Raw genomic sequence first — 72,089 nt, forward strand, 5'->3', positions numbered from 1 at the left:
TGGCCAGGCTGGTCTCAAACTCCCAATCTCAGGTGATCCGCCCACCTCAGCCTCCCAAAGTGCTGAGGTTACAGGTGTGAGCCACCATGCCCAGCTTTTTGCATGTTTATTTGCCAAATACACTGACTTGTTAAAAATTTAATGCAAGTTCTTAAACAAAGTTCTGTAATAATATCTGTATCCTGGCATTTTCCTTTTTAATAAGTGCTGAATAATCAGAAAGATGAAAGTATCATATGGAGATAGGGTGGTATAACACTGGACTAAGTTTAGTATTCTTTTTAGTCTTTGTCGTCACCATTGTAAATCAACAACAACAACAATAAATCCTTTATGCAACCGGTGCAGGTATAGATAAAGGAAAGAAGAAAAAGGAGGATAGGAAAAAAGGGACAATAGAAGGAGAAGCTAAAAGGAAACAGAAGGGAGCCAACTTTTTTTAATTGTAAGAAAATATATGTAAATAAAATACTATAAATATATAACATTCCCCAAGTGAAATTCCATATATAATGCCACTCAGAAGTAGTAAAGAGAGATGAGATTTGTATCAGGTACTTGAGTGTCATTAATTAGTCGAGAAAAATGTAGCAATATTTTTCATCTAAGTAGCTACTCAAGTTTTCTTCCTTTCTCAGAAAAAGGTGTAAATGGTTCAAGACTCAAGATTGCAGTAGTGGAGAAGGAGGAAGGAAGTATGGAAATGGAATGAGTACAATGTACACATTAATGAGCACCTTGGAATAGTACACACTCAATTCATACTTGTTGAACTCTATTGAAATAAACAGATCATGACAGGGCAGAGTTTTGGGACTAGAGAAACAATTTTCTAGCTTCATAGAAGATGAGGAGAAGGAGTAAGAAAATAGGTGGTGCTATAGAGACCTCAGGATTAAGAGGAGGGACAGGCCCCTGTGAATGCAATAGCATATTTCTTGTTTGCCAATCTATTTTTTACTCTGTGTGTGTGTGCGCGTGTGTGTGTGTGTGTGTGTGTGTGTGTGTGTGTGTGAGAGAGAGAGAGAGAGAGAGAGAGAGAGAGAGAGAGAGAGAGTCTGGCTCCATCATCCAGGCTGATTACAGTAGCTCACTGCAACCTCTGCCTCCTGGGCTCAAGCCAACCTCCCAACTCAGCTTCCCAAATAGCTGGGACTAGAGGTGCATGCCACCTGTAATTTTTATAGAAACAGGGTCTCACTATGTTGCCCAGGATGGTCTTGAACTCCTGACATCAAGCAATCCACTGCCTTGGTTTCCCAAAGTGTTAGGATTATAGGTGTGAGTCACCGGGGTAGTCTGCCAATTTTTTAAAAAATTATTTTTAAGTTCCAGGTTACATGTGCGGGATGTGCAGGTTACGTAGATAAACGTGTGTCATGGTGTGGTTTGCTGCATCAATCAATCCATCACCTAGGTATTAAGTCCAGCATGAATTAGCTTTCTTTCCTAATTCTCTCCCTCCCCCAACCCCAACCCAACAGGTCCCAGTGTGTGGTGTTCCCTTCCCTGTGTCCATGGGTTCTCATTGTTCAACTCCCACTTATAAGTGATAACATGTGGTGCTTGGTTTTCTGTTCCTGCATTAGTTTGCTGAAGATAATGGCTTCCAGCTCCATCTATGTCCCTGCAAAGGAAATGATCTCATTCCTTTTTATGGCTGCATAGTGTATGTGTGTATATGTACTACACTGTCTTTATCCTGTCTATCATTCATGGGCATTTGGGTTGATTCCATGTCTTTGTTATTGTGAATAGTGCTGCAGTGAACATATGCGTGCATGTATTTTTATAATAGAATGTCTTATATTCCTTTGGGTATATACCCAGTAATGGGATTGGTAGGTCATATGGTATTTCTGGTTCTAGATCTTTGAGGAATCCCCACACCATGTTCCACACTGGTTGAACTAATTTACATTCCCATAAGCACTCCTATTTCTCTACAACCTTACAAGCATCTGTTATTTCTTGATTTTCAAATAATCACTATTCTGACTGGCATGAGATGGTATCTCATTGTGGTTTTGATTTGCATTTATCTAATGATCAGTGATGCTGAGCTTTTTTTCCATATGTTTTTTGGCCCCATGAATGTATTTTTTTGAAAAGTGTCTGTGTATCTGTTTATGTCCTTTGCCCAATTTTTAGTGGTTTTTTTTTTCTTGTAAATTTGTTTAAGTTGATCGTAGATTCTGGATATTAGACCTTTGCCAGATGGATTGCAAAAATGTTCTCCTAATTTATAGGTTGCCTGTTCATTCTGATGATAGTTTCTTTTGCTGTGCAAAAGCTCTTTCATTTAATTAAATCTCATTTGTCAATTTTTGCTTTAGTTGCGATTGGTTTTGGTGATTTTGTCATGAAATCTTTGCCTGTGCTTATGTTTTGAATGGTATTGCTTAAATTTTCTTCTAGAGTTTTTATAGTTTGGGTTTGTTTTTTTTTTTTTTTTTTTTTTTTTATACTTTAAGTTCTAGGGTACATGTGCATAACGTGCAGGTTTGTTACATATGTATACTTATGCCATGTTGGTGTGCTGCACCCATCAACTCGTCAGCACCCATCAATTCATCATTTATATCATGTATAACTCCCCAGTGCAATCCCTCCCTCCTCCCCCTCCCCATGATAGGCCCCAGTGTGTGATGTTCCCCTTCCTGAGTCCAAGTGATGTCATTGTTCAGTTCCCGCCTATGAGTGAGAACATGCGGTGTTTGGTTTTCTGTTCTTGTGATAGTTTGCTAAGAATGATGGTTTCCAGCTGCATCCATGTCCCTACAAAGGACGCAAACTCAAGTCTTAATTCTTGTATAAGGTGTAAGAAAGTGGTCCAGTTTTAATTTTCTGCATATGGCTAGCCAGTTCTCCCAGCATCTTTTATTAAAAAGGCATTCTTTTCCTCATTCATGTTATCATCCATTTTATCAAAAGTCAGATGTTTGTAGATGTGCTGTCTTGTTTCTGAATTCTTTATTCTGTTCCATTGGTCTATACCTCTGTTTTTGTACCAGTACCATGCTGTTTTGGTTACTGTAGTCTTGTAGTATAGTTTGAAGTTGGATAGCGTGATGCTTCCAGCTTTGTTCTTTTTTTCTTGGGATTGTCTTGGCTATATGAGCTCTTTTTTTGTTCCATAAAAATTTTAAAATGGTTTCTTCTAATTCTGTAAAGAATGTCAATGGTAGTTTAATGGGAATAGCATTGAATCTATATATTACCTTGGGCAGTATTTGCCATTATCTTATGAGTAATTTAGATTAAAAAGTAGCAGGCCAAGGAAAAGGTGTGTGTTTTTTTTTTTGTTTTGTTTTTTTTTTCGCCTTTTTGTTTATTTTAGGTACAAATACAACAAATGAACATGTTGAAAATTAAGAAGTCAGTAAATTCATATGTAGAGATTCTCAGCTTCTGCATGTTCAGATTACACATATAATGTAATTCTATAGATTGACACCTGTAGAAATATCCCCTAAGAGTCACTTCTGAATGCATGTTAAGTACTTGGGTTTAGGTGTAGTGACAATATTGAAAAATGGAAAATAACTAGACTCTGAGTTCAAATTATTTAATTTATTCAGTGCTTAATAGCTTAAAAACCTTGAACAAATCTCAGAATATTTGATTTTGGATTTAGAATTGAAATAACAACATTTCATAGGGTTAACATAAGGATCAAAGGAAATAATTTATAAGTGAAAAATTATATTATTGTATGTATTTATATAAAAAGGGGTAATACTACAAATTGAAAAATTTTTTCTTGGCTCTCAATGTATCTCATATTTCAGGACATAATGACTCAGGTCATACAAACTCAAACACACATGAATTATTCTTTTTAGCTATCATACATAATTCACCATTTCCTTTCACTTTTGTTCAGTGTGTTATTTGTTAGTGAGGTACCAGCTGTCTTCAATGTTGACAGTAACAACACTTCTTCTTCCAGCATTTGCTAGACTTCACTAGTGAAAAATCATCTGGTTTCGGTGCTTTCTTTTGTGGAAGAATATTACTTTTGTTTCAATTTCTTTAATACATAAGAGCTTATTCAGGTTATTTTTTTCATGTGTGAGTTTTCATAGTTTGAACATTTCTAGGAATTTGCTCAATTTATCTGTTACCAAATTTGTGGGCAAAGAAATGTTCATATTGTTACTTACCCACCTAATGACAATTAAATCAGTAACCATGACCAGTCTTTCATTTCTAATATGAGTAATTAGTGTATTCTCTCTTTTATTCTTGGCTATCTTGGCTAGAATTTATCAGTTTTATTAATCTTTTCAAATAACCAGCTTTTAATTTTGTAGTATTTTGATTTTGCATTTCATACTTCAATAGTAATGTGCTTTTTACTTTAATCAACTTTATTATCAAATATATACAATAAAAGGCAAATATGTACACCTAGGTGACTAGCCCCACAATAAAGTCATAAAATATTTCCAGTGCCCAGAAAGTTCCCTTGGGCCCTTTCTTAGAAAAACATCACCCCTTCTCCTAGAGAATACCTGCTTCAAGTTAGCCATTGATCTGTTTTACCATCATCACTTAGATTTGTTTTTTCTAGAGTTTCACAAACATTGAAACTTGTGGGATATAGTCTTTATATCTGGCATCTTTAACTTAGCATATCTGATATTCATTCATGCTGCATAAACAATAGTTTGTTGCTTTTTATTGCTGAGTAATATTCAATTGCACAGATATACCACAATTTGTTTACTCATTCACCAGTTGATGGTCATTTAGGTTGTTTCTACTTTGGAGCTATGAATAAATATATGAATATTAGCATACAAGTCCTTACACAGCTATTTATTTTACTTTCTCATGGGTAAATTATTAAGAGTTGAATTGCTGGGTATTATGGCAAATGTATGCTTAACTCTATAAGAAATTCTAAAGCTGTTTGTTTTCCAAAGTTATTGTTAACATTTTATATTCCCATCAGTAATATATGAATGTTTCAGTTACTCTAAATCCTTCACTGTGTATTATAAACTTTTAACATTTAGATACTCTGTTGAATGTGTAGGGACATCTTATTGTGAGTTTGTGTTTTATTGATGACTAATGGATGTTGAACATCTTTTCATATGCTGATCAGCTAGCTATTCTTATATCATTTTATGTAAAGTGTCTCTTCATGTCTCTTTTCATTTGGGAGTGTTTGTCTTCTTCGCTTTGATATGCTAGTTTTTGTTAAATATATAGATATAAAGATTTAAAGAGATATAGATAATAATAGCAAGATGCAAGTTTTCTGTCAAATACACATAGGGAAATATTTTCTCCCAGTTTATGGTTTGACATTTTTCTAATGCTGTCTCTCAGAGATAGGAAGTTTTTTTTTCATTATTATATTATTGGTAATGATTTTATATATTCAAATTAAAAGATTTCTTACATACAATTTGGAAATACCTTCTATTTGTCATTTTAGAAGTTGAAGAGTTTTAGTTTTAACTTAGGTTATGATTCATTCCAAATTAATGTTTGAATATGTTGTGACAAAGATTGAAGTTTGTTTTTTGTATACATGAATAGGGACTTGTTCCAGCATCATTTGTTGAAAAGAAAGTCCTTTGGAGAGAGGAGATAGGAAAAAATCCAGGTAGGCAGGCAGGCAGGCAGACACACACACTCACTCTCTCTCTCTCTCTCTCTCTCTCTCTCTCTCTCTCTCTCTCTCTCTCTCTCTCTCTCTCTCTCTCTCTCTCTCTCCTTCTTTCATTTTGTAAAGGATTTATTATCATGTTCATGAGAGATATGTTTTCTTACACTATCTTTAGTTCATTTCATTATTACAGTTATGCTAACTTCATTTTACAAAAATGAGTTGGGAATTATTCTTGCTTCTTCTATTTTTGGAAAATGTTTGTGCATCATTGAAATTACTATTTTTGGTTTGTTTTAAATGTCAGAGAAAATTCTTCAGTGAGGCTGTCTGAATCTTGGGTTTTCTCTGGGAAAAGGCTTTTAATTATGAATTTTACATAAAAAATAGATGTTGATCGAAGTATTCTATTTATTGAAAAGTTTTTGAAGAGTGAGATTTTGTTTTCTCCTTTTTGACTTTCAAAATATTTGTTCCTTCAACCTATTTTTTCCGATATCTGAAATATAATTTATCATAATATTCTTGCATATAATTTATCATAATATTTTTAAAATTTTCATAATCTATAGTAACATACTCTTTTATTCATGAAATTGTTATAATCTGTCTTCTCATTCTTGGTCATCTTATCTAAAAGATTATATATTTTACTGATTTTTTAAATAAAAATGAGCTTTTGGTTTGATTATTCTCTTATTTTTCCACTGTTTATTCTTTTATTTTGTACTCCCACCTTTATTATTTCCTTCTGCTACTTATTTGGATTTAATTTTCTTTTTGTAGCTACTGAAGGTAGAAACTTAGACCACTAATTTAAATCTTTCTTCTATATATTGGAAAACATCTAAAGCTGCAAGTTCTCACTGTGTCTTGCTTTAACTATACTCACACAGTTTGATCTATTGTGCTGTCACTACTTTTTAGTTCAAAATATTTTCTGAGTCAGTGATTTCCTGTTTTAGAAGTGTGTGTGTGTGTGTGTGTGTGTGAGAGAGAGAGAGAGAGAGACAGAGAGGACAGACAGAAAGTGTGTGTGTGTGTCTTTAAGTTTCAAATATTTGGAGCATTTCCAGATATTTTTGTTGTTTATTTCTAAATCAGATCTCCTGTGACCTGTAAATTTTCTACCTAATTCCAATCATTTTAATTTTTTTCAGACCTGTTCAATTTATTATTTGGATTTTCTATGAGTTTTCCTGATGGGTGTTTAAGAGCTCTTTATTTTGGAAGTAGTTTCTCTTCTTTTACTGAATAGATGCAGAGTGTTGCTAAATAATGCTATTAGATTTCTGCACCTGGACATCTTTCTTTTCAATCAAACTGCTCATCTTTAGGGACATGGAACTGTTCAGTGTGCCAATAGCAAAATTCATTTTTAAAAATTTGATCCTGTGTTACTGTGAAAAAAAATTATTGCTTTCTGATTTTATCACAGAGAACATTTTTATTTTTATAAACTAATAAAATGAACTGAAATTGAACCACCTAAGTCACTTTGCATTAATACAAGTTATCCATTTTTGATCATGTGTAATTCACAGTGGGAGCAAGGTCAAATCTGTCATTTAGCTGTAGTCTTGAACCCCTGTAAGCACCTCATAAATTGTTAGCTAGCACTAGCTTTGGATCGTGCTCAGAACATTGAAAGTATTTACACCTGGGCTAGTAAATTTCCTATGATGCTATTTCCATTTGCTCAGTAAGTAATTTTAAATTCTTTTTTTGAAACTTTGAGAAACAATTGTTTATACTGAACAACAGTTGAAAGTCTTTTTTTCTTATTTTTTCTTCAATGACTTCAACATTTCTCTTAATCTCTAAACTATTAAAGTTATGAGATTTTCATAACATATTCCTAATGTGGAGATTATCTTAGATAAATATTATCAAGGTCTATCTCTCACTCTTGATACTTTCCATTCAGATTTCCATATTGTTCTCTGCCTCTTAAATTGTATATCTATATACATTGATTTTCAATGAATTTGCTCATTATTTTAGTCAAAGACATCTTCACAAATAACTGTATATACATTCAAGCATGAGAATTTTGTGACAGTACTTTCTTGTGTATCTCTCCAGCAGCTCTTTATTTAAAAGACTTTTTTCCCTCACTGCTAAGAATTTTTTTGGTAAAATTTCCACACTTGATTCTAATGTAATCTTTATCCCCTCAAGTTATTCCATGTATCAAAATTTGGTTGATACTATAAACTTAATTTCAACATTAGACATTAAGATACCCATGGTACATAGTAGGTAAATTAACCTGAATGTGACAATAGCTAAATTTAGAACACAGATGTGGCACATATCAAACACAATTCTCTCTAAAATAGAAATGAAGCTGAACTTTTAATCACTTGGATAAAGGGAAAGACATTTTGATCATGATTCTCATAGGATCAAATAGGATCTATTTGCCACTATTCTGATCCATACTTAAGAGAATATTTTAGGGTAACAACTTCTATGAGTAATACATATTGAACGAATGCAAGCATGAGACAATGAAGACCTTCATTCTAAAAGAATATTTTTGGTTATTCTTAGGAAGTAAATTCTCCATTACTTTTCAGACAGCTGCTTGCTGACTGGAATTATGTTAACTCTATAAGACATTTTAAGTTAATATATTTCTCTGGTTAGAAAAATTTTCAGTTTTCAAACAAGAACAAAATTTTCTGCAAAATAACCTTGAAGTCCAAAGAGAACTTAGTACATAAGTGATGATGGTACAAGTGTGGAGATGGACAACCCTATTCATCACTATGACATATAGGTAAGAGCAGAGGTCATGCTATCCTTTTGAAAGGTTTTATTTACATATATTTAATGAGGTTCTCTCTTTTCAAGTAAAGATTGAATGGGTTTTAAGTAGAATAAAGGGAAAAACAAGTTTTTTAAAACTAAGTTTTTCTTATGCACAGTGCAACATATATACAAATTTTAGGATTCTGTAGGTAGTTCCATATTTATTTGCAAATTAAATTATTTATAATTTTTTTAATTAATAAATTTTTATTTGTACTAGAACATTCTTAGATGTTATACAAATAACTTACTTTCTTTTAAAGTAATATTTTCCTAATGGTGTCTTCTTGTTTCTTTTCTTTCTTTTTTTTTTCCCCCACAAGACAAAGTCTCTCTCTTTTGCTCAGGCTGGAGTGCAATGGCATAATCTCAGCTTGCTAAAACCTCTGCCTCACAGGTTCAGGGATTCTCCTGCCTCAGCCTCCTGCGCAGCTAGGATTACAGGTACACGCTACCACACTTGGCTAATTTTTGTATTTTTACTAGATATGGGGTTTCACCATGTTGGCCAAGCTGGTCTTGAACTCCTGGCCTCAAGCGATTTGCCTGCCTTGGCCTCCTAAAGTGCTGGGATTACAGGAGTGAGCCACTGCGCCTGGTCTTGTTTCTTGAGATAGAAACTTTTCTGTAAGATTATTTTTAGTCTTAGATACTCCCATCAGTTATGAGTTCTATTCACTGCAGAGGCCAATGAAACATCAACAGTATAACACCCATTTAAATGACTGAACTGAAAACTTGTTTTATTCTCACCACAATACCTATCTAGCAAAATGTCTATTTTTTTTTTTGCTCCAAATAAGTAATATATACTCAATCTATACTTACATTATTTCTCCAGTGTTCGGAACTTGAAACAATAATAGCACTGTATTTGAGATAGTAATCTCCATTCTCCTCTAAGTAGTGATATATTTAAGTCTGATGTTTCATAGTGGTGGCAACGTTATAGGAAAGGGGTCCCAATCCAGATTCCCAAGAGAGGGTTCTTGTCTCCATGAGAGGGCTCTTGAATTTTGTGCGAGAAAGAATTCAGGGTGAGTTCACAGTGCAAAGTGAAAGCAACTTTATTAAGAAAGTAAAGGAATAAAAGAAATGGCTACTCCATAGACAGAGAGGGCCCGGGGGCTGGTGGTTGCACATTTTTATGGTTATTTCTTGATGATATGCTAAACAAGGGGTAGATTATTCATGCCTCCCCTTTTTAGACCACGTAGAGTAGCTTCTTGACATTGCCATGGCATTTGTAAACTGTCACGGCACTGGTGTGATTGTAGCAGTGAGGACAACCAGAGGTCACTCTCATTGCCATCTTGGTTTTCATGGGTTTTGGCTGGTTTCTTTACAGCAAGCTGTTTTATCAGCAAGGTCTTTATGACCTTATTTTGTGTTAACATCCTATTTCATCCTGTGACTTAGAATGCTCTAACTGTCTGGGAATGCAGTCTAGTAGGTTTCAGCCTCATTTTACCCAGCTCCTATTTAAGATAGAGTTGCTCTGGTTCACACGCCTCTGACAGCAACAGTACACTTAACTATAGATGACTATTTTGTTCTGTCCAGTGTGTGTTTGTTGTTGTTGATAAGTTATCATTACCTGTCAGTAGTTTAAAATCCACATATTTAACAGATAATCCACATTTTCTAATTCTCATAATCTTGTGATATCTATTACCTTTGTGTCCACTTTCCTTCTGAATCCACTCAAGCTGAGTATTTGTTTCTCGGTTAGGACATGTGCAGTGTCCTTCACATACTCAGGATATTGCTTCCACTTGTTGATTGACTCCCATGAACATATAAGTTTATGATCTTTGACCTGAAACCTGTCTTTTCTTCATTAAATTCTAGTCCAGCTTCTAGTTGCTCTTGTAAGACTTCCTGACCACATCTATAGCTTGGCAATCATTTCTATTTCTGTCTGCCCACTTCTCTTTTTATTTAAAAGGCTAATTTGGAACCTAGCATTAAACATGATATAGTTTAGCAAAATCTCCAATATCCCCAGTGGATTATACAGGCATTAGGGAAAGGGACCATATTTTGCAACAATCCATATGATTGGCCCTTTAGTATAATGCCCTTAAATACGTAATGACTTTTATAAGTGAGTCTTTTATTCTACCCATGCCTTAGTATCTAAGGAGGCACTTAGGAGTTTTCAAAAAAGAAATTCATTTAAAATTTAATTTGTATTACACAGGTCTGGGCGCTTCAGGTATACATTTTTCTCTCCAGCATATTATGGCACTGTTTCAGAAAACTGACAAGAAAACACTTGGTTTAATTTCAGGCAATCATGTTCACGTAATTAGTTTTGGTTCCAATCACTTGAGCTAAATATTTTCAAGTAATTTGCAGGCTGGAGATCCAGGGAAAAAAATGTAGAAAATTGCCACAAGTATCGTTTTTGGTAACAAGAATTTGCCTCTGAGTCAGTCAAGATTCATATATACTATGGAAATGCAGCTCAAAATTCAGAGGGCATGTTATACTCTATGAAAATTTTAGTTTCATTATGTAGTAAGAGATATAAAATCAGGAATGGAAATATTAAACCACACAGAATGTAGGAGTTCAAAGCCCTTAATTAGAATTTAAATTGTGACTCCAAATTCTTCAAATGGAGTTTAGGTGCTTTCTAAACAATAAGGAAGAGATTATATATATGCAAATCAGAGTATATGTGATTGACAGAGTAAAGCATACTTTAGGACAACATTTTAGTTATTCCAAACTACTCAAGAAATACCACAGAATTGTTAGTTAACAATTTGCCTTTTACATTTTCACACAAATACATAGATTTATATTTGTCTACTGTTCTTTCATTATACAGGAGTTAAAATCCTTATGACACTAACAGAAATGACTAAAGATTCTGCTGTATTAGAGCAACAGAGATTAACTCATTTGGCTATCTCCAGTCAATCATGCCAGTATCATATTTCAACTCCCATTTGTGTTGTCCATCTACTACACTATTATTGGAAATAAGATAGAATTTTAATAAATATGTCTTGACTAGAAATCACATTGTCCAGACATTAATTATGCAACTTATTGTTAAAAATTAGAGTTGGAAAAGGCTTCATTGCTTATTGAGAAAACTCTTAATAACCTTTTCTTTTCATCATTCCTCTGGCAATATAATACTATTTTACACATTTTTAAATTTTGCTGAATTTTACGGAATTAGAGTATCCTTTTCAATCTTTTAGATAAATTCAACTTTAAGACAGCATATATTTTTAAGCATTCATTGGACAATTTTAAAAGAAAAGAAAACTGCAAACAAAGAACCAGAAAGGAAGAGAAAAGTCCAAGCTAGAAGAATAAATTTGACCTAACTGTACAGTCACTGGAGATGGTGCTTCCAAATTTGACTAAGTAGATAACTGCTGGGAGTTTAATCCCTACATTGGGAAGAGGAATGTGGCTTTGCTGTGCAAAGCAGAATTCCAAAATCTCTCGGATAGTTGAAAAAAATTTCTGTCCCTGACCAAACTGCAGTCAAGCTCCCATAAGCCCTCTTCTTGATTAAGCCTCAGCCTTGCCTGTTAAAAACTGCAGAATATCATTGCAAATAATTTCATCAACAACCCAATCCCCGCCATGCACACATGCGCTCCCATACACACATACACACACGCACACACACCCACACACAGACAAACCGGAGACAAATACACACGTAGTTTCTAACAGCTCTAGGCCACACCCCAGGATGACCTCAGCCCTTCTTAAAATATCTTCTGAAGAAAGCTCAAATCTGCCAAAAGAATTAGCGGTTCTAGTCAGCACTTGCAGATAGGGCCCACATCCATCTCGGTGGGAGGGTAGGAGCTGAATTTGATAAGTACCAATTAGCAAACCCTGGTGGCCTAGTCACACACACAAGCCTCCTTTCTACTTTTTGAAAATGTCCATTTCTCTTTCTCTGCTCTAAGCCTCTGCTATGCCTCCTTCCTATTCACTCATTCTCTCCTTAAAATCCCCAGTCATCTCTGTACAAATTGAAGTTTTCAGTTCATGATGAACCCAATTCCCTATTGCAATAGGTTATCACTGAATAAAATCTGCTCTCACCACTTTAAGTGTCCAGTTTTGTTGTTTGTCTTTGACAAACATGGTTCATACAAGAAACCAAGACGGAGGCACACTGCTCATCCCTCAAAAAAGATGAGATGCCTATTCTTGACTGAGAGGAAAACAAAGGATAATAAACTAGTAATGCAAACTTTTAATGTGACTTACCTAAAATGAATTACTAATCTAAATTTTATGACACACCTGTTGCATCATTTTTATTACCTAGAATTTACTGAACTAGAGAGAAATTAACCATGCACTAGATGAATTAAATTTTTAAAACTGGAAAAAAAAATCATGAAAAATAAGACATGAAGCAAATATGTAGCAAAAGCAAAAAAAAAAAAAAAGCAAAAAAGTATATTTAAAAATTAAAGTGAATAAATGAAATATAAAGAAATGTAGCACTCTGTGTAAAAGAAAACTGGAAAAATGTTTCCAAAATTGAAAACAGAACGGAAAAATTGAACTGTTCAGAATGTAGGATTTCAAAGACCTTAGTTAGCCCTTAATAACACAACAATTTTGTATTGTTTTTGTAAGCACTGTTTTTCCCTTTTTCTTTCAAAAAGGAATTCTACTTTAAATTTTCAAGTATTCATTATGCCACTACTTAAATACTTCAGATAAATACCCCAACTTCCAAGCATGGGCCTCATTAGTAAAAGGAAAATCCCAGTACATGGCTAATGATGTCGTTCATGGATGGGAATACAGGATAATTTGGTGCAAGGAGATATGATTAAAAAAAATCAATTATTCTAAAACAGGAAAACAAGTTTATTTTCTTCTACTGAATTCTGTTGTACATGGTTATTCTGCCTACGTATTAGATATATCATATTATATTGTATACTAGCATACATTATATATTAAATATTGGGCTATCATTGAAATTATAAAGTAGGAGATGACAAAGCAAAGAAATGGAAAGAAAGTGGATATTGAAGACATGAACTGAAATTCGTAAAACACCAGTCCCAGAGGCTATACTACCTCTAGTCTTTTTTTACTACAAGCTATGTGATTCAAGTTTTCTATTACCCACAGCCTACATAACCCTAACCTGATGCACACTGAAGTATAAAATTCAGCGGATAGCTTAACTACGTTGGGCAAACCTAAAGAGAGCACAGAGATTCTAAGGAATAAAAAAAACTACAAGGATTATCAGCACAAGTTAAAATACAGGAACTGGAGAGTAAAAATTTTATCTGCAAGTTTGTAATGAGACAAAACATTGTTACGTATATTTTATACATACATATATGTTATATTACATATACTATACCTTTCTTATACTTATATAATCTCTTATATACACACATGTACACACAAATATGCTATACATTAGCAATGCCAAACAGATTCCTGACAAAATTAGGGGACTAAATGCTTAAGACACAAAATGAAGTAGCACATTTTCACTGGTGGATGTTACAATTTGCATACCCTTTGTAAATTCTCAAAATTCAAATTAAGAATTATACCTTACTTTTCTCAATTAATTTATGCTTCTCTAACCAATGTCCCACAACCCCTCAATAGTATATGCAAAATATTTTATCATTTTCAATAAAATAAATTTTTCTGAAAGTAGGATTAAATTCCAAATGATTAGAAATTGACTTCATTTATTTAAAATGCTATATAATATTCAATTTTATAAATTTATCTCCATAATTACTGAATTAAAACTTCATTCTCTAACATGGATCCATATGGAAAAAATTAATGTTAAGTGAGGAGAGTTGCATAGGGACAGTACAAAACATTTATACAAATATATATATATTTTATGTAATGTCCTTAACTATAGGTGTATATCTGCTATTAAAACATGTATAATAATTTATACACCAAGTTCAAAAACACCATTGTTCTAGGAGGTAATAAAGTGAAGGAAAGTTGGGGAGGAAAGCACAAAGGTTATCTGTAATGTGTAATTTATTTTACATGTAAATGCATGACTGATTTCAATCTTAACATGGAAAAATTTGGGTAATGGGTACATGGGTATTCGGAACATCATTTTCTGTTATTTTCTCCATCATATAAGTTATCAAAACAAAAATAAATACATAAACACAAGCTACACTTCTATAATTTTGGTAAAGTAAATCCTGAGGACTCATGGCATCCTTGAGTAGTACTAGATAGCAGGATTGCCTGATTGATGTATGCAAATAATTAGATGTGGGGAGAAGTTAGATTGGGAACCTCTGACAAGGTACTTAATAATTCAGGATCTCCAGTTTCTTAATAAAAGCAAGCACTAGTGGTGCTTTTTGTTTTGAAAATTCAATGAGACAACACATATAAAGTTCCTGAAATATAGAAGGCAATATGCAAAGGCTAATTCTTCTCCAATCAACAAATACTCAGTTTCTTTTACAAATTATTCCAGAGGTCAGGAAGCATTTCAGTTGCCTTCATGATTAATCATCTACCTAATCAATTATTTTAAAGATATTCTATGATATCTTGATATTCTGGGCAACCATTTTTAGATATCAAAATTTTCAAAAAGAAAGATTAGCCAGAGTTTGAGAGTAACAGTTTTCAAAATACTTGTTATGCTGTATAGGGCTACCTATGGGTTTGAGCAATATTAAATTTTTAAAAATTTTCTTATTTGATTCTTATACCTCTATATCTGCTCATGTTCATTCTAAAAATTTTACCTTCATTCAAATTAGATATGAATTTCTCATATTTCTGTTAGTACTACAAGTTGCACATAACACCCTTAAAAATAGTAAGTAGAAAAAATAAACCAGGCTTCTGAGAACAGGCAGGTTTGTTACAACAGCTTTACCTTTCACAAAATGTTGGAGTTACAAAATTACTCCATGCCAATTATTTTCAATAGCATAAACTGGCTTTGAAAATATTTCACCTTTGAGAGTTTTTCCTTTTTCAGTCTGATATTCTTTGAATGATATTTAATAATATGTTGCCATGGTGGGAGATAAGAGGTAAAGAGTATGGAGAAGTGGGATCCAATATTGCATATTAAGGTACTTTCATTCTTATAGGTCAATTTTTATTTACGGTTTGATATGTAACTGTCACACCATACATACTTCAAAAGAGGTAATATTTTGACAAGGCAGGAAATTGCACACCAAAATTTATTTTACCAATACACACACACATAAATACACTCTATCTCCTCCTTTTCTGAATTTAAAAACTGATTACCTAGAGAAGAATGCTTATATTTTAAATATATCTATTAGATGCCACCTAATGAATGCAAACTTAAATACAAATTGTACACTGTATTGGGGAAATTTAGAACTGTAAATCCACCTCCTAATGTAACACTCATGGTATCTGTATCCCATGGCTTTCTAGTAATTGTAATCTGCTTTGCCCCCTGTGTTAGAGATATAATTATGTTAACAGCTTTCCTACACAGGCACCATACATTGCCATTATGAAGCCAGCTTCATTTAATTAGCATCATGTAGTAAATTAGCAGTTATAAGGACTGCTGGGTACAAGGGGATCTCCATTTTCTCACCATTTACTTAATCCTCAGTCAATGTTAAGATTACTGCTCACTGAATTTCCATGGCAAAATCACCATCACCCTTCTCAGATGTTATGATTCAGCATTTGTATGGATTTGGAACAAACACTTTTTTCCGGATGCCCAGAAGTTAGGATTACTGAAGCCCTATCCTGCTCTTGATTGGAAAGAAACAGGAATGCAGAGAGATAATGCCCATGTGAATGAATTCTTTATTTCCAACTGGCAATTAAAAAAAAAGTGATAAAAAGAGTAGTATTAACTAGGGAGTAAATGAAAAGGCAGAGTGATTCTTTTAAAAGGAAGTTCACAGATTTTATTAGCATTTTAGAGAAGAGTTTTTATGCCTTGTGCTGGGTGGCAACACGTAAAATTACATTATTATTTATCCCATTATTAGGCTTATAGTATGCTGTAAAGATGACAAATAACTTCTGTGTTTGTTTCAAGTATATGCTTAGTAATTCATTATGGCTCAACTTTGTCAGGAATTATTTTCAGAGTAGCAAAAACCACTAGTTTGAAGCAGAAATTATCGTAATTCTAGAACATCAGACAAAAACTTACATTTATTTGCCTAGTAATTATTTGCCTAGTAATATATTTAAAATCTCATCTCATTGTGGTATTACAATGTAAGTTAATTATGTAACGATATATGAAAAAACTCTATAAATAACTTCCCATTCTTATCTTTGTATTGGAGGTTTGAACTAATAATTCTGGCTCCAGAAATGAACAATGAGCAAAATATTGCTAGACTGTCAAAAACAGCCTAAGAAATTCTGTCGATTTTCCTTTTGGTTCTACAAGTGCCCTGGCAAATAATCTAAGAACACTAAATATTGCACATGCTTAGAAAGCATTTCATTTATGTTGAAGGTAAAAACTACACTCAAGATTTTTACTGCTCATCAAATAAGTGGAAGCAATGAGAACGTAGTTTAGACTATTTGTTTGAGTGTTCACTCACTCAATAAACTTAACATATTTGGATCCAGATTATGAGCCACAGGGATTCCCCAGCTCTGAACATCGATTGGCTGCTGTGTTGGTTCTAGAGAAAGGATCACCTAGTAGCAGGAGCTGGGCCCAAGAGTGGCTTTCTGCCATCATTGGAAGCAGGCCACTCGTGTGCAGTGTCTACCTCTCAGAGAGGCCATTTCTCTGTGACCCCTGGCCTACTTGGCTGGCCTGGCCTTCTGCAGTAGTTGGTCCCAGACCCTCATATCTCTCAGGGACACAACCCAATGGTAAGCTGCCACATGCCTTGTTCAAGGAACTTTGGCCTCCTGCTTTGGAGAGTCTCTGTTCCCATGGAGTCAAGAAAGGAGCAGAGGGCCGCTGTGAGCTCACACAAGTATATTAGCTTGCCAGACCTGGTCCTGGAGGCTGCAAGCTGCTGGCAGAGAGGAATGCCAGTTTGCACCCACTTGCTGACATTCCCTGCACCCTGTGGCTTATACTTTGGGTGCTACCATGGCTGTCTTGGAACCAGATGCCCCTGATAACTTATCTGAGAGGACAGATGGCACGATGGATAAGTATGAAGGAATTGACACTGTGTGAAGGACTTGACACTGTGTGAAGCAAATGTTCATCAATAGAAGACAGAAGCCAATGAGAAAATTATTTGACCATGCTTTCTCTGAACAGATCCTTTGGAGACAGAGTTATTCATGGGAAACCATCCTTTCCTAGCTGCCCTTCCTCTTCTCAATCTTCCTTCCCTTGGAATTTACTCCTCATCACATATTAGTATGTAAGATGGTAGGCTCAGTTTTCCAGGGAACTAAATGAGCTAACTACCCAACTGAAGAGAATGCATAGGTCTCTTGCCAGCCATCTAGATATCAGAGTTAATACATTAAGCTAATGCCCTTATCTCATTAGAAAATCCTGCAGCACTTTAATCAGATCTATATACTATTATATTACATACAATTTAAAAATGCATCATTCCTTGGTTTTAATGCATATGATATTGGAAAGTAGCAAACTTGAAAGAGGATGAGGGATTTTTACATCGTTATTTGTATCAGAGGACTGTTAAGAGACAACAAGGAAAATAATCATTAAAAAAAGAATAAACGGCCAGGTGTGGTGGCTCATGCCTGTAATCCCAGCACTTTGGGAGGCCAGGGTGAGCAAATCGCTTGAGGTCAGGAGTTTGAGACCAGTCTGGCAAACATGATGAAACCCCATCTCTACTAAAAATACAAAAATTAGCCAGTCATGGTGGTACATGCCTGTAATCCCAGCTACATGGGAGGTTGAGGCAGTAGAACCACTTGAACCTGGGAGGTGGAGGTTGCAGTGAGCTGAGATTGAGATAGTGCCATTGCACTCCAGCCTGGGCAACAAGAGCAAAACTCCATCTCAAGAAATGAAACAAACAAAAATGATAAACAATTAATGCAGTATCAAGAGCTCTAAACAATTTAATATGTTTTACAGCCCTTACTGCTGTAAAATTCAATACAAAACCTGATGTTATAATAATAATCTGGATTATAAGGAAAAAGCATAACATTTTTGTTACCATATTCCATTTATACAAGACAGGAAAGTTCCTTGGAAAATTCTCAATTAAATAATTAAAATAAAAATGCATTTGTGCTTAGATTGAATATTGATGCTTGATTTGTCAGAGCTAGACATTCCAACAAATATGTTCATGTACAACTTTTATTCTCTAAGTTTCCAGGTAACATTTAATTTTATGTTTTTCAAGGAGCCAAATAGTTCCATTTGGCAATCTAAAAATATGTAGAAGAATACTCATTGTAACCAGGAAATACTACGAAGTGATATGTCACAACTGATTTTTTTTTCTCTTCTGGCCGTGTGAGAGAGATTAACATTACTTCTTATTTTCCACAAGCCTAGGCTATTTATTAAAAATACATGAGTCGTATATGAGGCAAGAATCATGATAAGCACCTAACAATGAATTTCACTGAGAAGCACACAAAATAGGTCCTAGGATTATCAACTTTAGAGAAAGTGGCAGAACCTGCCTAAAGGCTGTGAGCTGGTAATTGGGGAGCCTGACTGGAGCCCAGACAATGTGGCCACACAGTCTGTGCCCCTGATCATCACATTTACATCTATTCTTGCTAGTGTAAGTTAAAACAAAATGCTTTTGTGTGAAACTGTTATTTTTGGTTTTATTTTTGTTTATGGGAGAAGAACAGTGGTGCATAAATGTAATATCAAGACGTCTCTTTGTGTCGCAGAAGAGATTTGAACCTTAGTTCTCAAAGTTGCAAAAAAATAAAAAAAATAAAAACACTGAGGAAAGTGAATATTTTAGAGAAAGAAGAGAATGCTAAGACATGGGTGAGCAGCACTAAGTGGCCAGAATTTTGGTTTTGGAATGAGCTGGTCCCGTGCTTCTAAATGGAGTTCGGGGAGCATTGTGTGCTGAATCCCTTTCTGAGGACTTGATGTTTACTTTTCATACATGTGCCTTACCTTCATTTTTCACAGTGTGCGTCTGTATTATGAAAACCGTTATATACTTTTTCCTATAATTTTTCCATTATCAAGAATGTTCCCATTTTAACATTTTCTTTAAAACATTTATACTTTGTTATATTGCTAGATAATGATAAAGCACTGTCAATTTTGAGATTTTTTTTTTGCTTTTATTTGGTTATTATTTTTCTTGAAAACTTTTTTGGTTTAACTCAATTCGTAAGAGAGAGTATAATTTTTTAAATTAATTAATTTCCTTAATTTCCATCACAGGAAATTTTATTTTCTTTTAGACGTAGTATTGCCCTGTCATCCTGGCTGGAGTGCGGTGGCACAATCTCGGCTCACCGCAACCTCCACCTCCCTTGTTCAAGTGATTCTCCTGCCTCAGCCACCCGAGTATCTGGGATTACAGATATAAGCCACCACGCCTGGCTAATTTTTGTATTTTTAGAAGAGACAGGGTTTAACCATGTTGGCCTAGCTGGTCTCAAACTCCTGACCTCAGGTGATCCACCTGCCTTGGCCTCCCAAAGTGCTGGGATTATAGGTGTGAGTTACCATTCCCGGCCCAGGAAATTTCCTTAATGAGTTTACTTTATATCTTGTAATTTGAACTTGTTCTTATAGTGTGCACTGTTGTTTTCTGTGCATTTTCTCCTCCTGAAACTATCTGCTCTCTCTTCTATTATGGGAAACAAAAATATTATCTTTACATTAGTAAGAGACTGGGAAGGCTTGAGGGCAGTGCCCATAGTTATGTCTTGGAGTCCCCAGTCCACTGCCTTGTTTTCACAGAAAAGAAAGGTCTTTTCCATTGCTGAGCTCCCTGATTCTCCTTACCTTGGTCAATCTGACACATTTATCTTAACGTTTCTGCTTGATGCCTGGTTTCTATGAAGCTTATTTTTCCTCTGTAAATACCATTAATGTGCTTGTTCTTATTCAACAAGTCAAAATAACTGAAACAATAAGTATGGATACATTTAAATTTGAATTCTCAATCAATCTGTGTAAATGTTTGCCTGCCATTTGTCATGATCAGTATGCACAGGAACACCAGGGAAAATGAATTCAATCATTACAATTAATATGATACTATTAATCCACTGTCATGTTTGAGCCTGTAGTCTGCTAACTTTAAGAAAGATAATTATCTATAAAACTTATGGCAGAAAAAGAATAGCATATTACTGTTGGATGCATGCTGACCTTCTATCTCAGAGTAAAATAGACTTGTGACTTATTTCTATATCAATTAGCTAGAACTTAGGGGAAACCGCTAGCCAATTAAGATAAAGCAGAAAAATGACCTTAAAGGCTAATCTTTGCTTCAGAGTATAACTCGAAATATTTTTGGTAATGTATAAAACCCTATTTTATGATGTAGTTAATTTAGCTTTCAAGGTGAAGTACGAATGGAAATAACCAACTGGACCATTTAGACATAATGACTTGCTTCTAAACTATCTTTATAAATTGAATCTTTCTGATTAAATAGGACTTTAATGTAAACATGCACTATTATGCTTAATTTTTATTAATTTTAAAGGTTCAGTAATATCTCTTAAAGTAAATTACTTGCAAATGGCACAACTGTGTTAACTGCATAGATAAAAGCATATTAACACTTTCTTAACAATCAAGTGTTGAGTTGAATGTTAGACTTAAACTTTTAAGTTCAAAACACTATACAACATTAACTAAATAAATACCTATATAAAACTGAATAAATCTCATCTCTTTCCCCTTACAAATAATTTTAGAAGTATAAAGTTACTATAGCACAATTTTTCCTTCCATACTTCTAGCTCAATCTAGCAAATGTGGTTGATAATATAGTTTATGAAATTATCTGTATCAGTGTAGGTTTACCTAAATCACAGAAATAAAAGTTCAAAAGGTAGATTATTACCAGCTAGAAAAATGATAAAAATTATTAGAAGAGTTTCAGATGTTTCACTTACATAAGTAATCTGTGATATTGTTTATAACATATCATTTCCATTTTTTATTGGAATAATAATAGTATTTGGGATAGAATTTCTAAAATTTCACATATTAATCTTGGAAAGTAACTACTATTTTATTTTCTTGTAGGTAAGAACTGAGTGTTTCAAACTAGATCTGAATGACTGAAATATTGATTTCTGTATTTAAGGCCTAGTTATTTCTACCAATAATCTGTTAACTCTAGAATCTCATCAATATCAGTACTGGTAGGATGCTATTTGGGCAATTTGTCTGTTTGTCCCTTCTCTTCTCCTCTCCTTCCCTCCTCTTCTCTCCTGCAATTGTCTCCCCTTTTTCTCTTTAGTTGAGATTGCCTACCTGCTCTTTATCCTAACTCAACTTTTCTGATGACTCAAATATTACCAGTTTGAGGAAGCCTTAAATAGATATAAGAGTTGTGTTCCCTTGCTTTCAATAGGGTTTCTCTAACTCTGGCATAATAAGCATTACATTTTGCTTAATTATTTACATATGTGCCTGTCCCCATCTCCTCACTAAGAGATCCCTTGGAAAGCAGGGCCAATGTCTCCTTAGCTCTAGTACAATGTGTGAAGCACAGATTTGTAATGAACGCTTCTTTTGTAGATAGATAATTGTATTTTTAGGCCCACTTTCCCAACTGTTCAAATAAGTTAATCTTGTTCTCTCTGAATACCTTCAAGATGGATTAAATGGGATTTTATAGACTAGAAAATGTATTTTCCCCTTTAGAGGTACCCAGTACAGGTAGGAGGATAATATATTTAGGATATATTTTGGGATTTCTAAAATGCTATAGGAGGAAAGGAAGTTAAATAGAACCAGCACATTATCTTGCTAATCTGAATCAAGGACCCAGAATCCCTACACTTGTCTTACCAACCAGAAAACTGGAAAGTGTCTTCACATATTGCAATCGAGACCAGGAAGTATCCCCAAATTATGTCTACCATCTTGTACATTCCTTTGGAGTTGCATGAAATGCCACTGAAGTATGCAGGGATGACACCAGAAATTAGATTTAATCTAGGAGTCAAGATATGAAATGATAGACCATTCAGTGATAACCACATCAACAAGAGCAGCAAAACGATGGCAAAATTTATTGATGGCCTTCATCATGACTAAAATTGCTGACAGATATTAGTTATCTCTCAGGATTATAATTCATCTTTCTTAGTAGTTATATAAATCCTGTGTTCAGGTGAAACCCTTGGCAGCTTTACAAAAATATCAAGCTTTACGTGGGTAATTTATAAGAAACACTACAGGGCATCTAAATGGTCTTATTTGAAAATGTTGATCAATAAATACTAAAATTCACACTCTAAAGGTAAAATAGTTTTGACCTCCACCATCAATTAAGACTATTGGAACATGAAAGTAGATTTTAAATGGAGTACTAGAAGAAATAACAATGAGCTTCCATTTATCAGTAATTTACTGCCTGCCAATGTACTAAGCACTGAAATTTTAAACATTTATCATTTATACCACTGTATACTCAAAGAAATACTATTATGCATATTTGATAGAAGACATAATAAGCAAGGTTCAGTAACTTTCACATTGTGACTAAGCAAGGGTTAATTCCAAACCCAACTGTGTCTCCCTGCTTGAAAATGCTTTACTATTAATTACTAGACTTCTCAACTATTCCTAGTAAAATGCCTTCTCTGCTACTATGCCAGAAGTATTAGCTCTGCACTATAAAAGAAAAAAAAAACTTTGGGAAAATTAAATTTAATAGAGTTTAACTGAGCAAAGAACAATTCACAAATCGTGCAGCCCCCAGAACTATAATAGGATCAGAGTGACTCCGGGACTGCCACATGGTCGGATAACACTTATGAACAGAGAAAGGAAGGTGACATACAGACAGCAAAACCGAGGTGCAGAAACAGCTGGACTCATTACATCTGAGACTTTGCTTTATTTGAACCTGGTTTCAACAGTTGGCTGCCTGTGGTTGCCTGAAGTTTAGCTGCTGTGGGTCTGTCTACAGATCAAGTTAGGTTACAGATTACTACATAAACCTTTAGACCAAACCTAAAATCTGTACACAGGCAGCTTTAGTTGACCAAGGCCATTTAATTTAATGGCACTTTCCACCTCACTGGGAATTTGGCTGTTCATCTAGATGTATTAGTTAGTTGCTTAGAGAGGAAAGGTAATTATAATTTTATGAGAGGAGAGAAGAATATTCCTGGTGGAAAGAAGATAAGAATGTCTAAAGATGCATTTTCCCCTTTCTTGTGTATTAGGGATCACATTCTTTAATTGAATAGGAAAAAACATCTAGAAATAATAACAGTCACCATTTACTCAGTGCTCAATATGTGCCAATTATTGTGGTATTTTACATATATTATCCATAATTGTTTATAAAACTGCCTCAAAGTAAAAGTTTGTTGTTTTACAAATGAGAAAAATTGGGCTTGGAGAAATTAATGATTTGCCAAAACTCAAAGAGAGCTAATGCTAGTGGTTGTCAGGCATTGCATATAAATGCCTATAATAATAAAATGCCCATATGCTCTCTGCTCTGGCAAGGTTCAGAAGATTGACAAAATTGAGGGATGAAAGTGTCTTATATAGAGGTGAAAGGAGATGGTATCACTAGCATGAATTCTTTAAGAATAAAGGTTCCCACCGCCCCCGATTATAATCATGATTCAACATTTCTATTAAAAAGTAACCCATTTTTAAAATAATGCTCATATACTAATCAATAATTATGCTTATTATTCAGCGATTACATAGAACGTGCTCTTTACCACATAATCTATTCTTTCAAGAACCTTGTTTTTAAGTGAGGTTTGCACTCCTATCTCTGGCAAAAAAGGGCACAGAGACTTAGAAAGGTTAATGATATTGCCAAAAGTACTGCAGTACATTTGTGATTAAAATAGGGATTCATACTCAGAACTGGTTAATCCCTTGCCCTATATTCTTATCTAAGGAAACCATCCCGTTACTATCATCCTTTTGATGCATCCTATTAATAACATTTCATCAGGTGAATGCAAATTACATCCAAAGAAACATGCTTTCCCCAGAAAAATTGAGATCTTTGAACTAGATGCAGAGTATCTAGCCTTAGCTAACCAGAATTTAGTCCCATTCAGGAGCTGTCACAGACCTTAAGACATTGTGACTAAGAATCCTTATCGGTTGGAAATCACTAATAGTTGAGGAGAAATAGTTGAGTGATATTATGATCACCAAGAATATTGCTTATCCCTGCAGCATACACATCAGAGAGATTGGTAATTTTAAACCATCCCTTAGTTCTGACAATAACTTAATGTGCTGTGATATCAGAGTCTCATTTGCTCTGATGTTGAACTTGTAAACTGAAGGCTATTATTGTGAAAGGATGGGGCTGGGATAATCAGAAACTTAGCTGTATTCATAAATGAGGTACTGATATCTCAGGGAAAGAAAAATCAAGAATATAGTAACATTGTTGAGAGTCTGTTAGGATTCTTTTGTATGAGAAAATTAAGACAGGATCATAGGATAATTAAGGGAACTCATTTTTGATATGCAAATATAACTCTAAAATGTAGATTGATAAACCAATGTTCACAAGATAGGTCTCTAAAGAAAAATATTGCAAATTTCTGTATTTCTTATCAGTCACTTGGATCATAACATAGAAGCCACCTTTTTCATATTTGTGGATGACACAGATTTAGGAGGATTATCTAATATATTTCATGACAGTGGCATGGTTCACAAATCTTGATATACTAGAATGATGGACTGAAACCAATAAAGAAGAATTTGACAGAAATAAATAAAAGATTCTCCATTTAGATTAAAAACAAGTTAAATAAACACAGATTCAGAAAGTTCCATCTCAAAAGCAGCTCAGTGAAAATGTTGGTGATAGAGGAAGTTGGTGATAGAAACCAACAATTAAACAAGAATTTTAAAAAACATTAAACTCTAGGTTGTTTTAATGAGAATGTTAACAGTATGCAATAGCTCTATGTCAGGGTTTTTCAAAGCTGGAGTCAAGATCCATTAGTGAGGTTTGAATCACTTTGTGGATCCTAAAGAGAAAAGTGTTTTATTTTTATTCGTTATAACTAAAAAAAAAAAAATAGAAAAGGATAGAATGGAATAAAAAGAACAAGGGAACATTTTTCATGCAATGGGTATAAAGAAATAATTGTGTATACTTATGTGTATCTGTGTGTGATTATCAGTTCCAAGAAAATAAGTATTTTTTATTATACCAATTACTTCTGAATACCCAGTACATAGATGTAGAAAGTTGCATAGCACATGAAGTGTGCTCAATAAATACTATGTACTGAATTAGGATGAAAAATGTATTTTTTATTTATTTATTTTTTTTTTTTTTACTGCAGATTATGTTGAAAAAGTTTAAAAGCCATACATCTCTGTTACTTTACAAAGTAAAGTACACTGGGACACGAGAATAACTGAAAAATTTGGAAGACATGGCAACAATTTGCAGAGCCTCTAAATGAATTCTGCCACGCTGGAGCTGTCTGTTTTAGAAACCATATAATCTTGGAAACTGGAAGTTATGATGCTTAACCCCCAAAATTCCTGGGACCATGATAGATGTCTTCATACCAAAGAAGGGCTTTCAAGTGAAAGAATAAATATTTCCGCAGGTCTAGTACCAGGAGACATACTTTTAAAAAAAGTACTTGCATTCTTAATATTGTAGAAATACACAAACAATAAATTTTTACAAAAAATATCAACAGCAGGAAAATGAACTGCTTTTTAATACTTTCAGTAGTGGATGGTGCCCTGATACTGATTTTGTTTTTAAAACAGAAACATTCCCACATTTGCAATGAGAATAAATACTGCAAGTTCTTTGTAAATCCACTTAATTTTTAATTCAGTTTTCCTCTATGCAAAGATTATTACCATATTAAAAAAATTAAAGTAATTAGTTGGCTAGTTGGTTTGTTGTTCTAGGAACAGAACTGGTACTGCGAAAGAATGCAGAAAGCAACTGAATTAGAATATATAAGCTGTTAAGGGCATAATAAAACCAAAGGACAGAATAATATCTTTCTGAAGGAAGACAGAAAAATAGATACCTATAAATCAGTGTATATTTCATCAGTTTTTCAAATACATAGGTTTCTAAATGATTTTGGATTATATTAAGATTAGTGTCTAGGGTATTTATTATCTTCCATTGACCTAATAGATAATTCTTATACTGTATTTTTAAAATACTATTTTTGTAAACACATACAATATTTATTTATAAAATATTATATAAGATAAAATAGATTTCTTGTGTATTTCATGCAATATACATTATTGTAGAGTATTATTAATTTTTGGTAGAAAAGTTTCATATTATTAATTTTTCTTAGTCTTATCTAATCTGTTTTTTCAAATGAAATCTAGAATAATTTTGACAAGTTACAAAAGCAACCTCATTTGTATTTTATTTGAATCTTATACCTGTAATTCATGACAATGAAAAGGTATTCTTAATTTTTCTTCTTTCCATCCATGAATATAGTATATCTCTCTCAGTTAGAAAAAATAATGTGCTCCAGAAAATGCTTGTTTAATAAGTTATTCATATATATTTTTATATGTACTAAAATACAATCTTGTGCATTTAATAGAGCTACATATTAGGAGTCAACAGCTCAAAATAGTTTTAGATAGACTTGATAAGCAAAATAAAGGATTGAACAAATAAAAGACATTCAATTTATAATTTTCCAGAGTTTATACCTGCAGTTTAAAGACAATGAATGGTTAGGCATGCTCAAAATTATTTAACAGGACAACATGTTACATTGAGAGTTAGAAGTAGCTCAGAAAATGCTCATGACTAATATGCTCAGAAACCTCTGCCTGAAAAGAACAGAAAAATATAAAGAGCAATAATGCCAATTGTACTATAACTTGACTATATTTGAAATGTACTCAAAATACACTTCATTTAACTTACGACACACAACAGTAATCCCATTACTCATTTTATACACTTGAGATAATATTGTTCTACCAAAAAGACACATGCACTCCTGTGCTTATTGTGGCATTATTCTCAATAGGAAGAACAGGGAATTAACCTAGGTGTTCATCAACAGTGGATTGTTTTAAAAAAATGTGGTACATATACACCAAGGAATACTCCATAGCCATTAAAAAGTCATGTCCTTTGCGGGAACGTGGATGCAGCTAAAGGCCATTCTTGTAAGCAAACCAAAGCAGAAAGAGAAAAGCAAATATTGCATGTTCTTATTTATAAGTGGGAGCTAAATCTTGGGTTTACACAGACATAGATGGGAATAATAGGCATGGGAGACTCTGAAAGGGAAGGGACAAAAGCTGAAAAACTTCCTATTGGGTACTATGTTCTCTACCTTGGGTGTGGTATCAACACAAGCCCAAAGCTCAGCACCATGCAACGTACCCTTGTAACAAATCTGCACATGTGCCTTCTGAATCTAAAATAAAAATGGAAATTTAAAAAAAAAAAAACTACCAAACACAATACCAATGAAAATACAAAAAGCTAAATATGCAGAAATCTCAGGGACCAAGCTATGAGAAAATGTTTACTGAGCAGGTTCTTTGTGTTAAGCATTGCTTCAAAGACTGGTGTTGCAGGAGAAAATGAGATGGACAGTCTGTTCTCATGAAAATTTGGGGGAGCAGGTAGGGAGCTGTGGGAATGTGGAGGACTCTGAGTGTGAGTAAGTAAACTACTAAACTGCTATAAAATAAGCAAAAAGTGGCAAGATAATTTTACATGGTGATAAGCGAAGGGAGAATATAAAATGGGATGGGAACAAGAATAATTTGTTCTGGAGTTGAAACTGTATTTCAGGAAATAGTATTACAGATTGTTTTGTAAGCACAGTCCAGCTTGACTTAAGATGCCTGCAAATAATTAGAGACTATGTTCAGAGAGTAATTGAAGGTGGTGAAAGTGCATACAGAACTGAGTCACAGAATACAAACAGAGCCTTCTCAGTTTGCTATTATTAAGTAGATTATGTTCCTCAGTCCCTTTCTTTCTTTAGAATATTTTCTCTGGGTTGGGGGAGGTGGGGAGGTGGGGAGATGGGGAGGAGGAGGAAAAGAGAAAGAGAAAGAGAGAGAGAGAGAGAGAGAGAGAGAGAGAGAGAGAGAGAGAGGAGACAGAAAGAGAGAGAGAGATGGGGGAGACAGAAAGAGGAGAGAGATAGAGGGAGACAGAAAGAGGAGAGGAGAGAGACAGATACAGAGAAAGAAAATAAAGAAATTGAGAATTTTGTGGAATTTGATAATAAATCTATTAAAATGTTGATTTTAAAATGCCTTTTGTCAATTGCCTTATTTGGACTATTTCTTGTTTTAAAAAAAATCAACGTCATAAGCTTCCTTTCTTATTATGTTCTGGACACACACTATACTTAGATTCTTTCAAAACAGAATAATACGGAAGCTCTTAGGAAATTTATAAATTAGTAGAAAGGAATGATTGCTAATGTTAGAACAAAGCAAATATCATAGAAAAAGTATCAAGTACAGTATTACATGTACTTAAATGAGCTGTGATAAAGAGAACCTTTGAAGTATTTCATATTCACAAAGAATGAAATATGACTTCTACAATATTTCTGAAATGAATAATACAAGGTTGTTAATGGTTTGAATGTTTGTCCCCTCCAAAACTTATGTTGAAGTTTTGTTGCCAGTGTGGAGGTGCTGGGCTGTGGGGCCTTTGGTAGGTAATAAGGCATGCGTTCTACCCTCATGGGTGAAATGAATGCCTCATAAAAGGGTGAATTTGGCCCTCTTTTGTCTCTTTGCTCTTCTGCCTTCTGCCATGTGATGACACAATTATACTGCCCTCACCAGATGCTGTTGCCTTGTTCCTGGAATTCCAAGTCTACAGAACTGGGAGAAAATACGTTTCTGTTTATTAAAAATTACCCAGTCTCAGGTATTCTGTTGTGGCAGCACAAAACAGACTAAGACAATGTTCGAATAGAAAACATACTAAGTATGGACATTTGAAAGATTCATAAAACATCAGTCAAAAATGCTTTACTCATTAATTGTGAACTTGCACATGGGTAAATTATGTTTTCAATGTTTGGAATATGTAGTTAAAATATGGCTTATTCTTTCTTCATATAAATAATTATTAAAAGAGTAATTTATTCACCAAATAGATTTCAAAATTTTTATTGAAAATGTTTGATTAGTGACCTTATAGATTATAGCATCTATAATTAAGACTGAAGAATAGGAGAGCAAAATATGACAATTCTCCAAGGACTATTATAACGTGTTCATAAAAATATTGTAAGATTAAATATTGCATTGATACATTCCTGCTTAGGAGCACTCTTATAAAATGAAATGACAAATCTGTTTCTCCCTGAGGCAGTTTGAAACATAGATTTGATGACTAAACTCATGAAGTGATTAGTGTCCAAAGCATAAGACTTTTAAAACTCTGATATTTTTATAAAAATGATTTATCATTACATTTGTTACCAAAAGTAATGCATAAACATAGATATTCTGGATGCTAATTATGCATCTCAACTTTTATTTAATTACATGTCCTAATTGTACAACTTAATGTATAGTACTTATGCCAATTAAATAATTAGAATATGTGACTGGAACTGTTGGTATATAGTAAAAAATCTTAATCTATTTTAGACAGAAATGAGAAAAAACACATAGTCATTCCACACTTTTCTTAAATAAGGGAAATGAAAATGACATCTTAAAAGGAGATTAAATAATATATTATAAATAAGGGTAATATTTGTCTAGGGAACTGTCTGTATCCAGTGTCTATGGAAATTCTGTTAAAAACCACAAAAATTCACTATATATTTAATCACACACAACATGGAAATTCTGACACTATAATAATAGTAAAGATAATCAGCCACTTGATTTTTTGAGCATATATCATTCAACATATGAGAGATGAATATACTAATGTCAACATGGCAGATAGTGGAGACATAAGCTAAGAAAGCCTTGTATTTCTGTAGACAGGTAAGTCGGTCAGGTATCAATGTACATGAATGTTCTCAATAGTTAAATCCCTGTGATATATGGGTACCTTAATTTTCATAGAGCACTGAAGAAGTATGATATTAAAGGAAGCTCCTGAAAGGTAATCTCAAAATAGGTAGGAAACCATTATTGACCACTGTTTAAGTAATTAGGTGAATGACTGTGCAGAACTTTGTAGTGGATAGATTAGGATGATGTGTTGGTTAATACTGAATGTCAACTTGATTGCTTTGAAGGATGCAAAATATTGATCCTGGGTGTGTCTGTGAAGGTGTTGCCTAAGGAGATTAACATTTGAATCAGTGGGCTGAGAAAGATTCATCCTTAATCTAGGTGGGCACCATCCAATCAGCTGCCACCATGGCCAGAACATAAAAGCAGGCAGAAAACCATGAAAAGACTAAACTGCCTTAGGCTCCCAGCCTACGTCTTTCTCCTGTGCTGGATGCTTCTTGCCCTCGAACATTGGATTCCAAGTTCTTCAGCTTTGGGACTTAGACTAGCTTCCTTGCTCCTCAGCTTGCAGGTGGCCTATTGTGGGACCTTGTGATTGTATGAGTTATACTCCTTAACAAACTCCCATATAGGAGATATCTCTATCTATCTATTTATCTATCTATCTATCTATCTATCTATCTATCTATCTATCTATCTATCTTGCAGTGGTATCTTGTGGAAGTGAAAACTAGTCGAGGTATGTCTGAATATGACACAAAGCCAGAGAGTTGATATACTCCTGAGGTAGAATGATAAAGGTATATTCCTGATCTTGCCAGCTGAAGACAAATTGCTTCTGGTGGGCCTTATGGACAGGAATGGAAAAAAGGCATTTGCCAAGTCAATGACTGCATACCAGATATCAGGAGATGTGTTAATTTGACTAAGCAGTGAAACCACATCTGGTAGAGCAGTTGCAACTGGAGTCACCACTTGGTTAAACTTACGATAATCCACAGTCATTCTCAAAGATCCATCTATCTTCTGAACAGTACAAATAAGAGAGTTGAATGGGGATGTGGTGGGAATCGTGACCCCTGCATCTTTCAAATCCTTGATGATGGCACGAATCTCAGTCCCTCCAGAGATGCAATATTATTTTTTATTTACTATTTTTCTAGGTAAAGGCAGCTCTAATGGCTTCTATTTGGCCTTTCCCACCATAATAGCCCTCACCCCACCAGTCAGGGAGCCAATGTGGGTGTTTTACCAGCTGCTAAGTATGCCTATGCCAATTACGCATTCTGGTGTTGCGGAAACTGAGGACTGGAGAGATGAATATGAAGAACAGGAGGATTGTTTATTTTAGGTATGCACCAGCTTAGTGGATTCACATCCAAAAAGCTTTGGATGCCACTGCCACTGAGGAAATTACCATAGGATGAGCCTGGGGACCCACTGTAAGTCAGACCTGAGCTAAAATTTCATTAATTGTCTGACCTCCATAAGCCCCTACTTTAACTGGAGGACCACAATGATGTTTTGGCTTCCCTAGAATCAATGTCAGCTCAGAGCCAGTATTTAGTAGTACCAGAAATGTCTAATCATTTCCCTTTCCCCAGTGCACAGTTACCCTGGTAAAAAGCCAAAGGTCTCCTTGGGGAAGGATGGGAGAAAGAGTAACAGCATAAATTGTTGGTATTGTAGTGGGGTCCTTCCTCGAGGGGACCCAGTCTCCCCTTCATTCAACGGGTTCTGGGTCTGTAAACTGGCTCAAGTCTGGAACTTGATTGATGGGCTGTGATTCTGTTTTTATAATTCAAATTATGATTTTGTCTATTCGACCTGGAAGTTTTCTGCTTATATAAATTAAGTAGTAATGCAGTAGGCTTCCAATCAATTTCACTTCTAGCAACATCATGATTAATTAGCCAATGTCAGGGCTCTACACAAGTCAGACCATTCTGATTGCTGCTCTGCCTCTGCTGTCCATTCCCATAGCTATGCTCACCTTGCGTTTGATGGTTGAGTGCTGACACTTGGCCCCTGCTACCTCAGGATCCAATTATTCCCATTGTATTTACATTTTGTAGTTGAGTGACTGTGGTTCCCACTGTTAGATCTGACATAGAGAGGAATTACAGGGCTCTTCAAAGATGTAGTGCTGCCCTCACAAATCTATTTCACAAGGCATTTTTCAAGGGTATATCTTCCAAACCCTCCCAGCCAAGATGAGTAGGTGTAAAGTGACTAATCCCCACCACCCCAATGTCCCTAAGCCTTGGGATCCCTTCCTCTACATTAAACCAAGGGAGAGCAGGCATTTCCAGCTCACTGACAGTGGGCCACCTTTTAATCCATATTTCAGCTAACCAAGCAAATAAACTATTATAACCAATTTTAACTCCCTAAGCTGCAATATTAAATGCAGAACCCCTACATAGGGGGTTTAAATCAATAAATTCAGCCTGATCCAACTCTGTTTTTTCCACCATTAAACCACACCCTTAGTATCCATTCCCATGCCTGTTCTCCAGATTTCTGCTTATGTAAACTAGAAAACTCAAGCAGTTTGAGTGTAGTGCACCTCCTCATGGGCCACACTCTCAACCTCACCTCTAGGGGCATGCCCAGACTTTAGTCTAGTTATAGGTCTAGAAGTAAACAGGGGTGTTGGGGGTGACTCCGGAAGTGAATCAACATTATCTTGCCTGGCAACTGCCTCAGGGGAGGCCATCACTGTTGCCTCAGGCAGCACAGGGTTTATATCCTCAGACAAAGATAGAAAGGCTGATGGCAGCATGGGTTCAGGAGGGAATGTTGCCCCTACTGGGGATGGGGAAACTGTTCTATCTGGCAAAAAAATTTCATCAGAGTTTACAAACTCAGTGTCCCCAGCTTCATCAGGGTCCTCCCACACATCCCCATTCCACATTTCAGGGTCCCATTCTTTTCCAATCACTGGCCTCACTTTAACAGTAGACATCTGGTGAGGCTGTGCATGTGCCTTCCATTGCAGGGCAGCCACTTGCGTGATAAGAGCTTGTGTCTGATTTTTGACAATTTCAATTCATTCTCTGCAAGAGATAAGACTCTCACTCAGGACAATCTTAGCAGATTTGAGGCTCATTATCTGCTTCTGAAGCTGGGAGATAGAATGGTAGAATCCCTGAGTATATCCTTTCCTTTCATCACTTTATACAGTGAACTTAGGAGCAAACAACCAACTTCATTATGTTCCTTGATTCTCCACATATAGTCAAAGGTATTATGCATAGAGTCACTAAACTCCTTGCCTCTCACAAGCAGTGAATCAGGAGTGTCAAGTTTACTTATTTTTCATAACTCTCTAAACAGTTCATGCCAAGTACTATCAGTGCTCTTCATACTTAGAAGTAGAGTGCTTAGCATTTTTGGGTCACTCCACCGGGAAAAAGTCACAATCTGCTGAGGTGCTTGCTGAAGGCAAAGGGAATACAGAATGGGTAGAAGAAGGTAGTCATCAATACCAGCTATGACCACGTGAACAGCTGCAGAAAGAAGGACTGTAACTGTCACAAGTATTTCCTTCTTTTGTGAAAAACATGTTTGTGCATGTATACACCTGTACTAAGAAAGTATCTTCATTTTGTTTCCTTTTTCCTTTATCATGTGACATAAGATTGATTGACTTAATATCAGTATTTGGTTATTGTTAACTGTATGTAATAGCATTCAGTTTGGGGATTGGTGTGTTTTCCAGTTGTACAAATGATACATTATGTTAGGCATAATTATGACATTATTGCCTTTTTTGAAGATTATGTATGATCTGAGATGTGTATGGGTTCCAGTTGACAGGGGATGGACTTGTGATGGTTAATATTGAGTATCAACTTGATTGGATTGAAGGATGCAAAGTATTGATCCTGGGTGTGTCTATGAGGGTGTTGTCTAAGGAGATAAACATTTGAGTCAGTGGGTTGGGAAAGGCAGACCCATCCTTAATGTGGTGGGCACCATCTAATCAGTTGTCAGTGAAACCAGAATATAAAAGCAGGCAGAAGAACATTAAAAGACTAGACTGGCTTAACCGCCCAGCCTACATCTATCTCCTGTGCTGGATACTTCCTGCCCTCGAACATCAAACTCCAAGTTCTTAGCTTTGGGACTCAGACTGGCTTCCTTGCTCCTAAGTTTGCTACACAAACACACACACACACACACACACACACACACACACACACAGATAATACATGTATATATTATATATAACATATATAATAAACCGGATAATATATATCCTATTAATTGTTTCTCTAGAGAACCCTAATACAGATGACAATTCCTGAATAATCACTCTCAAATTCACTAAAATGGGGAAATCACCCAGTATGTATTAGCCAATGTGATACGCTATAAATTGCACATACTATAATAATGTATTCTTAGGGGAAACATTCCTAAATCTAACTACCAGTTTATAGAGAATATGAAGTATAGAGATTCATGTTAAACTATGCTATGAAGTTATGAGTCAAATTTAGAGTTTAGAAAGTTCTAGAATATACAATTATGTAACATCAACTATTAAAGGAGGTTTAAGAGACACAGCAACCAATTAAAATATGTGAATCTTGTTTTGGTCCCTATTCCATCAAAAATTGTAAAAAAGACATTTGTAAAAGAATTAGAAAGCCTTAGAAGTAATGTATTAAATGATATTATTGGATTATTGTTTACTTTTTAAGGTGTTACTTTGCTTTGGCTATGCTTAAACAAATGTCCTTATCCATCGAGATACACACAGACATATTTATTGGTGATGTGATGTGAAGTATGAGATGTATTTTAAAAAACTAGTAAACAAACAAAAAGGTCTGTGATTTGGATAAGAGGGAGAGATGAAACAGTATTTCAAAATGCTGGTAATTATAATAGGTATAGAAGGCAGAAAACTGACCCTCCTTCCCCTGCCAAAGATGTCCAAGCCCTAATGTCAGAAAAAGGTAAACATATTTTGTTACATGGCAAGGGTGAATTAAGGTTCCAGATAAAAATTCACTGATCAACTGACCTTGAAATGGGGAGGTTATCCTGGATGACTTCTGTAGGACTAGTGTAATCATAAGGGTCTTTTGTATGTGGATGACCAAGGCAGAAGGGAGAGCACCAGGGAGATGGCAGCAGGAAGAGGGCTTGGTCTGACATTTGCTGGCTTTGCAGTCTGAGAAACAGCACAGTAAGCCAAAGAATATACAGAGAGCCTCTAGCAGCTGGGAAGACAAGAAAACAGACTCTCCTCTAGAGCATCCACAATGGGAATGTAGCCGTCATTATAATTTTAGCCCAGTGAGACCAATAAATTTGTGTTGTTCAAACTCACGAAGTTTGCAGTAATTTTTTTACAGCAGCAATAGAAAATAATTTACTAGATTATGGGTACATGGGTTTCATTCTTCTCCCCACTTTTGTGTATTTTTATTCTCTGTAGTAAAACTTTAAAAATATTAGGGTTCTAAAAAAAGTTTCCCCTTACCAATTTTGGATAAAAGTCCAATTGACTAATAGTCTACAGCTTAATTAAAAGACATAAGACATCTAACTTAAATGATATGAGAGGGTTAGAAAGATGCTCTTCATTTGTAAGCAGATATGCTCTTATGTGATTTAATTATTTTAATAATATGACAGTATTAAAGAATAGAAGAAAAAAGTAGGTAGTGTCCTCATGGCAGATTTGTGATACCACATCTGTGATGGCACGTGTATCAAACGTGTATATTATGATACCATTGTTTTGAAAACCAAATGATGAGATCACCGAAGGATGACCAGGGGAGGTGGTACATCTGTTTTATGCCATATTTGTATTGAACATTCACTGTTAATTTTAGAATATTGGAAGTGAGGCATAGTTAATACCTCGACAAACATCACATTTTAGACTCATTAAAGTCAAAAGTGATAATGTATTATTTTCTTAAAGTGTAGTTTACTATAATAATATTGTATTAAATAGAACTATATTCTCATGGATATCTTAATCTGATATAAAGGGAGTTTGTGCCTTGTTTGGAGGTTTTGACTTTTTTCTGTCATCTGAAAAATAATGCTTCATGTCTGAAAGGAAAATTTCAACACACACATACACACACACGCACACACACAAATAGGACTATTTCACAGTAAAAAGAAAATATAGCTTACTTAATGAAATTTTCACATTTCTTTTAAGTAGTAATAGTAAAAGGTGATATAGAAGTAAACTATTTCTAGTGTTTGGCCTGTATATGTGATGTATCTACAATACGGTGGCAGTATGTGAGAGACCACAGATCAAAGGGCAAATGCCCCTCTCTTTATTTCATACAATTTACAAGGAGTATAATATTTCTTTTACCTTAATAATCCCACTTTAGTTATTATGTAAGAGAGGAAAAGATGGAAGAGAAGGAGATAATATTAAATTTAATCATAAAAACTTGATATGGTGTTAATGGTGAAAATAGGTGCATTTTTCATCAATATTGTGGACTATTGTGAGACTTTGTATTTTCTTTTAAAGTGTAAATTATATAATGGTCAATAATTAGTTTGAGTAGGTAGACAATTATCTCACCTCTGAGGTAAAGAACCAACTTGGGTTACCTCGCAACAGGGCTTTTACAGCGTATATACTGTGAGTCTAGCAACAAGTATAAGTGATGATATTGCCATTATTTCTAACATTCTTTGTAATTAAGGTTTAAGGGTGGAGATAAATATGTGAGTAGCTAACTCAGAAGGAATATTCAAGGCTTGCTTTTATGTCTGCACTAATCCTGTCCTGTACTTATCTTTTCCAGGGAATTGCTGGGGAATTGAATTACTTTGCTTCTGAAATTAACCCTGAAGGGCTACACAATTCTTGGGCAACACTGGCTTGTAGCTTATTAGCATAGAAAAAGACACCCACGGAAAGAAACTTCAATTTCCAAATAAAATGCTGATGAATGAAGCAATAAAATGGTAAGAAAGGCTACTTCCTTTCCATGGGGAAACACTCAGGGCTGAGTATGCTGAAGTTTTATGCTAATATAAAATTGGTTCCAGCAAAGTACCCAGTTTTATAACCTAACAAATTGGTGCCAACTTATTTAAGCAGTCTAATACTAGGAAAAAAGTAAGTGAAACTGTTCAAGGAACATCTGCTTAGAAGAAAAGTCTGGAATCATTAAAAATGCATTCAACATAAGATAATTAGTAGGAATGATAACAGCACTGATGCCCTCAGAGATCGGATTTTAACACAAGTAGCAATAAACAGTGACTGTTGTGGATAAAGCTCGCCCTTCTTGTGCTAGGTAGGTGGATATTTTTATCATCTATTATTGAATGACACAAGCAAGAGGAGATCGCCATAAGCTAATTCAAAATCAAGAAAAACATTCAGTCGTGTCACATATGCAGTAAGAGGAGAAATCAAAGAGATAGAGAAAAGAGAAATTTAGACCAAATTTGACATTAGTTCCCTATCACTGACTTTCAATGCAGAATACAGATTTTTGCTTCAAGTAATGCTAGTCTGAATGAGCCTATAGAAAGGAGCATGGGTAAACATACTGTGAATGTCTGGACACAGGCAATTATAGTAGCTGTACCTGATTCTTTTTTTCTGAATTTGGTCATCTTTCAAGAAAGACAAAAAAAAAAAAAAAAAAAAAATAGAAAATTCCCCCACAAACATAGCACCTTTATTATGATCATCTCTGTTAATGTCACAATTACGATTTTGTGAGTAAATTTGAAATGAATTATTTAAAATTATACTCAACTAGTTAATTTCAGAAGACTAGAAAGTCTCATTAAATTAATAGAGGGCAAAGGATGAGAAAATATTTTCAAAACATATCAATGTGTCAGTATGAGTAATCCAATTTAGAAAATTTCATATATAGACTGTATATGGTAGCGGTCAAAATGATTCTAACAAAGTAAGCAATAATTTTTCTCAAAAAATATTAGACACATACACATAAATGAGTTGTCATCTTCAATTTCATAATTGCCTGCATATAATAAAGTACCATTTTATTTTGATATTCACAATGCAGTGTTCCTTTGACTGTTGAGGGTACGTTTGATTCATATTAATAATCAAAAGTTTTTGGCATCAGATCTACATTCATGTCTAAAAGAAAGAAACAAACTGCTTCTTCAGTGTTGGTTCAAGAGGGAAAGGAAAAGGATCCTCTCTTATTTGTCTTTTAAACCACAGAGAAATTAGAAAAATATTTCACAAAGTAAAAACTCATTAACTTCTTGATGCATTTTATAAATTGAGTATTCAGGCCGGGCGCGGTGGCTCAAGCCTGTAATCCCAGCACTTTGGGAGGCCGAGACAGGCGGATCACGAGGTCAGGGGATCGAGACCATCCTGGCTAACACAGTGAAACCCCGTCTCTACTAAAAAATACAAAAAACTAGCCGGGCATGGTGGCGGGCGCCTGTAGTCCCAGCTACTCGGGAGGCTGAGGCAGGAGAATGGCGTGAACCCGGGAGGCGGAGCTTGCAGTGAGCTGAGATCCGGCCACTGCACTCCAGCCCCGGTGACAGAGTGAGACTCCGTCTCAAAAAATAAATAAATAAATAAATAAATAAATAAATAAATAAATAAATAAATAAATTGAGTATTCAATGGAGGGGTAACATTCTTTTCCCCAAACAAAATAGCTTTATATTAAAAGTAAATGACTGACTTTCCTGTATTCATTGAAAAAAAAGACTATAGCTGTGTAAGGAGTACCTAATGCATAATGACTACAGTGGTTTAAGGAATACAATGCATAAATGTAGAAACGGTTATTAAAACAAATCAGATTTGTATTTATCATCTACTTTTTTCTATCACCATATTTCTCTCTTCACTGCTATATTTATGTATCACTTTGTGTGTACAGAAAATTTCACTGTTCTTATAATTAAAGTAAACTCATTTCAACACTGCTTTTTCAGTTAACAATGCACGTTGTACACTTTAGCATATTTTTTCTATATGTCTAATTTTTTTACTATTTTTCAGCCTGTGTATGCCAAATACATAATAATGAGGACTAGGATGTCCTAAGTTTTCATAAACTATACTAGGTAACTTTTTTACAATGTATCTATATATGATTATTGCTTTAATAATAATTCTTTGAAATTTTCTTACATTTTAAAATTCTTGGAAATGTGTCATTCAAAAATTATAAATATGTTAAGCCTTTTAAAGGCATGTAGCTAATATTCTTTTGAAGTTCTACCCAATTATACTTTGACCAGATTTGCAGAGAAGGAAGGGGTTTTGAGGTAGATACAAGCCTTTTAGAAATAAGTAAATATTCATCTAAGCCATCAAAATGGAGATGCCTCAGAAGGAAAGTTCAGATTAGACATTAAAATGTTGATGTTCATAGCATATTGTTCATAACTGAAGTTATTAGGGCAAATAATACCATCTAAGTAGAGAGATTAGCCGAAAGGAAAAAGATAATTTGGGGTAAAGCTTTAAGGAATTCTATCTTTTATGGCCATTTATGATCCAGTACAGGAGGAAGAGTCTATAGGGAGACAGAGGAGGATGACCCATTGGAATAGGAGGAAAATCAGGAAATTGCAGTATCACAGAAATCAAAAAAACTCAACGAATGGCAAACATAGCAGCGAATATTTACTCAAATTGTAGAAGTCATTATATGTTAGGTTGGTGCCAAAATAATTGTGGTTTTTGCTATTCCTTTCAATGGCAAAAATGACAATTATTTTGACACCAACCCAATTCCTGGAAAAATAGTATAAAAGAGATGACCATGAGAGTTGTGATTCAGTGGACAAAATAAGGAAATAGCATTCTGAGATAAAGTGATATACAAAAATGTATTGTGCCATTAAAATTGTCACTGGGCTATACATTTATATAAGGTTGTTTATGTTTAATAATTTTTGATAATTCTAGGAATATATAGAATGAAAAACATTCATTGGATTTGGTGATATGATGTTGATTGATTTATGAGAACATTTCCAGTAAAGTGTTGGGATTTAGGTTTGATAGGAGGGTGGTTGTAGAATTAAAGAGAATAAATGGGAGATATATATATATATATATCTTATTCTAAAAAATTGGGTGTGAAGAGAAAAGAATGAAAAACAAAATCATTTGTTGGTCTTAAGTTCCCAATAAGGTTATAAAAGATCTAGTAAGGATAACAAATAAAGTAATCATTGCAACTGAGATTTAGAATTAGTGCAGAAGGTAGTCCTTGTAGATAGTGAGATGATGGACTTGAGAATTGGTTATCCATTCTTGTAGAAAAGGTAATTATGGATGGGTAATGTAGAACGTGGGATACAGACTGCAGGAAAGTGTCAAGTCTGGAGTGAGTGAGACTGTGTGTGTGTGTGTGTGTGTGTGTGTGTGTGTATGGTTGGAGAGGATTGTTGGGGTGGTGGTGGTACTGCAAGAGATTAAAAATGACAACTTGGGCAAATAATAAAAAATACTTCAGGCAGATATACTTATTTTTAGTGGTAGTAATATTTTCTGCTAAGTCATTTGCTCTATGCTAGATTTAGTTTTTCTGAAAACAACAGTATATAATATTCTATTTTCTCCATAAATCAAAAGAATTGCACAGAGATAATACCCATGGGGAACATATATTATAAAGCAGACAATGGTTAAAGATGATCTCAGATACATCATTCATAAGTAGTGGATATACTTTATTAAATTGAATATTGGACAATTCTAGAGTTAAGAGTAAACAGTTGGAAATATGATGTTTCTAAATAAATATTCCTATTTAACTTTAATATTGATTTGAAAAGCATTATAATCACCAATAGTTTTATATTTAAAAACGCAGAGTGTTACCTTTTTAAACTCAAAATCATGCTCATTATGGTTCAGGTATCAGGCAATATTCAGTTTCTGTCATCACTACAATTTGACAGCAAAGAGACTACAGAGGCAGATGTAAATCTCTTCATTCTATTATTAGATACATCCTAGAATTTTATTATAATGTAAATAAATATTGTCATTTCTGATTTTTTTTAAAAATCATTTTCTCCCTAAGTTGACATTAATGATTTTTAAGTTAAAAAACATTCTATTTTATATGACGAATTTTTCAAGAAATGCCAGAGTATACAATAATTATACACATTCACCTTCCACCAACTAGCTTAAGATATACAGCACCTAAAACATTGAAAGTCTTTTAGTACACCCTATCTCATTTCCTTTCCTCTTCATTCTTCCCTGCACAAAGGAAATTATCATTAAATCTATCATTTCTATACATATTTTTAAATTTTTAAAACACATGTACGTATCTATAAACATTTATAATTTTGTATTATAGGTTTTAAAATAAGATTGTAAAAGGTACAAAACAATTATAATTGTTTTGAACAATTTATTATTTCTGTTAACTTGATTGCATTCATCTTTGTTGATAGCTAACTTCATAATTTTTATTAATTATTACATTTCATTATACTATTACATCACATTTCCATCAAAACTTTTTCTGGCATTGGACTTTTTGGTTTTCTCCCATTTCTTTCAGTCTTGTAAACAATGTTGCTATAATATTGCTATGCATGTCTACTTCCGCACATAAGCAGATCTTTCTTTTGGGCATATACCTAGGAAAAGAATTGCTATGTTGTAGAGGAAGTACATCTGTCTTTATTGAATACATCACTTGTTATTTGGGATACTTACCTATTAATATACGAACACTGAAAGTTTTTATGTTTTTATGTTTGTGCAAATATCTTCTCATAGTTTCTTGGTAATTTTTTCTTCCTTATTCGCTATTTATAGAAACACAGAAACATGGTCATATTTATCAGGTTTTATTCTCCTTCTTTTTACTTAGGAGTGTGGTTTTTAAAATCTTTCCTAAAGCAAGATTTAGGGTGTTTACATTCATGACATAGAAAACCTCTCTTTCTCCTGCTTCTTTCTTCTTCTTGTTTTTCTGTAATGCCTATCCATAAAATTTTATATTGTTCTTCAAAAATATCTTGCATATGTAATTTAGATATTCATAAAAATTTAATATTTCCACTTCTTTTCTAAATGCTATTTTTCTTCTATTATATTGCCTCTATTTTTGCTTCTGATTGACCAATAATTTATTTGCATAACAACGATACAGTTTGTTACACGTTGACCTAATGGATTCCAATAATTTGTCTATAGTCTAATTATTTTCTAAAAATACCTGTAAATAATTAGAGGTTTCTTTTCTATTTCTTATTATTTTTATTCCTTTTTCTTGTCCTTTTGCACTAGATATGTCCTCAAATAAAATGTTGAAAAATAGTAATGAAAACATCCAATCATGTCTTTTCACTCCTGATTTTAAAAGAACACTTTAATCAGGTCGTGACTGTTTGTTGATGGATTTTTGGACGATGCATGCAATTAAATTTGGAAAACTCATATCTATTCCTAATTTGCTAACAGTTTCTTTTGTTTTATAAAAATTAAAATCATGTGGTGAATTCTCTAATTACAGTATTTTACTTTGAACCACAAGTTATTCTACTATTTTTCATGTTCGCTTTTGAAAATATTTTTCCCAGTCATCTTGTTATACATTTTTAACTTAATGGAATTTTGATAGCAAAATGTGGTCTGCAAAACAAGTCCTTCATAATCCCTGCGTCTTGTTTTAACTTTTAGTATGTGGCCAATTTTATTTATTTATTTGATACTAGTGAGCTTGATGCCTAATTTATCAATATCTTATTGAATTATGTCTATTTTTTCTTTATGTATTTTGAAACTACATTAGTTATATATATCAAAAAATCAAGAGATTCAAAGATCATGTGCTAATAACATTTATAACGAGTGCCCCAAATTGTGTATGTTATTATAATGTGATGATTCTACCTAAAATTACACTGTGTCTAGTTTTAATCTGGCTATATCACGTCTTCATCACGATTTAATTAGCATAATTTTGTCTATTTAGTTTCAATAAGTCTTTGCCATTATGGTTTATGTTTACAAATAGCAAAATGCTGGTTTCTTTTGAATTCTGTGATTTTTGCCTTTTAACTAGCAACTGTAAACTATTTGCATTTATCACAATTATGAATCCTTTTAATGTATTATCAAAACTTTATTTTGGGCTAAACACAGTGGCTCATACTTGTAATCCCAGCATTTTGGGAGGCTGAGGCAGGTGGATCTCTTGAGCTCAAGAGTTCAAGACCAGCCAGGGCAAAGTGGAGAATCCCTCTCTCTACAAATATACTAAAAATTAGCTGGGTGTGGTGGCACACTTCTGTAGTCCCACCTACTTGGGAAGCTGAGGTGGAAGGATCCCTTGAGCCAGAAGGAGAGACTGTAGTGAGCTGAGATGGCACCATGCACTCTAGCCTGGGCAACAAGGCGAGACCCTGTCTCTAACCAAAAGGAAAAAAAAAAAAAGGAAAAGGAAAAAAGAACTATATTTTGTAGCATCCTGTGACCCTGTTATTGTTCTTAATATGTTCTTAATATCCTTTACTGCCTTCTTTGGGTTTAATGTTTTTGTATTCTTTTTTCTCTCTTCTAATGGTATTTAAACTATGTAATCAAATTTTTTTAAATTGTAGGTATTTATGCTTAACACACTTACATTTTATATATGTGTGCATGTTTATGTGTGTATCTATCTATACATCTAAATTCACCAGTAGTTCTATTAATCTCAAAAATTATGGGAGGCCCTCGGACACGGGAATTTTTTTTTTTTTTTTTTTTTTTTTTTTTTTTTTTTTTTTTTGGAGATGGAGACTTACTCTGTCACCCAGACTGGAGTGCAGTGGCAGGATCTCGGCTCACTGCAACCTCTGCCTCCAGGGTTCAAGCGATTCTCCTGCCTTAGCCTCCCGAGTAGCTGGGATTACAGGTGTGCACCATTACACCCAGCTAATTTTTGTACTTTTAGCAGAGACGAGGTTTCACCATATTGGACAGGCTGGTCTCGAACTCCTGACCTCAAATGATCCGTCCACCTCGGCCTCCCAAAGTGCTGGGATTACAGGCATAAGCCACCATGCCCAGCGTGAACAGTGGAATTTCTAAGAACTGTTTCTTTCTTACACGTTTTCTCTAATACTTTACTTACATTTTACATACCATTCCCAACATTTTTAGGATATTGTTTACATTCTATATTATTTTTAGATTGAATTCATATTTACCAATACCTTTCCTCACCATTCCATTTTATATTTTGATTCTTCTTTTATTTTAGTTTACATTTCTTATGAAGCAAATACTTTGAACATTTATTTAGTAAGGGTTAATTAACTTTCAATCGGTGTCTAAATTACTACCATTTAACATTTTATTCTTAAAAGAATATTAAATGGGTATAAAATTCTGGATGGGCAGTTGTAGTTTCTCTGCATTTTTAAAAATTTTTTCCGCTATTCTTGTTGTTGTCTATTTTTGTTATCGATAGTCTTCTGCCAATCTAATCATCACACATTTCTGCTTAAACTACCTTTCCGTTATGGCTAATTTAAAATCTTGTTTTTGTCTTTGGTACTTCTTTGAAGTTTTATTTCCATTCATATAAATGTTTGTCAGGTATTCATTGTACTTTTTTATATATTATATATCATTATCTTCTACCAGTTCTGGAAAATTATTACTCTCTTTAAATACTCTTTTCATTTTTTTGTCCATTTTTCTGAAACTACTATTAGTATTCTTTTCTTAAAAAAAAAAAAAAAAAAAAAAAAAAAAAAAAACTTTTAGGTTTGGGCTACATGTGAAGGTTTGTTATATAAGTAAACTTATGTCACAGGTGTTTCTTGTATAGATTATTTCATCACTCAGGTATTAATTCCAGTACCCAATAGTTATCTTTTCTGCTCCTCTCCCTCCTCCCACCCTGAAATAGATACCAGTGTCTGTTGTTTCTTTCTTTCTGTTCTTAAGTTCTCATCATTTAGCTCCCACTTATAAGTGAGAACATGCAGCATTTGGTTTTCTGTTCCTGCATTAGTTTGATAAGGATAAAAGCTCCAACTCCATCCATATTTCTGCAAATGACATGATCTCATTCTTCTTTATGGATGCATTGTATTTCATAGTGTATATGTACCACATTTTTTTAGCCAGTCTCCCATTGATGGACATATCGGTCAATTCCATGTTTTTGCTATTATGAATAGTGTTGTAATGAACATACCTGTGCATGTGTCTTTATGGTAGAATGGTTTGTATTTCTCTGGGTAAATATCCAGTAATGGGATTGCTGGGTTGAATGGAGTTCTGTTTTTAGCTCTTTGAGGAATTGCCATACTGCTTTCCTCAATGGTTAGGCTAATTTACACTCCTACCAACAGTGAATTAAGTGTTCCCTTTTCTCTACAACCTCACCAGCATCTGTTATTTTTTAACTTTCAAATAAAAGCCTTTCAAACTGGTGTAAGATGATATCTCATTGTGGTTTTGACTTGCATTTCTGTAATGATCAGTGACATTCAGCTTTTTTTCTCATATGCTTATTGGCTGTATGTGTGTCTTCTTTTGAAAAGTGTCTGTTCATGTCCTTTGCTCACACTTTAATGTTTTTTTCCTTGTAAATTTCTTACAGATGCTGGATATTAGACCTTTGTCAGATGCATAGTTTGCAAAATTTTCTCTCATTCTGCAGGTTTTCTGTTTACTGTGTTGATAGTTTCTTTTGAAATGCAGAGGCTTTTAAGTTTAATTAGATCCCATTTGTCAATTTTTGCTTTTGTTGTGCTTGTTTTTGGGGTCTTGTCATAAAATCTTCGCCCATTTCTATGTCCAGGATGGTATTGCCTAGGTTGTCTTCCAGGATTTTTATAGTTTTGGGATTTATATTTAAGTTTTTAATCCATCTTCAATTTATTTTTGTGTATGGTATAAGGAAGAGATCCATTTTCAATTTTCTGGATATGACTAGTGAGTTATAGCAGCACCACTTATTGAATAGGGAGTCTTTTCCCCATTGCTTTTGTCAGTTTTGTGAAAGACCAGATGGTGGCAGGTGTGTTGCCTTATTTCTGGGCCCTCTGTTCCGTTTCATTGCTCTGGGTGCCTGTTTTTGTTTTTGTGCTAGTATCACGCTATTTTCATTACTGTAGCCCTGTAGGATAGGTTGAAGTCAGGTAATGTAATGCCTCCCTGTTTTTTTTTTTTTTTTTTTTTTTTTTCTCTTTTTGCTTAGGATTGCCTTGGCTATCTGTTTTTTGTTTGTTTGTTTGTTTGTTTTTGTTTTTGTTTTTTTTGATTCCATGAGTTTTTAAATAGTGTTTTTTCATCGTTCTGTGAAAAATGGCATTGTTAATTTTATAGAAATACCACTGAATCTGTACATTGCTTTGGGGAGTATGACCATTTTAATGATACTGATTCTTCCTATCAATGAGCATGGGATGTTTTCCATCTGTTTCTGTCTTCTCTGATTTCTTTGAGGATTGTTTTGTAATTCTCATTGCAGAGATCTTTCACCTCCATAGTTAGCTGTATTCCTAGGTAGTTTATACTTTTTGTGACAATTGTGAATGGGATTGCCTTTTTGGTTTGGATCTTGGCTTGGCTGTTGTTGGTGTAGAGGAATGTCAGTGAGTTTTGTGCGTTGATTTTGTATCCTGAAATTTTGCTGAAGTTTTTTATCAGCTGACAGAGCTTTTGGTCCAAGACTATGAGGTTTTCTAATTATGTCATCTACAAACAGAGTTACTTTGACTTTCTCTCTTCCTATTTGGATGCCATTTCTTCCTTTTATCTGCCTATATTCAATGATTTTTAATTTCATTTTTCAAAATTTTCAAATTTCTTCTATCTGTGCCTATCTGATGCATGTTTGAGTTTACTAATGTTTCCATTATCTCTACCTAAGCTATTTAATCTATCCATTGCATGTATGATTTGCATAATACTGTTTATAATTTCCAGAGGTTCTTTTTTATAATCTAAATAATATGCCTATTTGTTCTGGGGGGCTTGTTTCTCATCTTTTCTTCCTTTTTACATTTTTATTTTTATCTTTATTCCAATAAATTTTTTGATATATATTTTATATTCTGTATCCAAAGATTCCATTTTCCAAAGATTCTTGGTGTGTAAGCTTCTCATTTTCCTTTGTTGTAGCATATTTACTTTTGTCTGAATTTATTTTGTACTGTGTATCAATATTTGATATGCTTTATATGTAGGAATTTTACTGCTAAGTTGCCTTTGTTCCTGCTTGACATCCCAAGTATCTTCAAAGTATAAAATTAGACAAACTCATGAAAAAGCAGATCTTTGGTTGTAATTGCATGGGTATATATTCTCCATCTGGAGCTCACAATAGGCATACTTTTTTTTTTTCTTATGATATCCCTCTTCTGGCATTATTCTGGCATTTCAGTTTCAGTTCTGATTTTTGACTTCTTTATGGAATCCTCACGCCCTATCCCCACTAAGCCCTCAATTTCTATATGCATGCAATCATCAAGATCAAAATTCTAGAATACATACATTAGTTCAAATTCCAAATTTAGATACAAGTTCACTTTCAACTAACCATTTTAATTTTTAGCTTCTTCATTTTTGATCCCTGGAGATTTCTGTTACTCTCTTGTGAGCTCATTCAGGCAATTAAGAGGATATTTATAATGCTTTTATTTGGCATTTATAAGTGTCTTTTACATGAGACTATTTGCATTATTCATTCCATCATACAGTTGAATAATATCTTTCTGTGTGTGTGTGCATGTTGTAATAGAACATTTTTTCTAATTAAAAGAGCTAGCATGAATTTAACTTATAGAAAGAAAATTACCACAGCTTATGTATACTAACATGTGTTATTTGCTCTAAGTGTATGTAGAAAATGGATTACATGTGCTACACGAAGGACACACTTTTTCTCAATTGATGCTTTGCAAAAGGTTTACAGTATAATGATTTGTTCCTTTAGATATAGTTATTCCACAAGAAATTTACAAATTGCAGTGGCTTAAACAAGTACAAAAGACAAATTGACTTAAATGTCACTTTGAATTTTATTTATAGTATTTTAAAGATAAATTGTTTCTTCATTTAGGAATGAATCATTCATGGATTTCTAAGGAAGTCTTTGTTTGGTTGGTAGACACTGATTATCTGTGGAACACCACCTTTAAAACTAATACAAAGAAAAGAGTACCAGTAATTTGGGCTCCAGGAATAATAGCATTTTTAAAAGTCTTTTATGGATAGTATAGAAAAGAGTACTTGAACACCTGTGCAATGTCTAAACTCATTTAAAAGAATTAGAACATAACCTAAGTGATAGAAAAAAATGGTACAGATTAATATTACAATGACTGCACAGAAATTTTCCAAGTGCTCCTTTACTTGTCTTCCATTTTCTTTTACTTTATTTCCATTTTCTTTTAAATCACTAATCACCTAATTTCCAAAAGCCATGGTCAATACTGAAGTCATTTACTAGCCTGATAGTCTGAGTATCATATGCCACATTATATAACTATATATGCCAATATAATCAATCTTAATGAAACCCAATTAAATTGTCTGTGCTGTGGCTATTCAGGTATCTTGTCTCTTTATTATAGAAGTCATTTGTTAAGCCTTTTATAAATTTGAACTAAGCCAAGGAAGAGTTAGCTAATAGATGTTTTATTGAGATCCTGGGAAAACAAGCCAACCAATTTTTTTTCTCTATACTCTTAATTTTGTTTTGATTTTTTGTTCTATACTGTGTTACATAAAATGGGAGTTAGATTGATTTTTACTATTCTGAGAAGTATTACAGGCACACAAGAATAAATAAAATATATGTGTAGCTTAGTTAAGTATTGATAAAAATCCATTTAACTGTCACCTTTTTAAAAAGGAGAACATTTCTAGTGCCCTTAAATCTTCTGTGTGTCCCTCTCCCAAATATTACTTTCTGCAGAAATAATCACTCTCATCTCTATGATATTTCCATTATATTATTTATTTTAATATGCATTCACCATTTCAAAACACTGCTTTGGTTTGCTTGGTTTTAACTCATACTATGCATAATTATGTACCTTGCTTCTTGTGTTATACATTGTAAGGTAATTTCGTATTGTTGAATACCACTATTTGTTTTTATAATCTACATTTTTATGTTGCCTGACTATAACAAAATTTACTCATCCTAAGCTTGGTGAACATAACCAGTTTTAGACGATTTTGAAAGAAAAAAAAAACTGCCAAGAATACATCTGTACAGGTATTCTGGTACATATGAACAAATACTATTCTGGATTACATATACATAAAATTGAAATGATGCATTACAGAATATAAATAACTTAAAATGTTCTACCTAATGTCCTCAAATGTACTAGTTTCTGCATATTTTATCTACATTTTCACCTGCAATTGGCAGTTTCTGATTTGTTTCAATGTTAATCTGGTAGCTTTTAAATAAAATCTAATTGAGTTTCAATTTGCATTTCTTGGATTACTAAATGAGTGGATATATTTTTCACATGTGTTTGAGAGATTTTGGTTTCCTCTTTTCTATAATGGTTTCTAAAAAAAAAAAAAACTTTATAAAGGATATTTGATTAATGCAAAGCTAAAATTTTCTTTCAAATGTAATTATAATTTGCTGGGTTTTAGCTATATAATTTGTAGTTAAGGCTTCTTTAAGAAGCTCAGAGCATTTTATAAGGTTTAGTAAATTTAATATAGTACTAAAGAAGTAAATTATAATACCTAGGTGAGTAAAACTAGTTGATCTCAGAGAGCATGTTAATAAACTAGAACTGATATTCCATCAACTTAATAAAATATTAATGATTTTGAATAACAGGCTTATGTAAGTTTATTAAAAATAGTTTGTGAAGTTTTCACAGAAAACCTGCATTTTAAAATGATTTGAATTGGCTAGTAAAAGCATATCATTGAACACTAGCCATGAAGTATCTCCTTTGAAGTAGTTAGAAATGGTATGCTTAGGAAAAAAAATTCCAAGATTCGTATCATGCTACCCAATATGTTTCATAAGATGAGGTGACCACAGATAATCAGGGGTAAAGTGATAATAAAATACTAGTGGAGAATATACATTAACATTTTAATACATCCGGTGAGTAGGAGAGGCGTTCAAGGGGTAGTCTATCTGTAAGTAACAAAGATAAGGAGATAGATGTGTTCTTCTTTAAAGATGACTAAGATCTGTACTGTCAAAAAGAAAAAAAATAAAAATAAAAAAATAACACCCTCAAAATGGATAAATATGATGGATGGATAAAGATAAACGGAGATTTTGGTGCAGGAAAAGCATTTATTGAATACTTTCTTCAAGCAAACACTAAGCTTGATACTCATGGCATATGCATGACTCCTAGTTTTTAAATTATTTAAAATTGGAGAAATATTGGTGTTAGGTCAATTTTTGTCTATTGTATATGGCCTGATAATACCATAATTGACATATTATCTCTAATGTAATACCTTAGAACTGGAAGTTTCTTTTTCTTTTCTTCCTTTCTGCCTCCGTCCCTCCCACCTGATTTCTCCTTCCTTCCCTTCTTCCTTTTTTTCCTTCCTTCCCTGGCTTGCTTTTAATTAGTTTTGTTATAATCTACCAGGTGTGGGTGGTAGGGGACATTTTCTAACGCATCTCACATAAACTCAAATTTTGGGTTATTCTTTGGAGTAAAACAGTCTCTTCATTCTTTCCAAGGTTATTCCTGAGTTGCAGAAATTCTCTTTCCATGTTTATTCCCTGTATTCCTCATTCAATCTTGCCACAACTAGACAAACAGAAAGCACAAGGGTACCCTTTCTTGCATCTAGAGGTAGAAACCTTGGCAGCACACAGTAACTGCTCCAGGTCTGTCATATAGATGCATTAATTGTCTAAATATCAATTTTTCATTCTTAAAACAATTGTTTTAAACATTTCCTTATGTGCATTCAATCCATATGAAATAAATTTTCTGGCAAATATTTAATTAGTTTTATTCAAAATATCTGATTAAAGTAGCAAATGCTGTGGGGCTAGAATTATATGACTTTTATCTTTTTTTTTTCAATGGCATTGTTGAAATGATGTTAGCAAGGTGGCAGAACAGGAGATCAACTGCTTATATTACTGCACGACAACAATAATTCTGCATTCTTCCACAGACCAAAGTCTCTTTGTGGAAGCTTTAGTATTTAGGCTGCAGGTTGTGAAACCCTCATGGAGTCCAAGACCTAAGGGGGTAATTTTGAGAGTGAGGACCCACACCCAGGTGATAGATTCATTAACTGTGTTTCTGGATTCAAACCTGGAAACACCGCCATTTCCTGAAGGGCTTGATTAGCGTCTAGTTTGGCCTTGAGCCTGCTACCAAATGTTACCAAGGAGTCCAAAAGTAGTCACAATAGTTCCTCGGCAGAAAGGCTCATGTGTTCATCAATATTGGTCTTGGCAGCTGACTTGAAAATTATTTTTGTAACTAGGCTCTAGCCCTACTCTGCAGCAGTCTCAGCTTAATATTGCTTATATAAGGACCCATCTGTGCAACTGGGACAGGTTTGCCAGCCTCTGTCCCACAGCAGATCCTGAAGGGGCCTAGTCTCAGCTCCACAGCCCCCTTGCTAGTCAGAGAGCTATCACAAAAGCACAGGGAACTTCTGGGAGACATGCCTATCTGTGCCAACTGGACAGGCATGGTAACCTTCATCCCACAGCACACCCTAAAGGAGACCTGTCTCAGCTCCAGCATCCCTTTGCTGCAACTCCAGAGTTACCTTGCAGGCACAGGAAACTCCTGGGAGACACCTCAGGACAGTATTCAAAACAGAAGTTTTGGAAAAGGACCTGTCAGTTCCAGCCTCTTTCATCTGTGATGTTGGAGCAATTCTGCTCGTACAGGGAACTGCTGGGTGTCTCACTGGCAGTTGCCATTGAGTTAGCTTGCCAACATGAATCCCATGGCAGATTCTGACTTATCTTTGAAGCTTGGTTTCAGTCCCCTGAAGCTGTGGTCTGGAAGCAGTTCTACCCAGCCAGTGTCCTGTTAGGATATGAACCTATCTGAGTCCCTGTGGCAGTCTTGCCAAGCTATGTCCCTCAGTCATTCATTAGACACCCGTGGATCTTGGCACTGGCCCTCTTGTCTGAGAACTAAGACCAGTTTGGCCTTCTAGAGACCTGAAAAAAAGCACATTCGCTAGTGCTCCTTCAGGCTGACACCTTGACTTCAGTAACACTGTGGATATTGAAACAGCCCTATAAATTGCCTGCATCCTCTCTCAACTACAGACTAAGAGCAGCCCTGTCTACCCAGGGACTGACTGGGAGACATGCCTATTCCCTGAAGACAGGCCTGAAAAATCTCAGTTTCAGTTGTGGACCTGAAACAACCCTGTATCTCAGTTGTAGCTCATCTCAGCCATGGACTGGAGTAGTATGGACAACTCAGGAATTCAACTAATTATCCAAGGGAAACCCTCCCAGAGACTCATGAAAAGCCAATATACCCATAGGCATACCTGGTAACAGGCCTAATGTCTGAACTCTGAAGAGGACACTCATCCTAGGGCAAGCCCCAAAGACCAAGATCCTGAAGACAGTATAGCCCACCCAGCAACAAGGTAGAACCCACACTCACTAGGCCCCTAGGAATAGGCCAACCAACTGTGGTCTCCACTGTGGACCCAGCATCAGCCACAATATCTGGATTTAACCCTGTTCACTTACAATCCCAGAGTCAATTTCATCAGCCCAGAGACCTTACAGGGAAGTACTTTAACTCATTGAAACTAGTCTATAGGTCTCTAAGAGAAGTTTGCTTCTTCAAATACATAGGTATTTATGCAAGGCTACATGGATAACAAAGATTAAGGCAAACATGACACCACCAAAGAAAACTAATAAAGCTTTAATAATTGACCTCAAGGAAATGGACTTATATAGATTGCCTGAAAAAGAATTCAAAATAATTATCTTCAGCTCAAAGAGATACAAGAAAATGCAGAGAGACAACTAAATGAAATTAGGAAAACAATGCATGATCACAATGAGAGGTTTAATAAATAGAAGTACTTTCTCTCCTAGCTCCCAGGATCTGAGCCCAGTTCCCATCTCCACTTTTCCATCTCCTCCACTCCAGGAGCTCCTTGGTGACTCTATCATAGCCCCTGTTATCCTGTGACCTGAAGGTACTGAGAGATCCATAGGGAGGACGGCGGAATAACTGGAGGCCAGGAAGTGAGAGTGTTAATGTTCAGGGATATGGCCATAGAATTCTCCTCAGAAGAGTGGGAATGCCTGGACTCTGTTCAGCAACATTTGTATAGGGATGTGATGTTAGAGAACTGGTCACCTTGGGTCTTGCTATCTTTAAGCCAGACTTGATTACCTACCTGTTTGGAACAAAGAAAAGAGCCCTGAAATTTGAAGAGACAGGAGACAATAGCCAAACACCCAGCTGGCTCTTTTCATTTTACTCCAGAGATATTGCCAGAGCATGACATAAAAGATTCATTTTAAAAGGTGATTCTGAGAAATACAGAAGCTGTGACCTTAGTAATTTACATTTAAAGAAAGACTACCGAAGTGTGGGTAATTGCAAGGGGGCAGAAAAGCAGTTATAATGGCCTTTACTGATGTTTGTCAACTATGCATAGAAAAACCTGTCAATGTAATAAATGTTGCAAAGCTTTTAAGTTGTGCTCAATCTTCACTGAACATAAATTTTTTAGCAGATAAATGCTACAAATGTGAAGAATATGGCAAAGACTGTAGGTTGTTCTCAGATTTTACTAGACAAAAGAGAATTCATACTGCAGAGAGATACTACAAATGTGAAGAATGTGGCAAAGCCTTTAAAAAGTTCTCAAACCTTACTAAACATAAGAGTTCATACTGGAGAGAAACCCTACAAATGTGAAAAATGTGACAAAACTTTTACCTGCTCCTCAACCCTTCTTAAACACTACAGAAATCATACTGGAGACAGACCCTACAAATGTGAAGAATGTGGCAAAGCCTTTAAGTGCTTCTCAGACCTTACTAGTCATAAGAGAATTCATACTGGAGAGAAACCCTAAAAATGTGAAGAATGTAACAAAGCCTGTAGGTGGTTCTCAGACCTTGCTAAACATAAGATAATTCATACTGGAGATAAACTCTACGAATGTAATGAATGTGGAAAAGCTTTTAAGTGGTTCTCAGTCCTTAGTAAACATAAGAAAATTCATACTGTAGAGAAACCGTACATCAGTGAAGAATGTGGCAAAGCCTTTACCCACCCCTCAACCTTTATTAACCACAAGAAAATTCATATGGAAAAGAGATCTTACAAATGTGAAGAATGTGGCAAAACCTTTAAGTGCTTCTCAGACCTGACTAATCATGAGAGAATTCACACTGGAGAGAAACCCTGCAAATGTGGAGAATGTGGCAAAACATTGAGCTGGTTCTCACATCTCATTAGACATAAGCAAATTCATACTAGAGAGAAGCAACATTAAATAGGATAGTTGTGTAGAGCTTTCAATACAATGCCTGCCTCTGGTAAGTACTCAATAAATGGAAGCTGCATATGTTGTTCTATGTCTATGAAAGCTGCTCTTCAGCTTGGCGGTGTGGACTGTGGTCAGTCTCCAGCTTGTATATTATTTCTCTGACATCTGCTTCTCCTTTATTTGAAGTCATTCTGTCCAACAGACTAGCAGTTTTCCAAGTGTGGACACCAAGCCAGCATCCCAGCATCACCTGAGAACTTGTTAGAAATGCAGATTACTGAGATTCATTCCAGATTTACTGACTCAGGAATCCTGGGGGTGGAGATCAGACCTGTTTTAACAAGACCTCCAGAGTCTTCTGATATGCATTCAAGTTTGGGAACCACTGAAATAGACTACCACTCACCAAACCACTACCTGAGTCAGGCTTCCCTGATTGATTTTAAGACAGGCTGAAGGCAGCATGGAATATTATTGCATTAAGATAAATATCAACAACCCAGAATTGTTACACGGTTCTATGACTTATTTGTCATAAGATATTAAGTTCATTTTTCTGAGCTTCAGTTTCCTGCTCAGTCAAATGGGAGTCTATCCTGTTCTGCTGCTGTTCTGCTGCTCTTCTGCTGTGGTGCAGTGAGCCTCCAAAACAAAAATAATAAAAAGTACCTTATGAAAACATATTTCAAAAGGGAAAAAAGAATGATAATTGCTATTGAACTTAAAATCCAGATTTGTAAAGTCATGTTTTCTTTTACATAAACAGTGAAAGAGATTAAAATTCAATACACTTTGGGTAGTTTACCTGCAGGTTTTCCCCTTTTACCCTTTAAAACACATGCAAAAGGCCCTGTCAATCTCCTGTACCTTTGCTCTTGACCTTATCATTTTACTCTCAGCACAGCTCACACCTTTTGAAGTGAAAAGAAGAACAATAAACAAGACAAGGGAAAGAAAGGGAAATGAAGTCAGTTTAGCAGTCAGCCACTAAGATGTAGCAGCAGCTAGCTTCTTTAGGTCCCAGCCTAAAATATTGAAAAACAAACAAACAAACAAAAAAACACTGTTCTGCTGACTGAAGATGGTACTGTTGTAATAGATTTTCTTGATTATAAGAAAATTTAAGTTTTGTAAATTTTTATTATAAATTCAATGCCTCTAATTTCTGTCCTGCCCTGCCTATACTGTCTTATAGAGTTGTTGAGATCTTTAAATGAGATGAATTATATCTGATAGGATTCTTTGGAACTCAAATAACAGAAAACGTAAGCAATACTGGCTTAAGAAAGAAAGAGAGAAGGGAGCAGTTGAAAAGAGGAATAAGAACAAGAGGAAGAGGAGGAAGAGGGAGGGAGAAAGAAAAAGGGGAAAGGAAAGGGGAAGGAAGGAAGATAATATACTGTCTTGTTTAGTATCAGCAAGTCAGGTCTCTCCAGATACAGACACAAGGCACCATTAGGTCATAGACTCTTTACTTTAGTGTTGGCTTCTTTCCAAATTAGGATTGCCTCTTACAGTTGAACCATCTCAGCAGTTTCTGTCAATTTGGGGCCACACACTTCTAGGTGCAGATCCAGGGGGAAAATTTGAGAGTCTTCACTCTGGTATTTCCACCTGAAGGCTCACAGCATGCCACTGGCTCAAAAAAGGTCATGTGCCCACTGCTGAGCCAATCATTGTGTTAGAATGGCTCTGATTGACTTACACCCACAGGAGAGACACAAAACTGAGAATGGGAAAGCAGCGGGTTCCCAGACAGAGAGGGGAGTGAGTAGTGCTTGATGAGCAGGCAAAGCACAGATGTTTATTCTCTTTACTTGCAAGTGCTAGAGTTAACAGGACTCTGAAATTTAGTGACATATTTAACTCTAGACACTCTTATCCACCCCTCATTAAATAAAATTTTGCAAGTCTACCATGCCTCTCCAGTTGACTGCCCCTACCATGCACTGAGAGTGCCTTCTCTTATGAGCCATGGAATGCTGCAGGGATTATCTGGGTGGCTGCTATGTCTCAGCATGAAAAAGTATGAAAATAGCTGATCCTCATTCTTGCTCTGCCACCTATTCAGTGTACAAACTTGTATTAAGTTTCTTAACCTCTCTGTGTCTTATTTTCCAAACATGAGATTAGTGCCTGCCCCACAGGGATACTGGGATAACTGAAAAAGGTTAATATGTAAAATGGTTAGTTCTGGCTTCTAATTGTACTCACCAAGTTCCCTTCTCTAGGGCAAAAAAGGGGCATCTGACATAGAAGTAGCACTGTGGGAAATACAGTTTACAGATCTCAGGTAACTCAGCATACTCCTCTAGCAAGAGATCTGTATAAATAATGGCAGAAGCCTTAGATCAGGGAAGAAACTCAAGAGGTGGTCCCAGAAGTTCCAGTCTTTAGACCGGCGTTGCAAAGTTAAACCCATCTTATAGGTGACTCACAAAGAGGTGGAGTGAGTTCCTAAAGTTTGCAAAATTAATTCCATTAATTGATATTTACTTATAGAGCATCTGCTATGTGTCAGGTGCCATGCCAGATACTTGGGGATGCAATAATGAGTGAGACAGATTTTGTGTCTCTCTTAAGTATAGTATGATGAGGAAGACAGAAATAAAGTAAATGATATAGGCATGGGCAAAGACTTCTCGACTAAAACACCAAAAACAGTGGCAATAAAAGCCAAAACTGACAAATGGGATCTAATTAAACTAAAGAGCTTCTGCACAGCAAAAGAAACTATCATCAGAGTGAACAGGCAATTGACAGACTGGGAGAAAATTTTTGCAATCTATTCTTCTGACAAAGGGCTAATATCCAGAATCTACAAGGAACTTAATTAAATTTACAAACAAACAAACAAACAAAAACCCACAAACAACCCCATCGAAAAGTAAGCAAAGGATATGAACAAACGCTTCTCAAAAGAAGACATTTATGTGGCCAAAAAACATGAGAAAAGAATCTCATCATCACTGATCATTAGAGAAATGCAAATCAAAACCCAGAATGAGATACCATATCACAATAGTTAGAATGACGATCATTAAAATGTCAGGAAGCAACAGATGCTGGAGAGGATGTGGAGAAATAGAAACACTTTTACATTGTTGGTGGGAGTATAAATTAGTTCAACCACTGTGGAAGACAATGTGGTGATTCCTCAAGGATCTAGAACTAGAAATACCATTTGATCCAGTCATCCCATTAATGGGTATGTACTCAAAGGATTATAAATCATTCTACTATAAAGATACATGCATACATATGTTTATTGCGGCACTCTTCACAAAAGCAAAGACTTGGACCCAACCCAAATGCCCATCAACAACAGCCTGGATAAAGAAAATGTGGCACATATACATCATTGAATACCATGCAGCCATAAAAAAAGGATGAGTTCATGTCCTTTGCAGGGACTTGGATGAAGCTGGAAACCATCATTCTCAGCAAACTAACATGGGAACAGAAAACCAAACACCACATATTCTCACTCATAAGTGGGAGTTGAACAATGAGAACATATGGACACAGGGAGGGGAATATCACACACTGGGGCTTGTTGGGGTTTGGAGGGCTAGGGGACCGATAGCATTAGGAGAAATACCTAATGTAGATGATAGGTTGATGGGTGCAGCAAACCACCATGGCACGTGTATACCTATGTAACAAACCTGCACGTTCTGCACATGTTTCCAAGAACTTAGTATGGTTAAAAAAAAAAAAAAAAAAAAAAAAGGAAAAAGAAATAGAAGCAATAAAAAACAAATCCTAGAGCTGAATAATATGACGTAACTAAAAATTTTAATAGAAACTATAGAAACTTCCAATAACAGATTCAATTATGTAGAAGAAAAATCAGTAAACTCAAAGACAGGTCATTTGAAATTAGCAAATTACAGGGACAAAAAAAAAAAAGAGTAAAAGAGCACAAGGAGTCTATCAGATACCATTAAATATACATTTATGGCAGTACTTGAAGGAGAAGAAAGAGAAGGGACAAAAAGTCAAAAATCTTATTCAAAGAAATACTTTGTGAAAACTTCCCAAATCTTTTTCTGTTTTGTTTTGTTTTGTTTTTGAGACAGAGTCTTGCTCTGTCACCCAGGCTGGAGTGCGGTGGTGCGATCTTGACTGGCTGCAACCTCCTGATTCTGGGTTAGAGCAATTCTCCCACCTCAGCCTCCCGAGTAGCTGGGATTACAGGTATGTGCCACCATGCCCAGCTAATTTTTGTATTTTTAGTAGAGAAGGAGTTTTGCCACATTGATCAGGTTGGTATCGAACTCCTGGCCTCAAGTGACCTATCTGCCTTGGCCTACCAAAGTGATGGGATTACAGGTGTGAGCCACCGTGCCTGGCTCCAAATCTTTAAAACAAAATTTTATTCAATTTTATTTTAAGTTCCAGGATACATGTGCAGGTTGTGCAGGTTTGTTACATAGTTAAATATGTGCCATGGTGGTTTGCTGGAAGCCATTATCCTCAGCAAACTTCCCAAATCTTGGGAGGCATAGGGATACACAGATTCAGGAACCTCACGGGATGCCAAGCAAAATCAGTTCAAAAAAGAATACTATGAGACACAATGTAATCAAATTGTTGACAGCCAAAGGGAAAGAGAGAATCTGGAAAGTGGCAAGAGAGAAGTAACTCATTACATATAAAGTATCTACCATAAGGTTATCAGTAGACTTCTCAACAAAATGCTTGGAAGATAGGAGGGAGTGGAATGGCATATTCAAAGTGCTGAAAGAAAAAGAGAATCACCAATCAACCATACTGTATGGTGAAAAACTGCCCATCAGCAGTAAAGAAAAGATGAAAATATTGCAAGACAAACAAGTTAAAGATGTTCATTGTGAGACCAACATTACAAGAAATGCTAAAGAAATTTCTTAAAGTTGAAACAAATGGATGATGAGTAACAATAGAAAAATATTTGAAAGTGTAAAACTCACTGATAGAGGTAAACATGTAGTCAAATTCAGGATATTCTACTACTTTAAAAGTAGAGTATAAATCACTGTTAACCCAATAGAAAAGTTTTAAAAAGGTTTATTAAAAATAACTATAGAGTTATATAGAAGAAATAAGACCTAGTGTTTGATAAATCAGTTGGGTGGCAATAGTTAATATTAATCTCCTGAACACTTCAAAATAGCTAGAAGGAAACAATTCAGATGTTCTTAGCATAAAGAAAATATAAATATTTAAGGTTATGAATATCCCAAATACCCTGATTGGACTATATGAATATTTCAAATTATCACATGCACTTTCAAATTATGTACATCTATTATGTACCAATAAAATAATAAAAAGGAAAATTATAGCTATAAATAATTGGTTAATCCTACATGATATAATTAGGTGTAAAGTATGACATCAATAGCATAAAATGTGTTGAATGAAAAGTAGAATTGTAGAGTTTTTGTAGGTGACTGAAGTTAAGGTACTGTAAGCTTAAATTAGGACATTAATGCTATAAGATGTTCACAACTAAAAGAAATAGAGAACCAGAAGAAGCAAACCAATCCCAAAGCTAGCGGCAGACAAGACATAACCAAAATCAGAGCTGAACTGAAGGAGATAGAAACACACAGAAAAATTAGAAAAATTAACAAAACCAAGGAGCTGGTTTTTTGATAAAATTAATATAATAGACCACCAGCTATACTAATAAAGAAGAAAAGAGAGAAGATTCAAATAAACATAATCAGAAATGATAAGGGGGTATTACCACAGTCCCCAAAGAAATACAAACACCATGAGAGATTATAAATGCCTCCATACATATAAACTAGACATTTTAGAAGAAATTGATAACGTCCTGGAGATATACACCCTCCCAACACTGAACTAGGAAGAAATTGAATCCCTGAACAGATAAAAAATGAGTTCTGAAATTGAGGCAGTAATAAATAGCCCACCAACCAAAAAAAAAAAAAAAAAAAAAACAAAAAAACAAAAAAAAAACCAGCCAGGACCAGATAGATTAACAGCTGAATTTTACCAGATGTACAAAGAAGAGCTGATACCATTCCTACTGAAATTATTCCAAAAAATTGACAAGGACTCATCCCTAACTCATTCTATGAGGCCAGCATCATCCTGATACCAAAACCTGGCAGTGGTATGACAAAACAAGGAAACTTCAGGCCAATATCCTTGATGAACATCAATGCAAAAGTCCTCAACAAAATATAGGAAAACCAAATCCAGCAGCACATCAAAAAGCTTACTCACGATCAAGGAGGCTCCATCCTGGGATGCAAGGTTGGTTCAACATATGCAAATCAGTAAATGTGATTTATTACATAAACAGAATTAGAGACAAAACCACACAATTATCTCAATAGATGCATAAAAGGCTTTCAATAAAACTCAATATCCCTTCATCTTAAACACTCTCAATAAACTAGGTATTGAAGGAACATACCCCCAAATTAATAAGAGCCATATATGACAAACCCAGCATCTATAAGAAACTTAAACTTACAAAAAGAAACAACCTCATTAAAAAGTAGGCAAGAGACATGAACAGATGCTTTTCAAAAGAGAATATATATGCAGCCAACAAGCATATGAAAAACAGCTGGAAGCATTCCCCTGGAAAACTGCCTCAAGACAAGGATGGTCTCTCTCACCACCCCTATTCCATATCATACTGGAAATTCTGGTCAGGACAATCAGGCAAGAGAAAGATATAATAAGAATTCAAATAGGAAGAGAGGAAGTCAAACTATCCCTGTCTGCAGATGACATGATTCTATATCTAGAAAACCCATCATCTCGGCTTATCCTAAAAGTTTCTTAAGCTGATAAGCAACTTCAGTGAAATGTCAGGATACAAAATTAATGTGCAAAAATTGCTAGCATTCCTATACACCGACAACAGTCAAGCCAAGGGCCAAATCACAAACAAATACCCATTCACAGTCACAACAAATATATCTAGGAATACAGCTAATTATGGAGGTAAAAGATCTCTAAAAAATGACAAACCACTGCTCAGAGAAATCAGAGATGACACAAGCAAATGGAAAAATATTTCATGCTCATGGATAGGAAGAATAAATGTAGTTAAAATGGACACACTGCCCAGATCAAAACCACAATGAGAAACAATCTCACACCATTAAGAATGAGATACTATGTCATGCCAGTTAGAATGGGTATTATTAAAAAGTAAAAATAAATAAATAAATAAAAGATGCTGGTAAGGTTGTGGAGAAAAGGGAACACTTATGACTGTTGGTGAAAGCAAATTAATTCAACCATTGTGGAAGACAGTGTGGCGATTCCTTAAAGACCTAAAGACAGAAATAGCATTAGACCCAGCAATCCCATTACTGGGTATACACCCAATATCCTGGCCAACATGGTGAAACCCCATTTCTACTAAAATACAAAAAATCACCCTGGCATGGTGGTGAGCACCTGTAGTCCCAGCTATGCGGGAGGTTGAGGGAGGGGAATCGCTTGAACCCAGGAGGCAGAGATTGGAGTGAGATTGCACCACTGCACTCCAGCCTGGTGACAGAGTGAGACTCCATGTCAAAATAAACTGAAAAAAAGAATATAAATCTTTCTATTATAAAGACACATGTACACATATGTTCACTGCAGCACTATTTATGATAGTAAAGATATGGAATCAACCTAAATGCCCATTAATGATAGACTAGATAAAGAAAATGTGGAATATATACACCACAGAATGCTATGCATCCTTAAATAAATAAATAAATAAAAATAAAATAAACACAATTTTATATGTATGCACCCAACAGTGGAGCATTTAAATATACAACACAAATATGAATAAACCTGAAGGGAGGGATAGATTGTAACACAATAACACAGGGAATACAATACTTCACTTTCAACAATAGACAGGTCATTCGGACAAAAAATCAATAGGGGAATGATGATTTGAGTGTGAACAACACTTCAGACCAAATGGACCTAAGAGACATATATATAACACATTTCATCCAACAGAGGCAAAGTATACATGTTTCTGGAGCATACACAGGACACTCTACAGAATAGACTGTATTAGGCCACTAAACAAGTCTTAAAATATTTAAAAATATTGAAATCATATCAAGTATCTCTCCTGACCACAATAGAATAACACTAAATATCAGTAACAGAAGATTTTTGGAAAATCACATATACATGAAAATTACATAGCATGCTCCTGAACAACCAACTAATAAAGAAATTCAGAAGAAAACATAAAAAGTGTCTTGAGATAAATGAAAATGGAAACACTACATCCAAAACTTATGCAGCAAGTGTCATGCTAAGAGGAAAGTTTATAGCAATAAATACCTGCATCAAAAAGGAAGAAAAACCTCAAAAAAAAAAAAAAAAAAAAACCTTAATGTTACACTTCAAGGAACTAGAAAAAGAAGGATAAAAAACCCAAAATTAGTAGAAAGAAGGAAATAATAAAGATCACAGAAGAAATAATCGAATTAGAGAATAGTAAGACAATAGAAAAGATTAATACGATGAATAGTTGGTTCTTTCAAAAGATAAATAGAATTGGCAAACCTCCAGTAACACAAACTGAGAAAAAAAAGAGGACTCAAATAAATACAATCAGAAACTAAAGAGGAGATATTATAACAGATACCACAGAAACACAATGGATGATAAGCGGTTACTATGAACCAATATATGCCAATAATTTGGAAAACCTCAAAGGGTGGATAAACTTATAGAAGCAACCAACCAACCAAGGCTGAATCAAGAAGAAATACAAAATCTGAACATGTCAGTAGAGAAAGATGATGATAATGAAATCAGCAATAAAAAATTCTGCTATGAAAGGAAAGCCCAGAACCAGAGAGCTTCACAGTAGAATTCTACCAAACATTAAAAAAAAAAAAACAAGAACTAATACTAATTTTGTCTCAAAAGCTTCGAAAAAAATAAAAGTGAAGGGAATATTCCAAAAATTTTCTTGCAAGACCGGTATTACATGATACTGAAGCAAGACAAGGGCACCACAATAAATGAAAATTACAGGACAACATTCCTAATGAATATACATGCAATAATCCCTAACCAAACACTAGCAAACTGAATTCAACAGCACATGAAAAGGGTCATTCATCATGATCAAGTGGGTTTTATCCACGGGATGCAAAGTGGATTGCACATATGAAAATCAATAAATATAATACACCATATTAACCAACTGAAGAATAAAACCCATATGATCATCTCAATAGATGCAGAAAACAAATCTGACAAATTTCAACATTCTTTTATAATAAAAACTGTCAATCAATTAGGTATAAAAGGAAGGCACCTCAACACAATAAAAGGCCATATCTGAAAAGCCCGCAGGTAACATACTCAACTGTGAAAAGTTGGAAGTTTCTCCTCTATGATCAGGCACAAAATGAGGATGCCTGTTCTAACCAGATCTATTCAGTATAGTACTGCAAGACTATTTTATTTATTTGGTCAGAAATAAAAGACGTCCATATCAAAAAGGAAAAGGTAAAATGGTCTCTGTTTTCAGATGACCTGACCTTATATATAGAAAAACCTAAAGAATTCACTAGAAGAAGTTAGATCTGATAAATGAAGTCAATAAAGTTTCAGGGTACAATATCCAACAGCATTTTTTACACAAGCAGTGAACTTTCTGAAAAAGAAAATAAATTTATTCTGTTCACAGTAGCATAAAAATATACTTAGGAGTAAATTGAACTAAGGAAGCAAAAGATATACATAAAGAAAACTAAAACATTGATGAAAAAATTATAGATGACACAAATAAATGGAGAGGCTTAACTGATTCATGGTTCTGAACGCCATACAGAAAGCAGAGTGGCACCTGCTTCTGGGGAGGAATCAGGAAGCTTCCAATCATGGAAGAAGGCAAAGAAGGAGCAGGGACATCACATGGTGAAAGCAGGAGCAAGAGTAAGTAATAAGTCCATATTTTGATGCCTTTGGAAAGAGAGCCTATATTCTCCAAAGAGTTTCCAGATCATTTAGAAAGAAATGAATCACATTGTTTGTGCAAGTGGTTGGAAGATGGAAACTTCCTTTATACCATTTGAAAATTACATTGAAGGATTATATTTATTAGGAAAGATACCATGGAGAAACATTATGAAGGATTTACAAGAACTCTCTACGATGTTGTATACATAAGACAATATGTTCCATATTTTATGGGTAGTTTAATGTACTGTCAAGAGAAACTTTGACAAAATGTTCCCCTTGCCATTTGATTACAACTTAACTCATGAGGTATAAATCCACTGTACAAAATATTTCATAGCATAAAATGCATGTGGAAGTTCTATTAATAATCAATACATAATTTATCAGGAATAGACATAAGACTATTTTGCCTGTTTTCACAATTACAGTGTGATATTGATTATCTCTTCTTATGAAATTGTGAATAAACTTTCAAAAAATAGACTTGTTTTAGGTTTCCAGATTATTTGCAGAGATGGTACAGAAAGTTTCTGAATAACTTTCATCTAGTTAACCTCTTACATTGCCATGGTGCACTTGTCAAAACTAAGAAATCAATGTTGGTAACGTTGCCATTAACCAAACTCTGCACTTCACGTGAACTTTCCTAATTGTTTTTCTGTTCCAGGATCCCATCCAGGATACCTCATTACATTAATTATCATATGCACTACCTTCCTCTTACAAAGTTTCTCAGTGTAAGAAATATGTGAAAATCATCCAAGTATATGATGACTTTCACATATTTCAGGAGTGCTGGCCAGGTATTTTATAGAATATCAGTTTGGGTTTGTCTGATTTTTTATTTCCATCTTTAGATTGAGGCTTTGGGGCTTTGGGGATAAATAATACAAAGATAAGTACCATTCTTATCACATAATATCAAAGATAAACACAAGTGAAATGATTTTCACTGATGATGTTAGTCTTTACCATGAAGTTGAGGTCATGTTTGGCATATTTCTCTGCTGTAAAGTCACATCTCTCCCTACGTTTCCCGCCTTTCCATACTTTACACTTTTGAAGACTAATAAGAACTTTAAAATATTTTTCCTTCAGAAATTTTGGAAAAAGCCCATGATATTCTAACCATTTAAAAGCATGGAATAAAGCAATAAAGGTATAAATATTAAGGTAAAATTTATATCCGATGGCAGACTGTTGTTTCCTTAGCCTGGAAAAGAACATATAGAGCCAATTTGTAAATCTTCCAATGGAACGTTGTCTTTGCTTTATTAAGTGCCCATTATTGGTGTTAAGATTTAGATTGTTATGCTTAATGAAGCTTAATTACACTCAAGGGACATTTAAAATTTAGATGAAAGTATTCTGAAAACATTCAATGGAAACTGTTGAGGAAGAGATTAAAAAAAAAAATATTACACAGAGGAACCAAAACAGTGAAAAGTAAATGAGGGTTTTAAAGGAACAGAAACCACCTAAAGATTAAAAAAAAAAGGAGATATTTTAATATATGAAATAAAGGAAAAATATTTTATTAGTGAAGTGTGCTCAAACAAATAAATATAATCCAGTTAAAAATCACAATTATTTGATACTTATAGCTTTTTATAATCCCTTCATCCCAGGTGATCAGAAAATTTTTAACTGACTTATTAAGCAAAGACTGATGGGTGTGCCAGTATGAAGACAGATAAGTAACCAGGAATCAGTTAAGTAACCACAGAAATTGATACAATTTCTTTCACGGGATAATAACATTTTTCAATTCATCTATTTCTTTTCTGATTAATTAGGAGAATATTTTGAGTGGGTTCTGGCAGATTTATTGCTAATTAGTTTGGCTCAAACTTGGTGCCTATTACAGGATATGGTGACAGCTCTTATGTGGGGTTATATTTATTAGGAGAATAAAATCACTGCACTAGGTCCCTGCTTAAAATAAAGATTTTAAAGCAAGTTTTCTTTCATCTTATTGCGTATCCTTGTTAGATAGGAATGACAATTTGAACTGGAAAATGTAAAAGCCTATAAGCTTGTTTTACTTTGCATGAAGTATTCGAATTTTTTTTACTTTTCTCATAGAAATTAAAGCAGCTGTGCATTTGCTTTTACCAAGTATGCTCTATTATAAGCATTATACATTAGCCTATGCTTTTGTATAATAAGTGACGGCACTGTCCTATGAGTTATGGCAATATTTTAATATTTGTAGTGAAATCAAGAGTAGGAGCTATTTTATTTAAAAATAATAACCATAAAATATTTCCAAAAACATTTTTGAAAGAAAATGGCCATGGTCTCAGATCAGATCAGAGTCTGTTTGCCCTACTCCTCTAATAGCCTGGTCTCCTTGCTATCATCTTCCCAATCAATCAATGGCAATCAATCTCCCAGTCCTAACAAATTTACTGTTTTAAATCCCTTATGGAATCATACCGCTCTTGAATTTAAAAAAAAAAAAAAAAAAAAAGTCAGTGCATTTTGTCTGCTGAAGAATAAAACTGAAAGCTCTTAGTACATTATACAATGCTGGAGAGTCTGGAACTCAAGTTTCCTTAGTTGAAAATTAGGCTTTGGGTATGTAATTGTGTTTGCAGTGCCCTTATTTTCTCATGTTAATTGTGTTTTCATTGGTGTCGTCTCCACTTGCAGTATCTACCTGCTTGCTCCTCATTCTTTGAGAATCTAGGTTAAGAATTTAGGTTTCTTCTCTGTAATCCCAGATATCCCAAGGATCTCTTTGCCTCCTTATTTAGCTCCCTGCTTCTTTCTGATTAATGTGGTCCCTGTGGCTTTGGCACTGCTTGTTTTGTCTTGCATCTTTTATTCCACAACATATAAGGAATTTTGTATTTTGTATTCCTCATCTGAAGTGCATAACACAGTCCCTAGCAAAGAGTAAACCACTCAATAAATATTTATAGAGGAAAAAGAAGGTGTATAGTGATTTCAATTGAAGGAGGGAAAATAAATGACACTAGGAAATACCTAATTGCACCTTGATTTACAGTGTAAGTTTTTTCCTCAATTGTGTAATATGACAGCCATTGATACATCATATCTCTCTAAATTTTATTTTGGAAGGCATAATATTGCAAGAGAAAATTGATTTGCTTTTAGCGACCACTAGAGCCGGCGCCAGAGAAAAGGCAAGTAGGCAAGGTAAAAAGGAAACTTTATTACGTAGCCAATGTAAAGAAAGAGGAAGCGAGGTTCACTGGTCTCCGGCGGGGGAGGCCGAGGAAGTCGCTCTGGCGTTCTCCGACGAGGTTCCTGGGTCCCGCCTATGAGGAGGGGCCGAGGAAGTTCGCGCCACGCGCCTGCCGGGAGGGGCTCTTCTGGGAGTGGGAGGGCAATAGGCGGGACACGGGCCTGTTGGGGGGGGGGGGGGGGGCGTTCCGTAGGTGCGGCCAGGTAAATCTCAGTCTCTTCGGATTGAGTCACCTGGCGCATGCCCGGTTGATCTGCACCTTCCTGGGCGCCTGCTACATTTTCGCGCGCGGGAAAAGTTGGTGATGAAGAACCCGGAAGTGCGCCATCTTAGTCACCTTTGTTCTTTTTTTCCCTCTCCTTCCCTCCAGACAAAAATGTCTTTGGCTGTGGATCTGTTTATTTCCTCTTTTCTTCATTTTGGAGGAGTCAATTAATAGCTAGTAACTAACTGCCTAAGAACTGGTGTTACAAGATCACCTAACACAATACTATGCCTCTGAATACTAGAAAATTTAAATAAAGTAAAGGAATCAACATTTTATACCTATCTTAAATTTTGGATTTCTAAATAATATTTCCTAAAATTTCTTCCTGGAACCATCAAATCTAGCTTTGAGCTGCTAGATTTTGAGCTGCCACTTTTTTTTTTCTTCTTGTCATTGTCATTCTGGCACGTATTTGGAATTCAGCCTATTTTCCAAAGGCAAACTCTAGAGCCTCAGGGTGTATGGGTTTGAGATAAGGATCATCTGTTATTTGAAGAAACTATGTTCTGGAGAATTCTGATTCCACTCAATCCTATCCAATCTATGAGGGCCCCACCACACCCACAGAGAACAACTAACTCTTTGGGAGTTAAAGGAACATTTAGTGTCTTAACTTTGATGGACAGATGACTTCACAAATGTAAATATGCAGAAAAAGCAAGAGAGAGAAAGAGAGAGAGAAACTTAAGACTTGTCTTAGAAAGAATTGTAGCTTTGATCATAGGCAAATAGAGCTCACCAGAAGCAAGCAGACAAAACATACAGTTCGCTCAGGGAGCCCTGCACTCTACGGTCAAAACAGAAAGACTTAATGCATACCTAAAATGCTGAGTACTCAACTTTCCACAAGAGAAAGACTGGCTGAGGTGGGCTTAGTCTTCAGTCGTGTGTGTTGATATGGCACAAGAGGAAAATGGAGAAGAGAGGAACTCCTAGAGAGCAATACAAAGGGCCATATAATACAATGAACTTTGGGACCACCTTCAGAGAGCAGAAAAGGGAAGGGTTGATCAAGGAATATTCCCTATCTCCCAAATTTAGGATTGCTATACAACAAAAACTGTTTTTTTTTTTTTTTTTTTTTTTTTTTTTTGTCTCCACTTCTGCTACCTAAAGGGAATATTTATGTGATTATGTGGTCCTTACTTTACCATTGCACAGTGTATGTTGCGGGTGTGTGTGCAGACAACTTGGCTTTTTCAGACTTAGATGAATCACAAAGATTAAAAGAGGAGCCAATGCAAGTCTATATCAAGATCCTAGACATAGAGTCTGATGCTACAGAAGAGTGAGAAGTGAACATTTGTGGCCAATGGCCTTGCCTATGATTGATTATAATATTGTTTTCACTGCTGCTCCTTTTGTATGAGGATTATATAACTATGTCCATCGCCATGTGAGGTGCAATGCCTCCTGAAGGGAGGAGTTTATTTCCTCACCTCATTGAATTCTGGTTTTTCAATGTCACTTGCTCTGGTCAATGGAATGTGTGCAGAATATTGTATACACTTGAGAAGATGCTTTTAAGAGCTACGGTATGGTTAGCACTTCTCTACTTTCCCTTCTGCCATGAGAATAGTCTTGAGCCTCAGAAAACTCCCCCGAAATGAAGGCCTCAGAAGCAAGTTTTTCTCTGACTTTTCTTCTGACATGTGTCTCCGGTCTGATCTCCCACAAGGCTAGCCATAGAAACTAGAATCTCTTTTCCCCCAAGGTGAGTCATAGAAACCAGAACTCCTTTTCTGCAAAGCCAGCCATAAACCCTAAAAACATTACTCTCACTTTCCTTCTGCCTTTCTGTGTGAAAATTGGCCATAAAGAAATTATCTGACCTACCTTATTTGACTGTAGGTTATATGACCCCCATAACAGAGAAGGTCCTGCCCCATACTCAGAAGGAAAAACTTCATGCTCACAGAAGCCAAGAAGAATCTGAATGGACAGGCTCCTCCTGGGTTTTCTCACTCAGCCTACTAGCATTAGAACATATTTTTTGTCCAATCATATCTCTACATGGTTGTCTATATTTTGTTGAACCTAAGGATAAAAATGGACAATGTTCCCTATATCTTTGGGTCTTCATTCTGAAGGCTCTCATGCATATACATTAAATAAATGTGTGTGTCTTTCCTCCAATTAATCTGCTTTTGGAAATTGATTTTCCAGCACATCTTCACAGGGCCTACGGGAGCTTTCCTCCTTGGCTCCCACCACAGCATAGTACAAGGACATTGCCAATTTGCTGGAATGAAAAGCACCCACAGAAGACAACTAAGGTATAGTGGGGCCACAGCTAAGTTGCAGCTGCTACAGCTTTAATATCACATGAACAATAAATGAACCATTGTTGTTTCAATCCATGAAGATTTGAGGCTATTGCCAGAGTTTATCCTAATGGCAGCTAACTAATAACCACCTGAGGGGCATCTTTCTCATGAATTTACTTATAGCACCTGGCATGGTGCCTGCTACAAAGTTTCTACAAAATAAATACTTAATAGATGCAAGAGTGAAGAAATGAAGATGTCTAGTCATGCAGCATCAAACATCTCATTTGCAAAAATCCCCATTATGTATTTATTTTGTCTCTGATAACTACATGAGTCCTCAGGTAACTTGAGGAACTAAATCATTTAAAGAACTAGCATTTCCTTTGGTGAAAAATGAATACTGATAAAATAAGAATGCATTTGAAATGGAAGAGAAATCATATCGATGCAAAATTCCAATATCATACTTAGCTTCTATAAATCAATAAGGTAAAGGTTAATGATTTCATAGAAAATATGAGCAAGAGGAAGTTCTAATGGCTCTGAAATGAATGCTGCATGAAAATGCAAATAAAAACAAGTTATCACTTTAAAAATATTACTAAGTTTAACATGTTTAACATGTGTAACACATTGTGACAACCACTGTACTGACTATCATAAGAACTGAACTTTTCAAAATGATAGCTTAGCAATGTCCACCCAATTTTTAAAAAACCACTTAGCTTTTAACCCCAAAATTTGAACTCTAACATTTTATCACACAAATATACTTATATATAAGCAAAATGGTGTAAAGATATTCAATACAAAATTATTTGTAATAGAATAGAAATAATCTAAATGTCAACAGGGAAACTAATGACATAACCATATGGACATTATAAAACACTTTTATGTGTAATCATCTGAAAATGTACCCAGATATATTTGTATGTGACAAAGGAAGGTGCAAAAGAATGTAAACTGTGCTGTTACATGAATCATATTAAAAGAAATGTTTACATAAACATAGGATGTATAGTTAGTATGACTATGTGGTTCAGTTTGCCCAGGGTATTTCTTCTTTTTCACCCATTCTCCTGGCATAATTACTACTTGCATACCTTTTCACTCTCAAATGTGTCTTAGCTTGGTTGATAATTTATCAGGGTATCATATATATACCTTATATTTACATATATCATATGTATACCTTATATTTATATTTAAGTGTCCCTACAATATTTCTTGAAGTATGCACAAGAAAGATAATGGTGGTCTCCATGATGGCTATGCTCTGGGGTGGGGAAAGAACACTTAATTTACACTATATATTTTCATG

The 72,089-nt window shown here is 34.8% G+C and overlaps 1 pseudogene; it reads left to right on the forward strand.

Annotated features, from left to right (window-relative positions):
- Positions 1 to 17,552: 17,552 nt before the first annotated feature.
- On the forward strand, positions 17,553 to 55,044 carry LOC104682711 (annotated as a pseudogene).
- Positions 55,045 to 72,089: the final 17,045 nt, after the last annotated feature.

The sequence above is a fragment of the Rhinopithecus roxellana genome, chromosome 3, assembly GCF_007565055.1.
Source record: "Rhinopithecus roxellana isolate Shanxi Qingling chromosome 3, ASM756505v1, whole genome shotgun sequence".
Taxonomy (NCBI): Eukaryota; Metazoa; Chordata; class Mammalia; order Primates; family Cercopithecidae; genus Rhinopithecus; species Rhinopithecus roxellana.